The sequence below is a fragment of the Sprattus sprattus genome (assembly GCF_963457725.1).
Source record: "Sprattus sprattus genome assembly, chromosome: 4".
Classification (NCBI taxonomy): domain Eukaryota; kingdom Metazoa; phylum Chordata; class Actinopteri; order Clupeiformes; family Clupeidae; genus Sprattus; species Sprattus sprattus.
The window spans coordinates 16212289-16284377 of record NC_137923.1 but is presented as its reverse complement, the minus strand read 5'-3'; the positions used below and the strand labels follow the sequence as shown (position 1 = coordinate 16284377).

The 72089-nt window shown below is 42.0% G+C and overlaps 6 protein-coding genes across 7 annotated transcripts; 3 read left to right on the top strand and 3 right to left on the bottom strand.

Annotated features, from left to right (window-relative positions):
- Positions 1-804: 804 nt before the first annotated feature.
- On the bottom strand, positions 805-4466 carry LOC308363377 (phospholipid scramblase 1-like; the record flags this gene model as incomplete). Its single annotated transcript, XM_080836188.1, has 8 exons — positions 805-849; positions 2219-2380; positions 2493-2654; positions 3191-3411; positions 3756-3798; positions 3951-4078; positions 4196-4267; positions 4397-4466. 8 exons carry the CDS (start codon positions 4464-4466, stop codon positions 805-807), a joined length of 903 nt encoding a protein of 300 aa, XP_080692314.1.
- A 20137-nt stretch (positions 4467-24603) lies between these two features.
- LOC308364715 (E3 ubiquitin-protein ligase DTX4-like) lies at positions 24604-46743 on the top strand. Of its 2 annotated transcripts, none has more exons than XM_080837932.1 (8): positions 24604-24868; positions 25122-25336; positions 31998-33162; positions 40825-41048; positions 41180-41241; positions 43115-43435; positions 43748-43837; positions 44195-46743. In XM_080837932.1, coding segments are annotated over exons 1-8 (2304 nt in total). In that variant the 5' UTR covers positions 24604-24866; the 3' UTR covers positions 44420-46743. The 2 variants fall into 2 exon arrangements, with proteins under 2 accessions (XP_080694058.1, XP_080694059.1); XM_080837933.1 differs by having other exon boundaries at positions 43716-43837; positions 44195-44354.
- Positions 46744-49366: 2623 nt separating this feature from the next.
- LOC308364616 (ladderlectin-like) lies at positions 49367-51514 on the bottom strand (the record flags this gene model as incomplete). The annotated part of the gene is made up of 8 exons (XM_080837801.1): positions 49367-49437; positions 49534-49633; positions 49883-50008; positions 50439-50533; positions 50766-50807; positions 50959-50997; positions 51172-51225; positions 51451-51514. The coding sequence occupies 8 exons, from the start codon at positions 51512-51514 to the stop codon at positions 49367-49369; spliced, it is 591 nt and encodes a 196-aa protein (XP_080693927.1).
- A 3623-nt stretch (positions 51515-55137) lies between these two features.
- LOC308363776 (ladderlectin-like) lies at positions 55138-57514 on the top strand (the record flags this gene model as incomplete). The annotated part of the gene is made up of 8 exons (XM_080836626.1): positions 55138-55195; positions 55264-55335; positions 55926-55985; positions 56296-56340; positions 56513-56604; positions 56827-56952; positions 57141-57240; positions 57441-57514. The coding sequence occupies 8 exons, from the start codon at positions 55138-55140 to the stop codon at positions 57512-57514; spliced, it is 627 nt and encodes a 208-aa protein (XP_080692752.1).
- A 4496-nt stretch (positions 57515-62010) lies between these two features.
- Positions 62011-63935, bottom strand: LOC308363376 (uncharacterized protein; the record flags this gene model as incomplete). The annotated part of the gene is made up of 3 exons (XM_080836187.1): positions 63670-63935; positions 63444-63541; positions 62011-62733 (listed from the first exon to the last, which is right to left on the bottom strand). Exons 1-3 carry the CDS (start codon positions 63926-63928, stop codon positions 62011-62013), a joined length of 1080 nt encoding a protein of 359 aa, XP_080692313.1. The 5' UTR covers positions 63929-63935.
- A 541-nt stretch (positions 63936-64476) lies between these two features.
- LOC308364214 (uncharacterized protein) lies at positions 64477-67051 on the top strand (the record flags this gene model as incomplete). The annotated part of the gene is made up of 6 exons (XM_080837248.1): positions 64477-64759; positions 65017-65099; positions 65301-65397; positions 65491-65576; positions 65877-65964; positions 66142-67051. The coding sequence occupies 6 exons, from the start codon at positions 64477-64479 to the stop codon at positions 66981-66983; spliced, it is 1479 nt and encodes a 492-aa protein (XP_080693374.1). The 3' UTR covers positions 66984-67051.
- Positions 67052-72089: the final 5038 nt, after the last annotated feature.

The following is a 72089-nucleotide window of genomic DNA, read 5'->3' as shown; positions in this document are numbered from 1 at the left end:
TGGGTTGTTAAAAGCACTGTATGAATAGTACATAATGTTAAAAATACTCCACTCCACAATCCATTAAAATAATATATTGCTCAGTTCAAGGAGCTGCCCTGATTTCCACAGACCTCACAATAAAAGCACAAATAAGGCTGAATGTGTTAAATATATAAAATCTACTGCCTGGTAACTGATGAACAAACAAATATAGCTGACAAAAGAACACACACCATAATGCATCAACCCATGTTGTGAGAACAGTACATTTAACCTGAAAACGTCTTAGTTAACGTCTAGTTAAACTATAAATATACATATTTGTGAGTCATGAAACAGGTCCACTTGTAAATGATGATCTGAGGTTGTAGGATTTCATGCAACATTTTGAAGTTGACTACATCGCCATCTAGTGGAGTCTTGATATTACAAAAACAACCAAAGATTTGTCACTTGAATAGTGACAGCAGACATAATAAAATACTGTATGTAGGTACAAAACTGAATCAGATGTTAATATTTACTTATATTATATTTTATCAAAAGAATAATAACTTTAATAAATAATGTCCTCACAGAAAACATCAGCTGAGTTTTTTTTTACCAGTCTTCATGACTTCGGTTAGTTAAGTGGTTTAGTGGATTTTGAAAATGCATATAACACATGTGATGGTCAAATCAGCTGACTATAAGACTAAACTAAGAGAAGAGGCCCTGAGAAGAGGCAATATAAACACATGTGAAATTAAGGCGTCTCAAGGCTCTGCATGTCATGGTTCTTTTCATCTGAAAATATTCATCACGACTCACTGACACACCATTCTAATGATGATCTTGCTTCTTTGAATGTTCAAAAAACACAAAGTCCTGAAAAGACAGAACAGGAAATATTTAAGATAGAGAGCAACTTATGGTAACTCAAAAGTAACAAATACATGTACATTACGTTAATAGGAATTCTAATAACTGATGGGACATGTGCAGGGTTGGGAGGATTACTTTAAAAATGTATCCCGATACAATTACTGATTGCAGGTTAAATAATGTATTCAGTACTTTCTGCATTTGTGCAGTAGTAGTGCTATATAAATAACATCTGGTGTAGGCGTCCTACTTATTACTGAGGAACTGAACTTAGTATGCTACAAATATCAAAATGTACTATATTGTCATAGATGTGTTAGACAACAAACTGAACTCAATACTAAATATGTAATGCTTTTTTGATGTGCCACTGTATTCATTGGAATGTCAGGATATCCTTTTTGGGCCCAAATGCAGCATTTCACCGAGATATTTTACTAGTGAATAACACATAATTTAAGACAACACAGAAGAAAGTATGAACCATTGAAAATAAAAAAATAGACCGGTCAGCCTCCACTTTTCTTACCTGTAGTTTAACACTATCTCACTGTCAACAGTTTTAACAAAGAAATACCTTGCATAATTTTACACTTTTTGCCCAATCCCCTTTACAGCGTGGGCCTGCTGGTCGGAAATGTGAACTTCAGTTGGTTGCCCTGAAGGAAAATGGGCATGAGGGCCGTGTGGTTGTGGTTTGGTGTGTGCATATAGAGTTTGTCACGCCAGCGCTGAACTCTGCTCCTGCCACGCCCCCCTCACGCAACTCCATCTCATACTCAACCACTGGAGTACTAATCACGCACACCTGTCACCTCTCTACTTAAACCCTTCATTCCACTCACTTTGTGTTTGACCTGGCATCATCGTAAGATGGCTTTCACTTAAGCATATTCTGTAAGTCAACAGCACAACTGCACTGTTATGTTCTTCCCACTTTCAGCTTTGAGGACAAAATAGTGTCAATATTTCCAGCCAGAGAAAGCATTTTTTTAACTCCAGGTCATCATGGACTTGTAGTTTTCTCTGTTGTGTTGTAAAGTGCGCATATGGATGATAGTATAATGTTCTGCATTTTAAAATCTCTTTTTGCTAAAAGTACTGTATCTGTAATCTTATTACATCATCTTTTTTTTAAAACTGTACCGGAATACAGTTACCCTTTTTTTGTATCCTAATTACATAATGCATGTATTCCGTTACTCGACAAGCCTGGAGATAAGTTTATGTCCATGTGTTCTTTCTTGCCATGTGTTTGTGAAAGACTATATAGATATCAGTCACCTTAAGTTACTTCCCTTGGAAATGGAAACATATTTTCTTCTTGATCAGTGATAAACTCTGCAGTAATGATAAACTGATAAAGACTTACAATGAGAAAACAAGCTCCCAGTATGGTGGCCTTCATCTTCACATCCATATCCATTGGAAACTGCACCCCAAAGTTGTCTGCATCTGTAAACATCTCGTTCCCATAGCCAGACCATTGTTTAGAAATACGACCAACGACTGAGGTCTCGTCCAGTGATTTGATCTGGTTTTCACAAGATGGGAAATTAGTTTTAGTATGACTAGCATTGCATATACTGTATTTTCAAGTGCTTCCTTTCCTCAGTCACCTTGCCTAATTACAAGCAGTGCTTTACCTCAAAGTTCACGTCAGAGAAGCACTTGCAGTCACAGAAAGGGCCAATGATTTTCAGCACAGAATTTCTTTTTTCATCCTGAATGGTGAACTTGGGAATATATGGGTGCCAATTCTGTTTGACGTATCCAATAGGATTTCCTGGAGGGGACTGAACTTCTAGCTAAATAACAAAAGGGTGGGAGCATTAAAAATGAGAAAAACATTAATTTCAACAAGTTTGGTCACTGCTCGACATACTCTCTAAATATCCAAGCCCAAAACAGCATCCTATGGTGGCTGAACTCATGGGTACAGTTATATAGCACTTTTCTTAGTTTGTCATCCTTGGTATACAAACTTTCTATACCCACAGCAACTCTGCACATCTGTACTGTGTCTTAGCAAGAGCAGTCATTGACCAACAGGTGTGGTGATGCTGAACTAGTAGCGTGTTTGGCTCCTGATCAGAAGGTTTTGTGTTCCAATCATGGCAAGGTTAGTTCTTAGATATGTAATGTTTAACTCACGTAATGTATTGTTAGGCCATGCTTTACCATGAAACAACTTAGATTTTTGTTCAAAATAATCTCACAATAGTCCAATGCAACACACATGACTGTGCCCTCAAATATCATAACAAATCCTACACACTAAGAGCTAGCACTGTTCGATGTCACGCCAGTCCAATTGTAAACGTATGGGAGCACGTCAGACTACCTCTTGGAGGCAACAGGGACAGCAGCAGGCACTGCATTTGAGTGGTCTCATCAAAGACATCACGGTCTGGCCCATGTTGTCCTGGATGTTGATGACGAATGATCGCATGGGTCCACAACACTGCAAACTGAAGCAGTCGTTTTCCTCCACAGCAAAAAACACCTGCTGTCCCAGACTGTTCTTCACCAAATACTTGTTATTGCTTTCCCATCCCATCATCACTATAAATACAATATACAATTTATATTAGAGCTTGGGAACCTCTGAGTCCAGCCTGGTTTATCCAGTGTGTAATAATCATCATGCAATACATTTCTCCTTTTAATACAAAAGCACTGTGCTTCTTCTTACACACCTTCTTATTCTTACACTGCATACACAATTTCCGACCTATACTATTAAAAAATAATATTAATATTACATTTTTTATTTTAGAGACCTGTGCAAGTAGTTTTTCTTTATTAAATTTTGTTTTTGATTTGACAAAGTCACATGCCATTACTTTGACTCCAGGCTCAGGTTTAGTTCCATATGTTCATATGCTTCTTTTCACTACTTAAATTACCTTCCATCAGCTCCATCTGCTGATGAACAAGAAGCTGGTCAATCTGTGAGACAGAGGAACACAGTACTGCCAGTTACATCCACAGCTCTTTCATTGTTTGTCAGTGGTACAAACATTTCATGAACTATTACTTCATATTATGGACACCACAGCATGAGTGTGATCTTTAAATCATTCTCTAAGTGACCATCTTACTTGGGTGAGATACTCCAACCCTGGTGGGCAGCCTGGTGCTCTTTCCGGAATAGGCATTGACATCTGGGGAGGATACTGTGGGGGCACCTGAGGTGGCATGTGAAGTGGCATTTGAAATGGAATATACCCTGATGGAAAAGCATATTTGAGTATGGTTCATGAAAACACATCCCGTACTGTTGTACTTGACAATGCAAAAACTGCAGCCGGCAAATCACGTCACCGGAGCTAGATGTGCCAATTACCTGGTGGCATAGGGACTTGACCATATGGAGGTGAAGGGTAGACAGCACCAGGTGGAAGGTTGATTGAGTAAGCTAGAAAAACATTAAAAAAACAATCCTGGACAATACGACCAATAAAGCAAAAGGATTTGTATAAAAGTGGATTAGCAGAAGTATGACATGTAATGGTTAATCTGTGAAAGCGGCCTAGGGGATGCTCACCTGTGGGCTGAGATGGGAAGGGTCCACTAACAGGCACACCCTGCTGCTCTGAGTTTGCAGTAGAGTTCATTTTAGCACATTGTGAATGTAAACTCACAGCCTAAGTAAATATATCAAAACAGCACTAATCAGAAACAACTGAGAGCAACAACAGTTCAATGATAACTGCAGAGTAAAGTAGCAGATACAGTTAAGGTTTTATATTCATGCAAACAAGCTCCCTAAGGTTAGCCACACACAATTGTTATTTAGCATTAATATCCATATAGCTGAACAGAGGCATAACTTAAAAAATGCTGAGAGGAGAATATATTTTTCATCAACTTGTTTTTGAGTGAGTACTAATATAATATTTCCTATGATGTGACTTATAATATCCAAGTATGAACCAACAAAATTAACATCCAGGATACAAGCACTTACTTTTAACGATGCTTATGCTGTCTTCGTCTCAGACTACAGCACTTCGTTATTCTGCAATGTTACACAATTAATTCATTTGTAATGAAATGTATAACGCAACATTGCCATCCACTTTTTAAACATTCATAAGGCTTTAAGCCATTGCCCAAATATCCCTTCATATTGACTTGAAGTGCCATTACCAGTATCCATTTGTTTCTCACACACTCTCTACTCTAGGGCAAGGTTGCCAGGTTGCAAAGTGTAAACATAAGATCGTGCACTGAGAAACTGATACCTTCAGTCACCTGCTGCTTCAGTAACCAGCTGACGTCTACCTTGAAACCAAGCTATAAGGCCTTACACTAGGGGTGTCAAACTCAAATACACAGAGGGCAAAAATAAAAAAAACTGGAAAAGGAAAAAGGGAGAAAGAAAGAAGAAAATTGGGCTGTTTCTGCATCCATATATATTTGATACATTAATTTCTACCTGCTTAAACACACACTTCTAAATGTTTAAAATTATTTGGACACACGCCAGACGGGATATGAATCCACGACTGTGGAAATTATAAGTTTTGTTTTATTCGCATCCGCTCCGCAGATATTTACATACAATGAAAAGTCAAATTAAGAATTCCATAAGTGCATTTCCCTTAACTTACATAACACATACAATAAGTATAATTGACACAATAGGATACAAATCAGCAACATACAGTAAATGAATACAAATAACAATGGATGAGGACGCATAACTCTACACCCCCACTACTGTGTGTGTATATATACGGTATATATATATATATATATATATATACAGTATATATATATATATTAATAGGTCTCATACACATATATTCGTGTAGCCTGACGATGTCATACTCATGATTCTAGTCAGAATATGAGTCTGATACCGGACCTTTGGGCTGTGATTATGGGGCGTGTTTCAACGAACCAGGAAAGAAAATGCCTATTCGCTGAATTGGATACCTAGAACCAATCAGAGCAACGTAGTAGCCTATTACCATCTGATAGATTAAACTTTTACCTGATCCCTAGGAAGGACGGCAAAAACATATTTCCAATGACAAATGCCTTAATCGCGTTTCTCTGTTCCTCTTTCAAAATGAATGCGCTGTCAATGTCTGTTGAGATATGCCTGCTCACGTTAATTAATTAGCATTAAGGCTACAAGCTACAGTTTATTTCGATGGGTTTTTTGTGTACACGTTAGCAATGATATAACAATAATGGTCTAGAGAACTTTAGTTAAGACAAACAATACTCTGTAACATTCGTGTTGCACATGCACAACTAACCGAGTCAATGTAGACATTAAAAAGTCGTGTAGATAGCTTAATTCACATAAAATATTCCCCACTAAGCACCCGAGACGCGGCCATCTTGGTCGGAGTTCGAATCTACCGGTTAATTCAACTCAAGCGTTGGTATCTGTCCATCAACGTATAAAGCCCGCCCTGCCAATTTGATTGGTCCGGTTTGATCCTACCGATGAAACTCTCTCCCAATTAACCCAGAGCCAGACCAAATCTCCCTGACAAAAATTTTTGTGGGCGGGGTTTGGGCTGGTATCCAGGCTAATATTCGTGTTCTTTATGTGTAATAATTATTCAATTCTTCTCCCACATACCTGTACCTGAAGGACCAGACCACTGTCCACTGCCAAGGGATCATTGCATGCAGATCTTTACATTTCTTTTCATCATTTTCAGTGTTTTTATAATTTGTATTTGTAAATAACATGCCATGTTACTTTTATTTATGTTGTCATTGGCATCATCCCCGGATATTATTTTCAACATCATTATTATCACTCCTGTTATTATTGTTATCAGTGTGCTGTTTTAACACAGATTGTCATTAAAAACACCCCCTTATACAGCAGCACTCAGGTCACGGTCATAGAACCTCACTAATGGCCAACTGTGTCTAACATGAAAGCCCCCACACAATGTCCACACAAAACCAAGATACACGCCTTCCCCCCATCAGTTTGCAATACTAAAACCATGCTCCACATATAGACTCCATCGGAAAAAAGACACAGCATTAGAGTCACCCACATCAAAGAGGAGTCATCCCAAACCACTATACAATCCAGACAGCAAGTCGCTACCAGCCAGTGTGGCATGGACCCACTTTGTCACTTTCAAGCGTGGAGATGGTTCTGCGCTGGCCCGTCCACCAGGAACCCTCCCTAATAGCACTCCGATGATGCACTCTGATGACACAAGGAATTTCCAGAGGGACACAACACAAACAAACAAACAAACACTTAATGACAGTGTGGTGGAAGAAAGAACCTCCCTTTTGCCTGGCAGCTGGAGAGTGTTGAGTAGTGTGTAAGTGTGTGTGTTCAGTGGCGGCTGGTGAAATTTTTTTGAGGGGGGGCGCAGTTCGGCGGCGCGGTTTAAATAGCACTCCACAAAGAGAAGAAAACAGGTTTTGAGTGAAACATTTGTTACTGAGGTTAAAGGACTGCACTGGCCCTGCGCTGGCCCGTCCACCAGGAACCCTCCCTAATAGCACTCCGATGATGCACTCTGATGACACAAGGAATTTCCAGAGGGACACAACACAAACAAACAAACAAACACTTAATGACAGTGTGGTGGAAGAAAGAACCTCCCTTTTGCCTGGCAGCTGGAGAGTGTTGAGTAGTGTGTAAGTGTGTGTGTTCAGTGGCGGCTGGTGAAATTTTTTTGAGGGGGGGCGCAGTTCGGCGGCGCGGTTTAAATAGCACTCCACAAAGAGAAGAAAACAGGTTTTGAGTGAAACATTTGTTACTGAGGTTAAAGGACTGCATATTTCTGCTTTCACTACATGGCACTGCATGACATGGTACATATGGGTGTGGTCTGCAATGGGAATAGGGACCAATCCGCACTGCACTGGATTACATCAATATGAATGATTGTTACACTATAACAATTACACATAACCAATATTATTAAGACACATATCATAGTGGACATTACACTAAGCAACATAGGTCTCATTCGTATTGTAACAAATCACGGAAGTGAAGTAAGTTGTTATGGTTTATTCAGAAAACACTAGACACAACACATTACAGAATGGCACAGGCTTTATGCTCTGGCACACATAATCAGGAACAGGTTGCATCCCCGTTAAACCCCTGTACGAACCTAGTACCCATAGAATGATGACGTGCCATTCAGAACAGTTCAAGGACCATTAAATGAAACACAGTTGAGCGCTAGCGCACCACAAATAGAACAGTATGCGCCCGCCGCACGGCATTATGGGAGCGACTATGCCGGCACGCTACACAGCCCCCCACTAAGACTGGTTGGTGTCCCCATCAACCCAAGTTCTTAATACAAAGTCTCTCAAGTGTGTCGGCAATCTGTGTGGTCGCCTTGCTGACGCGACCGTCGGCACAGCAGTCAGCGCAGCCTCAGGAGCTGCCGCTGGGGGTGGCACCGATGTTGATGTGGTGCCCGCTGTCTCACAGTCTCTTTCTGCCCCAGTCGGTGCCAACGGCCGGTATGGGGCCAGCCGATCTCAGTGGAGGGTCACAACCTTCCGACGCCCTAACACCCGAACCCGGTACACTACATCAGACAGTCTTTCCAGTACATCACACGGCCCTACCCACTGGTTAGAGAGTTTAGTTGAAATACCTTTTTTCCTTTCCGGGCAGAAAACCCACACCTTGTCACCGGCGTGGAACTCTTGTCCACAGCAGCGTGTGTCGTAAGCCCGCTTCTGTCGAACTCCAGCAGCGCACATCGCCTGTCTGGCCATTTCGTGCACTTCTCGCATCCTCTCCCGCAACTGCTTGTAGTACTCCATGCCAGGTTTTCCATCGATCTCTGGCTCCGGGGGTGAGCCAAACACCAGGTCAACGGGTGTGCGAAGCTCTCGTCCGAACATCAGGGCTGCGGTTGTGCACTTCGTTGAGTCCTGCACTGCTGTCTGGTATGCCCAGAGGACCATGGGGAGATGGCAGTCCCAGTCCTGCTGTCGACGATGAGTGAGAATGGCCAGCTGAACCGCTCCACCAGCCCATCGCTTTGCGGGTGGAGCGGAGTTGTCCGGGTCTTCCTGATACCCAGCCGCTTACAGACTTCACCGAATACCGCTTCGAAATTCCGCCCCTGGTCACTGTGGAGCTCCTCAGGCGCGTAGAAACGGCAGAACATCTCAGTCACTAATTTCCCTGCCGTTGTAGAGGCAGTCTGATCAGGTACCGTGTATGCCACTTTGTGAAGTAATCCATGGCCTCGATCACATAGCGGTTTCCACGGTCGGTGAGGGGAAATGGACCGAGCACGTCCACTGCTACACGCTCCATGGGTGCCCCCACTGCGTACTGCTGTAGTGGGGCGTGGGAACGTAACGTAGGACCCTTTTTAGCTGTACAGGCGTCGCAGCAGTGAACAAAGAGCTGCACATCGCGTCGGCATCCTGGCCAGTAAAAACGTCCTCGTAAGCAGTGAAGTGTTTTTGATATACCAAAATGGGCAGCCCCCACTGCACCGTGCACAAGTTCCAACACACGGGCTAGTAAGCAAGCTGGGACCACCAGCTGGAGGACATCATGACGCCTGTCAGGAGCCCGCCAGCGTCGGTGCAGTAGCCCGTTGTGTGAGACAAAGCAAGGCCACTGTGAGTACAAAGCCTTGATCTCAGGGTCAAGTGCAGAGACATCAGTCCATGGTGGGCGTTGCCCTGCACTTACCCATGACAAAACCCTGGCGAGGACCGGGTCTTGAGACTGTGCCTCCTGCAGCTCCTCTGCTGCAAAAGTGTCCCTCAAGCTGTCCTCCGGTGACGCAGTCTGCGACGCTGAGCCTTTAGCCGTGACTCTGCAGATCTGCCTCGCCGTCTCCGCCTCCCCTCCGACGACCGGGATGGGCTGAGGTGCTCTGCTGGGCTGATGTGTGCTGCTGGGCTGGGGTGCTCTGCTGGGCTGAGGTGCTCTGCTGGGCTGATGTGTGCTGCTGGGCTGATGGGTGCTGCTGGGCTGATGAGTGCTGCTGGGCTGATGAGGGCTGCTCGCTGTCGTGCTGTCGTCCGGTGGACCAACTTGGAGCCGACAGGCAATGTGAGGCTCCGGCATTGCGGCAGCTGGACTCAGTGCGCTGACAGTAGCGACACTGCTCTGCCACACAGGGGAGCCTGGACAAGGCGTCTGCGTTGCCGTGTAACCGGCCAGCTCGGTGGCGAATCTCAAAATCGTAATCTTGAAGCGTCTCCATCCACCGAGCCCGCTGGCCCTCGGGCTCTTTGAAACTCAGCAGCCAAGTGAGTGAGGCGTGATCTGTTCTCAGTAGAAAACGCTTGCCGTACAGATAAGTACGGAAGTGGCGGATGCCAAGCACCACTGCTAACAGTTTGCGTCGGGTGACGCAATAATTCCGTTCTGCCCAACTGAGTGAACGACTGAAGTAAGCCTGTTCCCCCTTCTCTCCTTCCTGGGAGAGGACCGCGCCGATCCCCACGTCACTGGCATCCGTATCCAGCACGAACGGTAGCTGGGGGTTGGGAAACGCCAGTACTGGAATGCATCATTGCAGCTCTGTGTCCACTGAAACGGCTGACCCTTGTGCGTCAACTGGTGCATTGGGCTGGCAACCGTAGCGAAGTCCTGAATGAAACGTCGATAATAGGATGTTAGACCCAGAAAACTCCTCAGTTCTGCCACATCACGAGGAGCGGGCCAGCTTTTGACAGTGTCCACTTTAGCTGGGTCAGTGGCTACTCCCACTGCCCCCACGACATGACCCAGAAGCCCAGTCTGTCTCCTCAAAAGGTTGCATTTCTTTGGGTGCAGTTTTAACCCAGCCCCGCGGATCGCATCGGATACTTTCCCCAAGCTCTCTAGAGCCCCGGAAAAGCTGGTTGCATGACATAATATATCGTCCAGATACACTATGCAGCAACTACGTGGCATGCCTGCCAGAACTCTTTCCAAGCGTTCAAAAGTTGCGGGTCCATTACACAGTCCAAACGGTAGCACTTTGAATTGCCATAACCCCTGTCCGATCGTAAATGCAGTCTTTGGTCGGGCTTCAGGGGCTAGCTCTATTTGCCAGTACCCGCTACGTAAATCAAGCGAACTAAACCAGCTGGAGCCAGAGATGCTGTCAAGCGCATCATCAATACGGGGGAGGGGGTATGAGTCTTTTCTTGTTACCTGATTGAGGCGCCTATAGTCCACGCAGAATCGCCATGAAAAGTCTTTTTTTGTGACGAGGACTGCAGGTGCCGCCCACGGGCTGTTGCTGGGTTCGATCACCCCCGCCTCGGCCATTTCCTTGACCTTCTGTTCTGCTACAGCTATCTTGGCGAACAGCAGTCGTTGTGGACGAAGTCGAATCGGGCGGGCATCTCTGGTGTCGATTTTGTGTTGCACCAAACTTGTGCGGGTACAATCCTCATCCCTAGCAGCGAAGATATCGGCATACCTGTCGAGTAGGTCGCGTACCTGGCTACACTGAAGTTCGTCCAGTCCTTCACAGCTGCGCACGCACATCTCCTGTAGGGCTTGTTTTGTCTTGGCCGAGACTGGCGTGCCTCGACTCGGTGACGGCTGGCAGTGGTGTTGGCTGGGGGTCGAGGGTGATGGGGGTGTGGTTTGTGTGTCCGGGAGAACACGCTGGACGTGAGGTGATGATGGTTTCGGTCTTCCTCTTCGGTGGCGCCTCCGTGCAGGAGTACTCGCTCTGTGCTCCTGAACGAGAGGCGCGGCTTGTGTTGGCGATGTTGCGAATCCTTGCCTAGCCTGACAAGAATTCTCCGTTGCACATAGAGACACAGTGTCCGCTCCCAGGTGAAGTTGTGCTTGCGAAACATCCACCATGGCCCCCCATTTCTCGAGTAAATCCAAACCCAGGATACACTCGTCCTGAATGTTCGCCAACCAGAACTGGTGGTGGGTTGTTACCTGGTTAATCTTCACACGCACCACTTTCCTCCCATTCAGATCAGCACGCTCGCCAGTAACAGTGGTGATGCGCATCTTCGTTGCTTCCCAGCCTGGGGATCTCCCGGGCAATGTGCCGGGAAGTATGCCAGGTCGCACTAGTGAAATGGTGGAGCCCGTATTGATAAGTGCGCGACACGGGGCACCATCCAACACACAGTCCACATACAGTCCTTTTGTTTGACCCAGTCGCCCCAGCCGCAGGTAGTTGTGAGTCGAGGAGGTGGTCGAAGTTGAAGGTGACATCCTTCCTGTCGTGTCACCCTCCTCTAGTTTAAAAGTGAACGGGGTGCCGGAGCCGGGCAGTTCCTTGAAACGTGTCCAGGTTCTCCGCACCTGTAACAGCCTTCGTTTCTCGTTGCCCTCTTCGGCCCTCGCCAGCTGCGTTGAGGCGGATCGGCTGATGCTTGTTGCGTCGTCTCCGACTCTTCCTCCTCCTCACTTATCTCCACTTGGCGTACGCGGTGTCTGGTTTCGGTTGCACCTAAGATGTGCTCTACCCGCTCTGCCTCATCCAGGGCCGCCACCAGCGAACGAGGAGTGCTCAGGCGAATGTGCTCCCTCAATCGCGCCGGCTGGACACCTCGCACAAACGCCTGTAGCGCCAGCTCGTCCTGTTGGCTTTGGTTGAACGTTGGGTAGCCTCGCCGTGCATACAGTCGGAGGTCTGCCGCGAACGCTCCCAGGCTTTCTGCGTCATCTCTGCGTCTGGAGGCGAGTTGATCTCGAGCGTCATCGGTGAACACTCTCCGTCCGTATCTGCGTTGTAGGGCGGCTTCGATGGCGGGCCAACTTGCGTGTTCTTCGGGGGGCAGGTCGACCAGTACCTGTAGGGCATTCCCCTCAAGTGCCAGCGCCACCTGGACTCCCGTTTTCTCCGCCGACCAGCCGTTATATTATAGCCGTTATATATACAGTATGAACTGTATGAACTCATCCTTATTACATAAGTCAATATAAGATCACCTATAAGAGAACATGCTAATCGATACTATTATGCTATTTATTATGCTAATCGCAAATCGCTGCTAATAGCAATGTAAATCCCACTATTAACTTCATGAAACACACTTACTTTTATCAGGTACGCACACAATGCCTCACATACGAATTGAAACAATGATGATCGGAAAACTAGGCACTCAGTATGTTTAACAACTTAACTATTACTGCCACTGAATTGGCTAGGAATGAAATGTATCGATATATAACTGTTAATCTTAACTGAGGGAGCTACACACGTCACGCCATTACTAACGGAGTCTTTCGTACAATATTCAAAAAAACAAAGCTTTATTTCAAGAACACACAGTGCTCAACACTATCCAATAACAACTATCAAAAGACTGTAACTTGAAAACGCATTCCTCACTGAACAGCCCGCTATCAGCTCCGGTTAGCATTCAGGCTGGAGAAGTAAAGGTCCTCCCGCGATCAGTGGTTGTCTGTTAAATTTTTAAATCCGGACGTTCCCTGTGTTTTAGTTTCTTCTTATCGACATCTGATCGTCGATTGAAAGGTGTTCCACGAATAGATACAACTGAGTTTTCAGTCGCCATACTCTCAGATTAAAAGTTTTTGCTGGCTGTGATTCTTCCGTAGATATGTGATATTTAAATCTGATGTGAGGGAATCACAAAAGGTCGCTGATTGGACAGTCCTGTCAGCATGATATATAAGAAACCCTGTCATTGGCTGGGGGCGCAAGTGGAGTGCGCCCTGGGCTCGAACTGTCATCCGCCAATGAGAAGCTGTCCTTGCTCAAATGTTCCTGCCCCTTTTTTTGGCCTCCATAGACTTCCACTTGGCCGGCACCCACAGGGAGGAGTGGCTTCTCTCTCAATGATAACGAATGGCAATATATTATATTTTGTCACATTTGAGTGTTTTTTGACAGGGGCTTACGGTCTCCGGCGTACATTTAACGCTTTAAAACGGTACATTTCTTATTAAATTATTTGATATATAATGTTTTTTGACATTTCATTTTTTTTTTTTTTTTTTCATCTCAAAATTGTAGGGTGGGCGGCGCCCCAGCGCCTTGTATTGACGCACCGCCACTCTCTGTCTTTTAGGCCTACTCTGTGTAGAGAGTTGAGGTGTGCGTGCATACCTGCGACTGTGCGCGTGTGCGTCTGTGTGTCCATGCCTGCATGTGCATGCCTGCCCGCATGCCTGCGTGTGTCTGTCTGTGCGTGCCTGCCTGTTTCTGTGCGTGCCTGCCTGTCTGTGTCTGTGTGTGCCTGGGTGAGGAGCCGCTGGTGCGAGGCTACCATCTGATGGATAATGACTGAATGCCTGTTAGTCAAAATCCCTCCCAGATGTGCGCCTAAGTACTTCAGTTGATCTGGAGTAGCATGGGCCCTCTCCTGACACTACACTGCATGTTGGTCAAGAACCTGGGGCTAAATCTCTCCTAAACTACCTGATTTTACTTATGATTAGATGACCTTGCATTCCAACCACTGAAAGACTCTTTTGGGCTTTCCAGAAGCAGTCATAAGAAGATTGGAGATGCAGCCTTTGTCATCTACGCCCCAGAATGATGGAAAACATTACCCATTAAAATGAGGGAAGCAAACACGCTAGACACTTTTAAAAGGCATCTTTTTACCAAAGCATTTTATTAATTTTATCAGGCACTATTTATGTCTCTGTAACTTGCACTATTTTTTACTATTTGTCTGTAAAACTGTTTTAAGGGTACCATAGCACTGTCGGAAACCATATTGTGGCTTCAATATTTCTCCTGTTATTCTCACAGATATTTCCCTAACAAATGTTCTAGTCCCCTGGGCGCGGCCACTTCCTTAAGCCTGTAAAGGAGAGCTAGTCTCCCTCCTGAAGCCCCGCGCTCAGTGGAAGAGGACGAGAAGGCCTCTGGAGGAAGGGTATAGAAGGAAGGGTGGCCCCGGAAACATAGCTAGGGAAAATATTTAACAGGGTAAAGCAGAATCTATGAAGCAGCACTATGGTTCCGACTGAGCTAAAGACCAGGCAGACGGGTTTTATTCCTTTATTCCAATTAAAACTCTGCTCACTGTCGGAGTCAAGTTTTTACTCCAAGCAAAGGAGGTGGCACTAGCCCATCCACACCTCATGGTGACTGTTCTGCCTTCTCTAAGAAATGCCTACCTAATTTTAGTAGCTTTAGGAGCTATAGACGAGTAAATACCGCCACCTAGTGGACAGCCCACACGAGGGAAGACGCACAGGTTTGTTTTTCATTTCATTCAGTTGATGTACCACGAGAGAACATGCTGGTTTTGCCTTAAGCTGAATTGCTCCTCGAAGAGCCTTCTTCCACGAGCGAGCTTTGGACATTATATTTTGTAAGTACATATTTTGTGTTGGTGTATAAATGCTGTTTAGACTATTTCAAAAGTACGTTGTCTTTATTGTTATATAAATGTCACGAGAATTTACAGCTAGAAAATAGCAGCTAAACTATGCTAGCTCTCAGGGTAATGCTATCCTTGTGCCACATTGTTTTACGTGGTATTTATGTATCTCTTTGTTTTGTCTGTTCCAGTTTTACAATGATCAATCCTGTATGAATAATTACACAGGGTGAAAAGAGTTAACAAAAAGCAACACTTGTAATTCATCTTTATTCGTAAGGAAAGTGTAAGATAGCTGTCTAATCCTGCCAAGAGGAAACGCAGGACAGCATAGTGACCTACTAACAGTCGGTGTCACATGTGCTTTGCTCAACCCTCCACACTGTCGTATATCAAAACATAAAAAGACTCTCCCCTTGGTACAGTGACCAGTCCTGTGCACTTTAACAAACTACTCAAAAACTAGAAATTAAATTATACCAAACTTGAGGTATTTTGCTTGGCCTGGAAGGATAGCCTTGAAAATGATTCTAAAAAAGCACTTTGTAGCCTATTACTCTTCGCTGATTGAAAAAAATGAAAACAACCCAAGGTTTCTCTTTAACACTATTTCTAGATTTACATACAACAGTGATTAAACCATCTCTCAAAAAAAATCGAACCTTGATCCTGATAACATGGCGAGTTACAGGCCTACATATATATGTTTTCCGTTAAACATAGAAACAACATCCAAGAATTCACATTTCATTGCCCCTAAGAAAATATTCCAGAATGAGGTACATTCATTTAAAGTACCTCCTGAGAATAATAGAATATATTAGCCCATCTGAAGCCAAGCAAGAATGACAGCTGTAAGTGGTAATGATTTCTTCAAAGGAAAAGTTTAAAAGTTAAAGTGCATTTGCATAGCTGGCACTTGGAAAAGGCAGCATAATTAACTGATGTATTTTGGCAATACGTTGGACACAATTTGCAATATTTGTAACATTGTGTCAGTAGTTTTGCGCATAAAAATAGGTCTTTGTTTCTGGAGCGTTTTTTCATTTCACTCTTGCTTTTATTCACTGCCCGGACAGACGCACTTGTGTTCTGTGTCTCTGTAAATGTTAGAATTCACAACTCGCCTACTCACCCTCCTCAGAACAGCCTAGTAACCACGCCCATTCTACAACATAGAACAGCAGTCTTACCTTTTGCTCATTTTACCACCTTTATTTCTACTAGTGCAGTGCCCGTAGGAATTATGCATTCTGTAGTGTTAGCAGACGTAGGTGTAGCTGTTGGGTAGTGTAATAGCAAGACATATTTGCACTCCACATAGGTAGGCTACAGGTTACACTGAAGTGTTATTGTGATGCACGTTTCCTTTTCATTAAGAAATGTTTTAATGTTAGCCTTTTTGGAGATATACCAACACATAAAGTTTGAGATTATGTAGTGGATGCAGTTGAATATAGATGTCAACGTTGCTGTCTAAACTATAAACTAAATGTCATAAAGTGTCATGAAATAGGATCACTTCTTTATTGTAAGGGTGTAAAGTGTAGGGTAAGAATGGTCATGCAGTTGGACTCAAATGTAGGTTCATTTTATTGAATGTAGGCTATGTAGCCTACTGTACTGTATGACTTCGATGATGCTAGCTTTGACAGCCCACTCTCAGACAGATCGTAAGCTAATAAATGTCCTTACAATGGGAACACAGTTTAAATACTCTGACTGGAGATGGCGTTACTATCCCCCACCCGAATTCAGTGCAGGACTGGGAGGATAACATGACAACGTGGGCCAACATAATTTACAGCGAGATTTGCGCTGACTGGAGTTGGCGTTACTATCCCCCACCCGAATTCAGTGCACAGTGCACGTTCGATGCACGTCAATAGGCTAGCTAATTTCACAGCAATTAACGTGAACAGGTTACATTTACTTACAGATGAGCAGGCCTACTCCAGACGTCGAAGTGTGTGTTCATCAAAGTGTGTGTTCCTCATGAATAGCCTACACACTATAGGACATTTTACGCCAAAATCGCTGGTCTATGTCACAATGTATTGGCTCCCGTTGAAATGCATTGGGTTTAGAAATCGCGTCGCTAAACCCAATGCATTTCAATGCACGGCAAACGGTATACTAATAAACAATATGAATATTTTTGATGGATTACTATTCCCTGTCTGTTAGATGACTGTACAACAGACATTACTTTGAAACTTAATATAAAGAAGCTTAAAAATAAACGAATAGATAAAATCAATCACTGTCTTAAGATTACCTGAGCAAAAGTCTGTATCTGTTCACCAAGAAGAATTTGAATGCGAACCTCCTGTATCATATCCATATCCTCCTGTATCATATCTGTATCATATCCAAAGCTATTCTGAACTTTGAGTGAAGGCAGGATAGTTTAATAACGCTACGCGTTTGATTGTGACGTCACTACCCATAGTGCCGACGGGAGGGGAAACGATAACCCATTGTTTCCTACGGGAAACGGTAAAATACAAATATCTCGAAAACTATAATTTGAAAAATCTTCAAAATCAAGGATGCACAGGTTCATGACATGCGTAAGCTACATGTGAAATCTCATAACTAACGTAACTACCGTCCGGGAGATACGCCCTAGACAAACAGACAGACACACAGAGATTCCTGGATTTATAGATAGATAAATGCTTGCCAAATTATTTTGCTGCCATAGACTAGGCCTTCTTTCCGAATAACCCCAAATAAACATGTAAACCATAGCACTTTCCTTTCACCTTGTTTCTAAAACAGACCAATTTGACATACATGCGCTGTGGGTATACCTGTAAACCTGTAGTATTACATTTTTTGTGAGAAAGCCATGCAACATAGTCCCTGGTAGTCTAGTGGTTAGGATTCGGCGCTCTCACCGCCGCGGCCCGGGTTCGATTCCCGGTCAGGGAAAAGGCTTTTTCAGTTTTTATTAAAACTATTTGGCATACGCTTTTGACATAGAATTTCAACGAGCAACTATAAATAATACAACATAATTCATATAACAGTATTACATAGTAGTCAATACAGTAAATCAGTCGTAGTAATAATACTGACGATAACTACCAAATACCAAAAACATTTTTTTGGACAGGTTTTGTAGTCCGTTGCAACATTTTTGCATTTCCTTTAAATGCTTTTGCATTACTAGCAATACGTTTGTGTTCTAGAGGTAAGGCAAAAGTATTGACAGGGAATGCAAAAGTATTGTGACTGTGAGTAATGCAAATGCTGTTTAGAAATTTAAGTTTTTAGATGCTTCCTGATTATTTAATAACATTAATAAAAAATCATAATATTGGTTTATTTCTTAAAGAAACTTCATCTGATAAGCCAATGGTTTGTGAGTCAATGTATAACAGTAACATTATAGAGGTGGTTGTTATTTGTGTACGATGACAGCATATGCTAGCCCGGCTAGCTCAGTCGGTAGAGCATGAGACTCTTAATCTCAGGGTCGTGGGTTCGAGCCCCACGTTGGGCGAGATATTTTCAAATCTTATGCAATAACAATATGCAAATCTGCACCATATGCACCACTCAATCATTTCATGAAGGGCTGGGCTAGATACAAACCTTTGATTCACTCCGAAAAATCGACACGTTGGGTACTGGAGGATGGTTCTGTTAACTTGGAACCCGAACCAGTTAAATTTACTCAACTCAACTCGAAATAACTCAACTATAACCCAGCATTTTTTGAGTGTATAGCCTATAATGCTATATGCTCCTCAGTTCTTTTTAAACATAAAACAATGGGACTATGTAGGGCTTGTGTTTGTATTTTGGATAGTGTGTTTATGCGGTGATACACATAACTCATTTGCATAATTTGTCATCTGCAACAGTCCAAATGCTCCTTTATGTTCCCTATTTGTTAGATTGATAGTCTGAAAATATGTAAAAGTTACAGTGAAGAGATTTGCCATTTCCAAGATGCAATCTATTATGTTCCAATAGTGTCCACAAGAGAGCATTAGTGTGCCACCTTGTTGCTGTCATCGGGGAAATCAATATAATAATTTGTCATTTTAAGAAGCAAAGGGGTTTTGCTCTAAAACAAGCAAGCCAACTATTTAAACGGCAGGCAAACACCAACAACAGCACGATTGGTATGTCTTCTGATAAAAGTTTGCTTGCATGATCACTATTGTCTTTGATAATGTACAGTAGTTGGCAATGTAGTGCTGTAAAAGCTTTTTTTATTTTTGAGGGATGGTCTGATTCAAACCACAGAACTTCCTAGTGCGTGCATTTAGCTTGGCTGACTGATGTGTTTATCTGTCCTTCACATGAATGAACAATAAATTTAAGAATAATAACTAGTTAATTATAAAAAGTGGTATATTAATATAAGCTTTTGTTATGTTGTTGATTAGTATGTTTGATTTTTCATCATATGATTTGTATATGAAAACGTTGCAAGGAGTGATTAAGTTCTTCTTGCTGACAGTTGTCTTGACAACTGAAGATATTTGCCATACTATTGAACTACAAAAATACAAAAATAAAAAAACTTCCGCCCGAACAGGGACTTGAACCCTGGACCCTCAGATTAAAAGTCTGATGCTCTACCGACTGAGCTATCCGGGCTCTGACAGAGAAGTAAAATGTAGGACTTTTATTTGGTAATTTCCTATGCATCTAATGTGAATTTAGTTTTCTTACCTTTTTTACACGCAAAGGCGTTCTAAAGATATGCATTTGCAGTGCTAATGATTAGCATATTGTTTTGGTTTTTGGCGGTTTCAGGTATATTGAACAGGGACTTGAGAATTATCGTAAGCATACACGTTCTCGTACAGTATATTTATGTAACCGAAAAGGGATGTAATTGTTAGCTTTTTCTCGTCCAGTATATTTATACCGAAAGGGATGTGATGGTTATCTTTTCCATCTGTTGCGGTAAACTTGGACATGCAAACAAGATGACCTTTGTCTACGTTTTCTAATTCAAGGGTTGTAGTTTACAGCAGTCGTAGTATTAAGGTATTAGGTAATCTTTCTTCTGTGGTTCAGTTATTGCGCGTGTACACAACGTTAGCCTACTGCAAAGCGCTTCGGTAGTCCATTATTTTTAGTTAATGAGCATTTTGACCATTTGAATTATCCTAACTGGAAACGCTTGAAATCCGCATACAAATTCCATTTGAATTAGGGGGTTGGATAAACTCGCTATTCGCATAGGGTATGCTACTATGGTTGATGGAAACGATTCGCATTTGTTGCAGTTTTATTAGGTGATGCCTTTAAAGTTGGCCTGACAAATTTACGTTTTGATGAACACAACTGTTCACAACTCCTCTTTTGATTAGGGGAATGTCCCCCTGTCCTCCTCCTTTAATTTGCATCTGATGGAAACTCCAACCGATTAACTTTTTGTATCTAATTTTCATGAATGCGCATAAAAGAATTGACTGAGAAATACAAATTAGTTGTCTCAAAACAGTGCGATCATCGTAAAAAGATTTCGAAGGCCCCAGCGAGATTTGAACTCGCGACCCCTGGTTTACAAGACCAGTGCTCTAACCCCTGAGCTATGGAGCCGTGCTTAACGCCACGCGGGTAGGATTCATTCTTCTCTGTGTGTTTTTGACGTGCCTATATCTTTAAACTTTCTTCTGCTGGAAGCACTTGCACATGTCTCTGTAACCGGAATAGGGTAAAACTGCTTATTGAAATGATTGGTGTGCAGTTATGCCTGACTTTCTGTCATCCATTTTCAAAGGTTGACTGATAATCAATCAAAAGCTTGCTTGTCTTAGGTCAGCCTAAAAAGTCCATAATGTCTCTTTAATTATTTTCTAAATGCTGTAGGTGTATGCTTAATGTATGCCAAACCTTTTAGAAACATACAGCCTACTACTGTTTCAAAGGGTATATCAGACTGCAAGTTAAAGCAGCTCCACAAGAGAGGCAAATTCCAACAGAAAGACATAGATCTTTCAGATGTTAATTCTAGATGCATATCTGAAAAGCTCCCCTCTTCCACTTAAGTCAAAAAAGTTATTTTTTTGTATGAACCTCATCCATGTTTTTAAGAAATGATTGAAGGTCCATGAAAGCCATCTTGTGTAATGGCTCCTTCCTTTAGCAGAGACAAATCATTCATTTGTAAAATGAGATGAAAGCCTTCTTGTATGTAGGCTACATATCCTCTTTAATAATATTTCAAAATCTGAGTGGTTTCATATTTCAATTACTATTTTGGAATCGATCAACAGAATTGTGAATGACACTTGATTTTTGAAGTGATAATTAGGCAAGCTGTGTGTATTTAGGTGCAGTTATACCTGCCTTTGTTGTTTTTGCTGTGTTTTATGTCAGTGTCATAGACACTGTAGTACACTGGCCTCCATATGAATTGGCTGGAATTTCAAAGATTTTCTGAAGGGTTTTTCAAATGGAAGAAGGGCACTGTGTTGTGTGTGTGTGTGTGTGTGTGTGTGTGTGTGTGTGTGTGTGTGTGTGTGTGTGTGTGTGTGTGTGTGTGTGTGTGTGTGTGTGTGTGTGTGTGTATGCACATGCTTGCACATCGTTCCAAGAAGCAAGGCTCTTTAGTAATGTCATCGTTCAATATGAATTAACAACCTTACTTTATTTAATAGCTTTCACCATATGAAAGTCATTGTGCACTCTCAATGTGATAGTGAATCTTCTGCTTGCAATTGACTGAAGCTGAATTACTTTTTTTTTAATGAAAATGTATGGGTAAGGCAAAGTCCTTATATTAAAATAGTCCTTATATTAAAATATTTTTTTAAAAATCTCTGTCATGAATTCAATATTCACAGTCTAAATTGAGGGGCAACAAGATGGGAGTACTGCTAGCGCATTAGGATCAAAAACATTTATCCCATAGCCCTTTATTGATATAGGTCTGTTAAATCATAACACATTTAGAAACTTGTGGTTTTGAGTCCAAAATACGCCCTCTATGAATGACTGACTTAGTGACTGGTAGACCACAAACTGCTGACTGGTGACATTACTCCACCCTGACACTCAGTGCAGGGACCTTACAAGGGTGTTTTCTAGGCTCTACATTCTGAACATGTGCAACCTTATTATCAAATTGTGCAGACAGCTTCCATGGTCTATATCAAGCAAAGTGCTCTTGCGATACTCTAGTTGCATCATCGCAACCTGGTGGCACCGTTCTTTTGAAAAAATGGCTGTCCATGGGATAATAATGGTAGCATAAATCCATCCATAAAATGAAGTAAGCCCACTTCCTACAATTGTGTTTCAAGATCAGCCTGCTCCTCCTGCCAGGTTGAGGATTGGAGGGTTGTTATTGGGATGGCCTGCAAGGTGGCTGTTGACTTATTTTTATTTCATCAATCATGAAGGGAATCTCCAGGCTCAGCCTATAAGACTCTCTTGAAAGCCATTCACATCCAAGGATGTGTCATCACCCCTTTATGTTTATTAGTGTTGTTTTTAATTGTTTTATATAAAATCATTTTCAGTAGGCTATCACGTATATGTTTTCATTTGTATCTATTGCTTTGTTTGAGTAATGCGTATTGATGAAATTGCAGGGGGGTACATACATCTGATTATTACGATATTTTGATATATGTCTGAGTTAATTCTGGGTACATTTCACCGTGTACCGTCCGTGTCGTTAGTGATGGTGGGGGTAGGGCGGCCTCGAGTCGGGGGCTGGGTGGATGCTTGTGATTGGTTTGCCCACATCTGCTGTGGCAAGTGGAGGCCAGGGCACAGAAAGGGTGTTGTTGAGTTATCGTTTTCCTCTCGGACGGATGGCGTTCGAGAAGACTTTGAGTATTTTGGAGCTCAAAGATTTTGATCGTGCCAACGAAAATGTGATTCACTGGAATCACTCAACATCAGTGCGTTTTTGACTAAACTTAACATGTATTGGGGGAGAGCCATGTTCAGACCGGTCGCAGTGGAGTAAGTGGATTAATAATCATTTATGGAGCGAGAAGGAAAGTGTGCAGTGACACCGGCAGAGTGAGTCGTGTGGTCGGATCGTCCTGACCCAAAGAACCACCTGAATACATCACAACTGGTAGGCTAACGCGTGTCTGTAAGTTTAGAGTCATTGCAAAAAAAAAAAAAACTTTCTTTTGTTTTCGGTTTGGCAGCATTGTTATCGTAGCCTCCATTGCACGTGTAAACTCAAAATAATATGAATCCGAATGCTGACAGACTCAAAGCCTAATCTGTATAAGGCCTGCATGCAAGAATAAAAACCTACAGGGCTAGTGAACATGGTTGTAGACTATTGTGTTGGTCATGCGGTGACCACTTAATTTATTTCGAAGAACCTTTCGCGCAGCTTCCATCCACGAATTTAAGTTGTTTAAAGAGTTGGCTTGCTATTTCAAAGGATGTTCTCAGACTACAGCAAGAGTAGCCTTAAGTGTTAATAGTATGAAATCGATTATAGCCTACAAGGGGTAACCCCATATACACGTAGGGAAGACTTGGAACAGTTAGACAAGGTTGGCTACAATTATAACTCGTTGAATTTCTCAGATCGTAAAACGTAATAGGATGGAATTAACAGACAACACGTGATGGCATAAGCATGATACGTCGAAGTTTTCAGGTTGTGGCTCTGTCAAAAATTATAGTTATAGTCGTTTGTAACTTTTGTGCCAAATTGCGTCTACGGAATTGATACCTATGTTTTGACAGGAACACAAGTAACAGGTGGTTGTTATCGCGATGTCTTATCTAGATGCTAGTATAATTATTAGGTGCATTTAAAAAAAAATAAAAAATACAGTTATCTTATAAACTATCAGGAGAAGTCGGCTGGGGACAAATGTAACACGCATTACAAATGGTTGCAAACAGCAAGCGTAGAAATAGGCATGCGAAAATGTTGCTCCCTTGGCTTATAATCTCACTGGCTTTTTGGAAACAAACGTTGCAAAGACTACTATGATGCTTTGAGAGTAATGCATGGTCGTTGCCCTAAGTTTTACTTTACCACTTCAAACTGGCATGTTTTATTGTCCTCGGCCACTGTTACAACTGTCCCTGACTTGTAGGCCTACAACTGTCTCTGAGACAGTCGCTGAATTTAGATGGAATTTTGAGGTAAAAGAAAGGTAGGCTACTTGTGCTCTATGCTGCTATATGTTAAAGCGAAAGGTGTCACTTCTATTTATTTTATTTAACAAGACAAAAAGTAGGCTACAGAAAAGCTAAAGGTGTTATACATGTCCCGTCTCCCCTAGGCTATACCCTATGGAGGCCAATTCAGTTACTATCTGGCAGAAAAACACGACTTCGACCGGTCAGACCTGTTTCTTAGCGTTGTTGTGAAATATTTTGGAGTGACTCACACAGACTAGAATCTGTGTTTTTGCAGTGTAGGGTGTCGCTTTCAAACATACGGAACGCCCCGAACGACTGACGAGTGGCCCCCTGATTTCTGCCCGGTCCGAGTGAAAGCAGGCGTTCCACATCGTAGCCGACTATGCGATTCGAGGCACAGTGCCAATGTGAATTACAGTGTCAAGCCAAGAAACCCTATTTTGACCACAGCACATGGAATACGCTGGACTGAGGACCTAATCGATTCAGTGCTGGTATAACAGCTCACGTCTACCTTTTGTTTGTCTTGATCCGGTATTGATAGTGTGCTGAAGTGAGTTGCACTACGATGGAAGTGGGACGGAGGTTTCAGCCGTTACGCTTCGTCTTCGTGGGTTAGGTATTTAAAAGCTGAACAAATGTGAGTACGTTGCCAATAGGCCTATATGTTATCTAATACACCGAAAAGACCATTGACTTGTTAGAAGTAGGCATGTAAGCTACTCGCAATTGTAAAACGCCTGACGTTAGGCGATTTAGGCTACCGTAGGGTTCTGTTCAATTTAAATGGCAATCGATGCTTATGCAAATTTCTAATCGGACAACTCCTGTCCATAAAGGTGCTGCTTTACACAAATCGAAGCGGACATAACCGGATGTGTTGGTGTTTTTAGGGACACGATGTTACTGGCCTCTGCCGTGGTCGTCTGGGAATGGCTCAACGAACACGGACGGTGGCGGCCCTACAGCCCAGCCGTGTCTCACCACATCGAGGCGGTGATACGAAGCGATCCTCGGGGCGGCAGCGTTGTGCTAGGCCAAGTCGACAACCGCCTCTCGCCGTACATTATAGATATACAATCCATGCATCAGTTTCGGCAGGACACAGGTAAGTGAACGACTATCCTCATGTTAAATGTATCCTGTGGTCAGTAGATTTAAATATGGCTTTGTAGCTACATATTACAGAGTGATTGGGTGCATGGCTGAATTTCTCGCTATTCACAATGGGAGAAAGAAAGAGATTTTGTGAAAGAGACTAGAGGAAATATCTTAAAAATCATAGGAGGTCCAATGATAGAGATACATCGGCTTGAGATCGCCCTCTCATCCAGATATATTGATAAAAGTGCGTTGCATTACAACAAGTGGTTACACACTTCAGTGAATAGAGCCACATTATTTCCCCAATTACCGAATTCTTTCCCCAATTATCAATACAGAAACAATGCAGCTGTTCCTTGTGGTTGAAATCTGTGGGGACAGTGTTAAGAGCAGCTTGTGAATGCCAGACTTCAAAACCTAATGAGCAGAGATGCATGGATGGAAGGTCAAGTCTGCGACATTGTGGAGGAATGTTATGAGAGTGTTGTCAAAAATCTTCCTTTGAAAGATGACATTTTCCATGAAAGACGACACTTTTGTCTGTTTTTACAGCAATTCGTTTTTATGGTTGAAAATATGCTGCTACTAAGTAGAAGTGGACAATGTGACTGCTATTGCAAGTTCCCCTTCTTGTGTTAAAGGCATCTTGACTGAAAGGTGATAAATTAAATCGGACAGTAGATCCAACTCAAAACTATAACAAACAAACTTGCTTATATGTTCAGAGGTAATCCTCAAATTCCATAACGTTTCAGTTACCTAATTTTAAGGAAAGCTCTTTGCATTGTTGGAACTACGCACAAAGGCAGGTTTCTCAGTCACCATCAACCTAGTCTGTGGGATTCAAAGGGCCCAATGAGGATAAAAGTCCTTTTCTGAGTCCCTGGTTGTGATCAGAGATACGTTGAGGGTATAGCTGCTCATTTAAGAGACAAATGTGAAATGCGTCTCCCATAATTTTCTGATACTAGTGTTTCTATTTACCCTGACACAAATGGGTGATTTTTTTTTCTCAGTACAACATGGATAAACCTGCTCAACTTAAAAGTTGTTTAGATTTTCAAGAGCAGAAAAAGTAAGTTGCACTGTTGTAGCTGAGACACACAGGCACTGTACTATCTTGATCTTTTGCAAAATGACATTATCTTTTTCGCCTTATTTGCATTAAAAGTAGCAGTGGACTCTGTTCAGAGGCATTTCAGGATCTTGTTACACGAAAAGCCACACATTGTTTGATTGGAGTGGCCCTCTGACCCACGGCCATACTATTAAATGCCCTACAAGTACAAAGACGCACTCATGCCATCTGACAAACACATATGGCTAAGCACAGAATGAATTTCACTTGGAGAATTTGAGACTGACTTTTTACAGCTTTTTCACAGTGCTTACTCATATTCCCAAAGTTGAGGTTATGATGATGTCCTTTCTATGGATAAATGCTGAATCAAACAGTCATGCACATTCTCTCTCACACACACACACACACACACACACACACGTACAGCCTTTGTGACTGACTGCACAGGAGTGGGGGGAGACAGCTGCTGTCTGAGTCCTTGCAGGACCCCAGCTGGTCTGGCTAAGCAAGACACGTTCCCAAACACTTACAAAGCTGGGGGTTATAGGGCAGGGGTCAGAGGGTCGTTTGGGGCTTCGAGAGAGAGGGAACGAGGCAGTAAGCTCACACTCGCACACATACAGACTTACTCAGAAACGCACACATTTTGCAGAGAGGATGAGGTCTCACCAAAGCGGCTACACCCTGTGGAGAAATCTGGAGCGTGTGTGTGTGTGAAAGTGAAAGAGAAAGAGAGAGAGATAGTTTGAGGCCACTTCCAAGTTGAAAAGTATCAGACCAAGAAAGAAAAACATCCACACACAATTAAGGGGGGAAGTGCAGTACATGGAGAAAACGGCAATGGGACAGAGGGGAGAGCAGAAGAAAGGGGGATGAGAGTAGTGGAAGAGTTGGGGAGAGAAATACAAAAAAAGTTCTCCCTGCTGGTTGTGCAACAGGCGGAGTAGAGTTTCATCAGCCCGAGGGCCCCCTGGGCACTGTCATTCATAGTGTGTTTTCCAACGCAAGCCAATGATTAGGAGCAGAGGCTTTTCTCTGGGGAGGCGAGCACACAGGGCTGGATTGTGTTGCTCTCCGCCTGATGACTCTCATGTGATCGGGTTAAGAGTGGTCATGGAGAAAGGAGGAGGAAGAGGACATTTACTGTTTTTCAACAAGACCTGCACTCAGTCTCTGCACAGGTAGCAAAACGTAGGATTTTTCAAGGAAACACTAGTTGCAAGTTGTGTGTATAAGATGGACTTTGTGTCTTTGCACTGTCGGTCAGATGCTGACGGCCCTCCTGTCTAACCCTCACTGAGCCCTGGTGTATGTATTTGTGTATGTGAGTGTTTATAAAATGTGTGCAGAGAGACATGGATGGAGCATAGAGATCCTCACAGACAAGTGAGGACAAAGCTTTGAAGGAGCTCTTTGTGGGGCAGGGAGGAGAGTGTTGAGACAACATACCCCCCCAGCATATACACCCTCATCAACCTTCCACCCAACCCCCGTCAACCTTCCATGCACTGTCAGAAAAGCCATTGTCTGTCCCTCCCCCATCCTACTCAATATGAGGATTGCAAGAGGGTGAGGGAGTCAGTGACCACTGATTTGTGAAGGATTGGGGGAAATTCTGTAAAATATATTACATTTAAGCTTGTGTGTGTGTGTGTGTGTGTGTGTGTGTGTGTGAGTGTGTGAGAGAGAGAAAGAGAAAGAGAAAGTGAAGATGTGTCACGTTTTTGTAATTGTGATCTTGTTGTCCAGCATCACTAACTTGGAAATAGCAGAGCATACGGCTGCCTTATGAAGGCTTTAGATGGTCAGAGCACAAACTGACTGCAGGCAGCCGTCCACAGCCAAGCCTTTTAGTCGGTAGGCATTGTAGTCACTTATTGTATCCATGTTGATACTATGGCAGACTGACTGAAGGCCGTCCCCCTATAGCCTGTTTGGCCATAGATTTGGGCAGTGCTGTCAGTGGGCAGCTTTTTGACTCACTAACTTTATAATTTCTCCCATGGGAGTGTGTTGATTCTCCCAGCCAGTGTGTGTAAGATAGAGTGAGACCAAGAAGGGGAGAGAGAGAGAGGAACAGAGGAGGAGTAGGTCCACAGAGGCAAGAAATGAGTAACAATAGACCAGCTGGACATCCCCCTCCCCACACACACCTGCTTGAGGGCTTTGTGCTGACTCGGGGGTCCTGGGATCCTGAACATATTGTGAATCTGAGCTGCGCAGTCCACTGTCTCATATCAAACATTTAATAACTTAATTGTCATAAATTACAGGTATGCAAAGGCTTAAACTAGTGGAAGTGTCGAAAAATGAACCACCTTGAAATGTTATCTTTTTGTTAGTGGACATGCATCATCAGACTTTAATGAACTCACAGTGTTGGTAGTGCACACACATGTCTGTTGTATTATTTAGCTTTATCCTTTGCGTGTGAAAGTGGACATGACCATCTGTTCAATTTCTGAATGTGAAACTGATAATGAGGTTTGACCTGTGACCCCTACCATTTCAGGCCCCTTCATCAGCATTTATCAGAGGCTTGTTCCAGTCACCTGAAAATGTTGTCAAGGCCATGCATAATGCACTCTGCTCTGTGATAACCAGTTATTTTCAGCTGAAGGTTTTTATGTTTTAAATAAGAGGTGTAAAGGTTATTAAGCTGAAATTTCCTTAGAGGAATCTGGGATAAAACCCAGGTTTTAGGATTGATTCCATGGTGGAGTAGAATTAAGGCCGAAATACAATCCGTTTCTCCGTGGTCACACAGTTGCCTCGACTGACTCTTTCAGTTATGGTTCTCCGACGGTTGTGGGTGTTGCAAAGCAATTAAAAAAAAAGAAAGATGGTGGTGTCGGACCAAACTCTGTAGATGGTCGTATTTGTACATAAAAGTAGTTTGTTTGACATTTTGTTTTGCTTAGATAAAAAAAAAAAGAAATAGACACTGTGCAATGTAAAAAATACGTCTGAGGGGATTTGCAAGGTGTCTGAGCCAGCTATCTAATGTTGGCATACTACTACCCACAAGGTAAACAGCAATGTATTGACGGTTAGACAGAGTTGGATAGTTACAAGTTTTGGGAGGTGCACGTCAGGCCACGGAGGGGTGCTCGGACAGGGTTTGCCACGACAGAGAGGGCGATCTGTGTCTACATCTATCTGCATACGGATGACCATAAATCTGCCTTTAGTGTCTCGGTTGTTGCAGTTCATGCCGTTAACAGAACAAAATGCACTTCTCCAGTCCTTGAACCTCAGAGATACCGGTGAAGTACTTAATGTATAGCAAACTGATTGCAGTACTGTCACCAGATGACTTGAAGGTGTAACTATGGTGACTTGTTACCAACCATGAGTGACTGTTCCAATGCTGTTTCAAACTGATTCTCCAGTGATTGAATGATTCCGAAATATGCCCACAAAAACATTTCCTTGGGACAATAGATAACAATAGACTACTCATCACATCTGAACCAAGTAGCAGATGACGTATGTATTCACTGAATGGTTGCTTCATCATGTGTTTTATATAATTTTTCACTGCATTTTGGTTGTCAGAGAAGACCAATCGTGTTATCCTAAGAGTGGGAAATGCATGACTCCATTAAGTTGACATCCTATGTTGTCTGTTATTGTAGTTGTTTTAAGTCACTTCCAAGGGCAGATTAATAAGCACAATAGAACAATACATGGTAATCATTCCCAAGACTCTACACTGGCATTATTAAGTATTATGTTGTCGAGACAACGTTTTGGCCTGATGGTGGAAAGGCAGTTACAGTCTTGGCCCAAAGTGATTGAAAGTACCAACACTGTAATCCCGCGGTGAACAGGCTTTTGTAATGAGGTGTTCAGTCGGCTTCAGGTGTCTGCGCTGTGTTTACCTTTGTGAGTACCTCTATTCAAGGTGGGTTAGACCTCACACCCTATCATTCTGACCCAGGTCCCCTCCCACTCCCTGGTGAGGCTGACTCTGAGGGTTGTTGATGCTTTTGTGCTGCTAATGAAAGGCACACAAGAAATACTCTACAGCACAAAGACCTGAGGGGCCTCAGGTACAATGGAGTCCCAGCAGGAAGTGATTATTGTCTGTAGAAGAAGTTGATAAGCAGAGACGAAATACAATGAAAGGTGATCAAAGGACATCAGGACATCCGAGACATCCGGCAATCTTTTTAGATGGGAACCTATAGGGACTGAAACATACAAGCCGCACACTTCCTCACACATTTGCAGATACATTCATCACAAACTGGGTTGCAGAATAAGAATTTGACTACATTGTAACCGGGTCATTAGGCACTAATGTTTGAGTGTCAGGCAGACATTTAATGTGTGCTATACTTCAGTTGAATCAAGTACATAATGCTTTCAATTGTGAAGAGTGGCTCAAAGGGAACCACATCAGAAAGAGCTATATAATTTCAGGTCTTCTGCCTTGAGACAGTCCAATCCTCTTTAGACCATAGATAGACTGATATTGGCTCTTGGCTTTTCTCCCTCAATGCCAATGTGCCATTGCCTGATGATGCCAGGCATCCCCTGGACATGTCCTTTTGCCTAGTTATATTGGCATTGATTGAATAAACTTGCTACCCTTCTTCCCCGGTGATGGCCTAGGTCGTGATTAGAGGGTCTCTGTATCCGCTTCCTTAGGGCGCCAATTTGATGCCAAGCGCTCCACACTCTCACAAGGAAATTAATTGGAAAATTAACAGTTTTGTGGGAGTAATTACAGTTTTTGCAGTTAAACTCATTTTCTATGCATATGGAGGAAAATCACAGTGTCAAACTGTTGGTTGTGGAACCAACTCTGTACTCTAACATGCTTTGGTTTGATGCTGTTGTGTAATTTGAACAGATACGTTTATTTTCCTGGCCCATATCACTTCCGAGTCCAGTCCACACGCACCGTTTTGTGTCATGCACACCATGTGCGGACCTCAATCAAAGTCTTTTTAGGCAAGTCTCGCCTCTTGGCAACCATCTTGGCAGTGCCTCCAGGCAGCTCTTTTGGTCAAACAAGATCAGTCTCGTTTCTAAATGAATGCACAGAGATCCATAACTCCATGTATGAGAAAAAGTATCACCTGAATCGGACATAAATGGAAAGGATACAAAAAAAATACTTCTTTGTGTTGACTTGCTCACTGCGCATGCACCAAATTTAAGGCACAGCTATTACTATGGCAGCAGTGGAAATGAACAGAACATGCAGGCAAGGCGTAACATCAATTATGCCATTTCCAACAATGGGATCGGCTCTTCAAAATACAGGGCAGGACTTCCAGTTACAAATCCAATATGTCCCATATAACGTCTCTGCCTAAATGTAGCCATGTTCACAGGAGCATACTTAAGACTATACTATGAGAGAGAACACCCATTGTCTCAGCCTTGTTTCCCTGGCACACCAGTTTAAATAGAGGTCCTCCATCACACATTCAGGGTGCATGGTGTTCCTATGCTTTCTGTAGTTCATTATGTTTTTGGCTCCTGACCATGTTTCTCATGTTTCTTGCTATACTGTTTTCAGATTTCTGTAGAAGTTTGAACTAATCTGAATTTCTCTGTCTCTGTACAGGCACATTGAGACCAGTACGACGCAGCTTCTATGATCCCACATCGGCGCCTGGCCAGGGCTGGTTATGGGAGTGGGAAAATGACACAGGCTCCTGGACAACGTATGACATGGAAGTTGGCATCACCATCCAGGCAGCTCGGGACCGCAACCAACCCTGGCTGGACCTTGCACCGCTGGGGTTTTGCTACCTCATTGATTTCCAGAGCATGACGCAGATAAACCGGCAGACGCAACGGAACAGGCGCATCCAACGGCGCTCAGACATGGCCTACCCTCTTGTGTCTGGCCCGCTCCCAAAATCTAGCCAGGGAGGCTGGGCAACCTCAGGCACAGGGGTAGGACGTGGAGGAGGCGAAGCTACAACAGATAGTGGGGATAGCGGGGGTACAGGGGCAGGGCTTGGGGTTGGGGGCTCGACCGGGATGCTCTTAGGTGTTGGGGTGTCTGGTTTAACCTCATCCAGTGGAGGAAACAGTGGCGGCAGTAGCAGTAATGGGAGTGTTGTGTACCCCAGCAGTACAGTCTCCATGTCCTCTCTAGCATCACTAGGTCAGCCGTGTGCCTGTCAGCAATGTATGCTTGTCATGAGTGTTAAAGCCAATGCTGTGGCTGCTTCTTACACTCTCGGCCGCAAGCCCTCGCAGTCCAAGCCTTCCCTGAGCCCCAAAGGTACAGCCAGAGGTACTTCTGGTTCAACTGGTACTAACTCGAACTCGTACTCTCACACTCTGCCACACCCACTGTCGTACGCCTCCTCAGCGAGGACTCTCTCCCCACGCATAAGTGCTGCCGCCTTTGCCCACTCGATTTCCCTGCTCACCTCTGGCACAGCCACGCTCTCTCTCTCCAACCGCCCGCCTCCCCCGCCTCTGCCCCCACCTCAGCCGCCACCAGCAGCCAATCAGCAGCAGCCTCCAGGCACGCCCTCCACACCTGGCCTCCCCCAATCTACCTCCTCCTCGCCATCGGTGCCAACTGCCACACTTATAACCACAGCGACCGCCGCCACCTCTTCATCCTCATCCCTGCCTTCACCTGCCGTGCCCACACAGCGCTCTGCCGCCTGTGCTGCACCACTGCCAGCCCGTGCCAGCTTGGCAGGCCTCAGCCGTCCTGCCCTGCAACGCATTGCCATGGCACAGTCGCGGGCACTTATTGCCTCAGGGTGAGTTACCACATAACCACATGGCTCTTTATCCACTTTGGTGTCAATGTGCACTGTGCTCACTGTGTTTCACATACAAAGTTGTTCCATTTAACTGTTTCTTGAGGAGTTTCAGCCTTGCTATTTGTCATGGGGGGTTATTGTGTGTTGCCTTAGCTTTAAGTTTTGGGGCAGACTGGAAAGCTTTGGAGCAATGTCATTGGCCTGGTCTACAACAGTGGTGTCTGGAGGAGCTTTGGTAATGAGGTCTGTTGAAAATAAAAGCCTTGTTTGTAGTCTGCTAAATGACTAAAATGGAAATCGAGATGTAGTCAATGATGTAGACTCCATGGTCTCCCAAATTCTTCATTTTGTTTTGTATGATAAATGCATCATTTGAAATTGTATGTCAGTCAAGGAAACAACTCTGACTTGCATTCTTGAACTACAAAAATGACCCAACCTAATTCAACCCTGTTTAAATTCTGATAAAATGGAATAAAGGGTGGCGGTTTCCATTCTGCGCTGTGGTGATTTGTACATCCTGACATAATTTTTCACTCTGCGGCCAAGCCCATCTAAAATCGTTGAGGATTGTGTGTAAAAGTGTAAATATTGAAATTCAACTGCCGAGACGCTCTCTCTTGTTGCGTGATCTTAATGCCTGTCTCACAACATCCCTATGCTGCTTTCGATGATTAGAAACGCTGCTGCCCACATCCTCAGCTAAGTGTCTGCATATGGTGCAGAGAGGGGATATAAGCTTGGCATGCACAGTGCATTGAGTCATTTAGATGATGTGTTCAGAACACTTTTATTACACTGCCAAAGCAGAATGTTGGATTTCATCAGAATAGGGGCTGATCACTTTAACACTGGTGGAACCAAAGCTGTCTAGAAATTGGGAAGGACATGTGAAAAGGAATGAATGAATGTACAGATGAATCAGAAAGAGAGCAGAAACATAATCCTGTGGCCACGCAAACGATTTTAACTTCCCTGTCGTTGATTTTATCAGTGGCAGTTGAAGTGCTGAAAGCAGCGAGTTGTGGGGAAGAGGAAAGCTGTCTATTTTTCTGTTTTTATCACTAAGGTGGCAACCACAAAGGTTGGAGGGATATTCAGAAATGCCTGTGGTGTTCGAATTCTTAGCTTGCACATATGCTTCACATCAGGTTTCTTAAAATAACACTTTCCTTATGTTAATAACACTTTGCTTTTATGTTCACAAAGTTTTTCTTTTTCTTGAGGGACTTGTGTCAGTAATTGGGAGTTTTTAGTGGAAGATCTGCATCTGAGCATTTGTCACTTGCATTAAAATTGCATTCCCAGAAGTACTTATATTTCAGTCGGGCTCTCCAAGGGTTTGAAGTGGTTCTTGTGTCTGGGCTGTTGCTCTTTGTTTCCATTTCCTGTCATGTGTTTTGAGTTAGACAGTGCGAGTCTGGGTAATCCCATTTGTTCATTCTGTCATCCAGATGACAATGTCAGTGACTGTACATGAACGATTAAGTTTGAGGCTTACCATCAGAGAGGGAAAGAGAGAGAGGGAGAGAGAAGGCTTTCGTGTGTGGTGTGTTTTGAAGAAGCTTTTTTGTGTGTGTGTGTGCGCCTATGTGTATGTCAGTATGTGTGTTGGTGTTGCAGGAAAGCATGGTTGTAAGCATGTGTGTGTGGGTGTGTAGGTATGCTTGTGTGGGAGTGTGTTTCTCACACTGCTAAATCATTCAGTGCGTGTCAGGCCCGTGGCCATCTGGGAACAGAAAGAGAAGTGCTTGCAGAGTAGAGGAATGAGAGTGCAGGCAGTATGAGCGAATGAGGGAGACGAGAGGATAGCCTTGGGGGATGATGGGGGGGGTTGATAAGGGTCAGCACCTCCCTCCGTCTCTAGGAACACCCCCACCCCCAAGCACCCTGTATCCCCTGTTGCTGTCCTGCTTCCCAGGCTTCACAGAGTTTGGATAAGGGGGTGGGGGTTTGGGCTGGGATGTGGATGGGGGTACTCCTCAGCCCCATTGTGTGCTTGTGGTGGGTTTCCATGACAACTTTTGTTTGCACTCCGACAAGCCCTAGTTTGCATTAGCAACACAATGCTGCCTTGCTGGCAAAGCGGGGTGTGTGTGTGTGTGTGTGTGTGTGTGTTTATGTGTGTGGGGGGGAGGAAAGGTTGGGGAGATTTGGGGGGGGGGGGCAATTGGAAATTGCGAAGACAAAAGAGGGCACAACCATTATTGTCCGGATCTGTCTCAGTCTATCTTGAGGCATTTGAAGAAGGGGAGATGTGTGTGTGTGTACGTGCGTGTGTGCGTTCGTTCGTGTACATGTGTGTGTGTGTGTGTGTGTGTGCCTGTGTGTGTATGCATGGCTAAGAGGGGGTGGTGTCTGAAGTCTGCCAGGCAGACACAGACGCTGTCACACATCCTGAGAGCGAGAGAAGGGAAGGCAGAGACAAAAGAGCGACTGGGAGATTGATCGCACATTGGTGCGAGAGCACTGGATTCAGCCAAATCTGTGCCTGTGGAGAGTGTGGGAGAGAAGGGGCATAGGTGAGGGAGGAAAAAAAAGAAAAGAAAACAAGAAATGGGGAGCGCTGGGAGTGGACAAGGAAAACAGTGTGAAACGGCCAGACTCTGGAAATAGTTTGTTAGCAGGTGTCAATCAGTGGCCTGCTTACACGCAGAGAGTTGCACACAGCCTCAGAACCTCACGCAGAATGACCTCGTAAGCAGAAAGGCGCACATGCTGAGCAAGTAAATATTGACCTTCCAGTGCGGCTGTGGGATGGAATGTGCTCTCTGTTTTCCCAGCGAGTGTGAGAAATGGACAAAAGAAAAGTGGAGTGGGGGTGGAGGTTGTGAAAGAAAAAAAAATGATAGGACATTGAGATAGCTGGGAGAAAAGAAGACGGGATACCTTACAGTAGATGAGAGTGGAAAGGGAAGCAGAAAGCAAGGGAATGATTAATTGGAGGGTCTGGAGTTTCCATTCCAGACTTTGTTTTGGAGTTCAACAAATCCATGGAGATGACCTTGTCTTCCCGTTAGAGGGAGCTGTGGGTTCACGACCCAGACCCAGACCCAGACACAGACACAGACACAGACACAGACACAGACACAGACACAGACACAGACACAGACACAGACACAGACACAGACACAGACACAGACACAGACACAGACACAGACACAGACACAGACACAGACACAGACACAGACACAGACACAGACACAGACACAGACACAGACACAGACACAGACACAGACACAGACACACGTTCCCTCTCTCTGTCCAACCAGTCAGACGTCTTCATTGTTCTTCGTCTTTGTACTGAAGGATATAGCATCGGTTTGATCATAGGACCATGACACATTCCTGAACAGTAATTACGTTTTCAGAGATTCAGTGTTTTTCTGGATATGAGTGTGTGTCCATGTGTGAATATGAATGCTCTTGTGAGGTTGAGTGTGGTTATTTGTGTCCCTTGAGTTTGAGAGAGTAGCTGTGGTTGTATAGCTAACCCTATGTGAGGTGCAGCACTCTCTTGTAAATCATGACCCTGGATTTCACCTCGCTCAGATGACCATCTGGACACAGAAAAGAGCAAGAGCAGATAAAAGGAGTGAAGGAATGAGTGGGAGTTGAGAGACAAGGGACCTGTCAAGGAGCGGGGAGGCCCAGGGTGGGGCGGGTGGGGCGGGCGGGGCAGGGTCTCAAAGGGGGTCAGGTGCACCCCTGACTGGCAAATCTAAATGTGTGCAAGCACCCATGTAACAAATGCAGTAAGGTGTTACAGTATGTGTGTCCCCATGAAATCAAAATGTCTTCCCTTTGCTGTAAGGAAGGGAAATAATGACTTCAATTATCAGTGGAGGTGCCTAGACAGGTTATTCACAGCTGTTTTTAGAGAAGAATAGAGGTGAATAGAAAAGAGAGAAGGAAAGCGTGAGATTTTAGATTTCAAAATTATTTTAGCATACAATAAACCTGTACCAGTTTTTGATGAGGCAAGAGGTGTACCTCAATAAGGTGTACTGTTAAGGTATCACAGCAAGTACAAGCCAAAAGATACACTTGAGGGGGTCTGGGGTTATGCAGTAATGTTAATTTTCAGCTGAGAAGTCGTGTTGTAAGAAGATGTTGCAGTATAAAACCAAGGAACCTAAGATGTTTTTGCCAAGCTTTCATCAATGAGTGAGTAATCGGTGAGGATGGGTGTCGGATGGGTAGTAATCGGATGGGTTTTGCGTGTGTTTGTGTGTGTGGAGATCGATGGTGTGTAGATGTAGGATTAAGGGTTTCACCACAGTTCTGTTCACCCATATGCTTGAGCTCTGAGTCCATTAAAGGATAACAAACCCACAGGTCAAGTCACTGCTGTTTGGGCACGTGAGCACTCATCAGATGTGGGTCAGTCATCTCTCACACCTGTTTGTCTCTCATTCACACTTCCAAGTAGTTAAGAAAGCAGTTTGCTATCATGTAACTCCCTCCAATGGGTTACTCCGATGGCAATTAGATGTTAGTTATTTTGTCAAAGTTATCATTATCTTTATTCCCACGATGTGGTGAGTGGTGGAATGCGATTTAGTACAACTCTAAATATACCTTCAGAGTGTGCTGGGTGTGTGTGTGTGTGTATCTGTGTGTATCTGTGTGTATCTGTGTGTGTGTCTGTCAGTGGGGCGTTTGAGAAGTATGTTAATGCTCTTTGGATTAGCTGTGTATCAAACATGACTTAACATTCTCCACAGTCTGCCACTAGTGGCTGGCCTCATCCCAGTGCCTTGATGCAAACAAAGCAGCGCATTAGCTGGGTATTAATACAGGCGATGACGCCCTCACTCCGTCAGTCCCCTGCTGGTTTCCTCCCACCAGAAGCTGTCTTCTCACTACCTTACATGGCAGATGTACAAGTAAACCGAAGTTGTGCTGATTCATGCAACTGACCCATTCAAGTGTTGCTAGGCTCTGCTTTATAACATCTCTCTGGTAAGGTATTCAACAAAAGAACAGACATACACTCTCAAACTCACTCTGTCACACACACATACACACGCACACAAACAAACAGGTAAACATGGCCAGTTAAGCCAAAATATTAGCTAGCCAGTTTGTCTCTCTTATTTCCTTTAGCGTAAATAAAGAATTATCAGTGTGTAGCATCAGAGTATTAATCAACTGTTTTCCATTACATCCCGAGCATCCTGTAATAATGATAATCCCCAGACGATAATCTCTGTGTTGGTGGTTCAATATCTAATCCATTTGCCCCCACCCTTTCTCCAATTAGGCCAAGTGTTAATACTTTGCATATACAGACTGAATTCTGCCCAGTGGTTTGGCATTTAAGGGGCTTCACAAAACCCTTTCGGGGATGTAACTGTGACCCCACTATAGAGGGTCAGACACTGGCCACTGTGTTTTGTGGATTGAGCCAATTTGTCTAATTGTGTCTTAAAAGTCACTGCTTCAGTATTTAGTTGGTTCTTTCTCCTTTGTTCAGAGTTTTTTCTGTTAAAAAGTCTATTCAGGAGGTTCACTCAAACGTGTAATTCCCTCTAGAAAAGCAGGGAGATAAAAGATGTGGAGTCCTTGAGGTATCTGACCACTGATGTTTGCAGACCCAGTTGGTCTCCTTTGTTGCACAGATGCCGTCAGTGTAGTGATTTTTACTGCATCTTTCGCCTTATCTAGTACTAGTAAAATAGTACTGTGGTCCAAATAGTCAAACCAAATTCATATAAAACATAATATGATCAGTTAGTTTTCATTGATCTATGGTGAGCTTCGATTATTAAAAAGTTGTTGAATAGTGTTAATCATTCATCATGTAATCAATGTACATGTATGTAAAGTTTTTAGTGCTCTAAGAGTTGGCAAGGTTTGTCAAATGAACAGACCATGTGGAGGTAATCCCAGGCAGGTGAGGCGCGTCACTGCTGTAAGGTAGGTCAGCAGGTGGATTAGTACTATAAGAGACTGGCCAGACTCAGGCAGCGGTGTATATACAGAGAGGAGCACACAGAGACATAGCCACACAGGATTTCTGCAGAAAGGGAAGGAAAGAGACAAACTTCTAGTTTGAGTGCCAGAATACAGGAGATATTCAAATGTACTTGGCGGAGTGGAATTGGAATTAAAAGAGACTGCAGATTCAAATCTTGACCTTTTTCCTTGGAGGTTTTCTTGGAAGCATATTTTTTCTCAGTCCCTTGATTGATTTTGTCACTCTGATTTGCATCCCCGGGGAAAGATGACCGTCATCAGGCCTTTCCAGTGAGTATTGACCCACAGCTTCTGTGGACCATTCACATCACTCATCACAACTCTAATAGAATAAATATTAACACTGTCTGTGATTGGCCACATGTATGGAGAGTATTGACGAGATTGAGATGAAATTGTTTGTGACTTGGGCAGAGTTGATGGCAATGGCCGAATTCAAGATTACCTTGGAATAGTACTAAGGTAGTCTTACTGTGATAACAGTAATTTTTTTTGAATGTCTGTTGGTTTGCTATCAGAAGCAGTTAGAATTAGGAGGCACTATAGAAATGAACCGCAGTTGTTTTAAATGTACTTATGAAGGAGAGTGATGTGTGTGAATGGGTGCTGAAAACAAACACTGGAACTGATCAGAGGTCTATTTTACTAAGGTTTGTTTAAAAAAAAAAAAAAAAAAAAACATTCTGAAATTCTTGTTCAAAGGCTTTGTACCTGTTCCATGAACTACATAAAATAGCCATAGTCTTTTTGCAAAGAAACACATCGCCCCTTCAGCGGCTGGCATCTGATACACAAAGTACCTAGAGGGAATGTGCCTAGCTCCTGGTTGAATGTGTCAGAGGGCAGCCAAGGTCCGCCTGCTCTCCTGTCTGTGCCCACTGTGGGAATCACAGGGTCAGCAGAGCAAGGGAGGGTTGGCCTCCTGGATGTTTATAAAATGTGGCCACAGTCGGCAGTGGCACTACCAGGGCAGACGGAAAGGGAGGCGGGGCATGGAAGAAAGATAAGAGATCACAGGTCATGACTGCGACATGTGAAAATGTGTCACCTCAGCACCTTGGAGGCGAAGCTCCAGGGTATTAGTGTGTGCACGTGTCAAACTGACTTAAACAGGGATGGGGTGGGTGATGCTGGGTGCGATCTGATCGGATTGCTCTGATGCTTGTTGGCTGCATGGGGGCTCCAGTCAGTGGCATAATGTAGGAGTGTATGTGAGGTAAATCCTCAGCTCTTGAGTCTAGAAAGGCTTTGTGGACCTGGAGGAAAGTCTGGTGACACGAGAGGAGTTGGTCCCGTTAAAGGGCTTAGGTCAAGACTTTATTTGAATGACAAGAATTTATACGTGTCATGTGCACATCACAGTCCTACAACATTACCAACAAGATTCTACTCTACTTCAACACTTAATACAATACAAGACAATACCTGTTGTCTTCATAGTCACCTTCCCCTTGACATTGTAAATAGGGCTGTTATTAGTTCTGGATGCACTGAATCTTAATTTGTGAAAGGTTGTTAGGTTTACAGGGAAGACTCTGTGCGTCTTTGTCGTGAAATGCCAGGATTCAATTACCATCCGGGTTATTCTGGTTTGCTGGGGTGCAATCCAAACTCTGATGAAGCTAAACTGTCAATCCCATTCATGTTGGTAACTTAACTGTCTGTCTGCTGTTGCAGGGTGCCAACGGTGCCAGTGAAGAACCTGAATGGCTCCAGCCCAGTGCATCCTGCGCTGGCGGGCATCACAGGGATCCTGATGAGTGCTGCAGCACTGCCTGTCTGCCTCACGCGCCCGCCTAAGCTGGTGCTGCACCCGCCGCCCGTCAGCAAGAGTGACATCAAGCCTATCCCCGGCCTCGGACACTGCTGCCGGAAGACCAGCAAGAAGCAAGCTCGCAAGGGTGGGTGCTGAGCAAGCAGAAATGCGCATATACAATACATACAAACCTTCATAAATATGTATGCTCTAAAAAAAAAATCAAACACACCTGTACACCATAGGTCAGTGTTCTGTTCTGTGTCTCTTCCATAGGCAAGACTCCAGAGGAGGTGGTGAAGCGCTATCTGCAGAAGGTCCGAAGTCCCCCAGAGGAGGTGAGAAACTTTTGTTCTGCTAGTGTCTGTACACAGAGGAACTACTTGACTGGTCATTGAGTTCAACCACTTAGGTGAAGCTTAAAGTTGATGTGCAGTTAGTTTCAGGGAGGTTAACACAGATAGCTGGACCATTTTGTCCTTTCTTTTGGTACACTCTCCTGCAAAATGTTAAGTGTCTTGTTCTGTCACTTAGTTTGTGTCAAAGAGAAGTTGTATATCTTAGATTCAATACTTTTATTTATTTATTTATTTTTGGTGACGCATAAATACAGTGGGGAAAATAAGTATTTGAACCCCTGCCGACTTCGCAAGTTTGGCCACTTGCAAAGAAATGTGTGATCTAGAATTTTAATGGTAGGTGTATTTTAACAGTGAGAAACAGAATATCAACAAAAAAAATCCAGAAAACTGCATTTTATAAGATTTATGACTTTATTTGCATTTGATGCAAAAAATAAGTATTTGAACCACCAAGCAAACAGCAAGAATTTTGGCTCCCAATGGCCAGTTATGTGCCCAAAAAGCACACAGATTAGTCCTCATTAGGTCTAACAAGGTATACCTGATCTCAACTGGTGACCTGTTTAAAAGAAGCCTGTCCAAAGAATCATACTTCATACCTTCAACCTCACCACCATGGGCAAGACCAAAGAGCTGTCCAAGGACGTCAGATATAAGATTGTAGACCTGCACAAGGCTGGAATGGGCTACAAAACCACCGGCAAGCAGCTTGGTGAGAAGCAGATAACTATTGGTGCGATTATTCATAAATGGAAGCAACACCAAACAACTGTCACCCGCTCTAAGTCTGGGGCTCCATGCAAGATATCCCCTCGTGCGGAATCAGTGATCATTCGAAAGGTGCAGAATAACCCCAGAACTACACAGGGGGAGCTTGTGAATGATCTCAAGGCAGCTGGGACCAGAGTCACCAAGAAAACCATTGGCAACACACCATGCCGTCATTTTTTGAAGTACTGCAGCACTCGCAAGGTCCCCCTGCTCAAGGAAGCGCATGTACAGGGCCATCTGAAGTTTACCATTGCACACTTGAATGATTCTACAGAGGATTGGGAGACAGAATGTGGTCAGATGATACCAAAATCAAGCTCTTTGGCATCAACTCGACTTGCCGTGTTTGACAGGGGGGGGGATGCTGAATATGACCCCAAGAGTACATCATACCCACCATCAAGCATGGAGGTGGAAAAATTATGCTTTGGGGCTGTTTCTCTGCCAAGGGTACAGGACGACTCCACCGCATCAAGGGTACTATGGATGGGGCCATGTAACGTGGAATATTGGGCTTGAACCTCATTCCCTCATTCCCTTCCATTGAAAACACAACCTTAAAGATTTGGAGAGGATCTGGAAAGAGGAGTGGACCAAAATCCCTCCTGAGATGTTTGTAAACCTGGTGACCAAGTACAAGAAACGTCTGACGTCTGTGCTTGCCAATAAGGGTTATTCCACCAAGTACTAAGTCATTTTTGTCAGTCAGTTTTGGGGGTTCAAATACTTTTTTTTTGCATCAAATGCAAATAAAGTCATAAATGTTATAAAATGCATTTTTCTGGATTTTTTTGTTGATATTCTGTTTCTCACTGTTAATATACACCTACCATTACAATTATAGATCACACATTTCTTTGCAAGTGGCCAAACTTGTGAAATCGCAAGGGGTTCAAATACTTATTTTCCCCACTGTATAAGTAAACACCACAATACCACACAGAAACCTTCATCATGCCACCAGCTAAACACACAACTTTAACACATTTTGTATACATTAATGATATACATTTATTCTCTGTAACGCCAATATGGGGTTCATGTGAAATAAATCCTTAACTCTCCTGTTCTTCAACAGGACTGCACCATCTGCATGGAGGTTCTCGTGGGCCCCTCCGGCTACAAAGGCCCTGGGGTGGGTGGCATCTCGCGGGGTGAGTCTGTGGGGCGTCTGGCCCAGTGTGGGCACCAGTACCATGTCCAGTGCTTGGTGGCCATGTACAACAATGGCAATAAAGATGGCAGCCTCCAGTGCCCCACGTGTAAGACCATCTACGGGGTGAAGACGGGAAACCAGCCACCCGGCAAGATGGAATACCACGTCATCCCCCACTCCCTGCCTGGGCACCCCGACTGCAAGACCATCCGCATCATCTACAACATCCCTCCAGGCCTCCAGGTCAGGCACATTAAGATGACACACGTCTAAGATATTATATTCATTGTTTGGAAATTGCATGGATATAATAAATAAAACTGTGTACAAACGTGCAATGTGCAGGTGGTCTCAAATGGAAGAGCAAATATTACTATTACTGTTGTAATTTTTGTTTATTGTTTTTGTTTGTACCACCCCATTATTTTCAGTCTTAGGTTGCAGGTTCTATCCATAGATATTGTGTGCCTGTGAAATTGATTGTCCCAAGTCATCTTTCCTTCACTTTTTTGGATGTTCTCAGAGTTTACGTGTCTGTCCCCTGTCGTCTTTCAGGGACCGGAGCACCCAAACCCAGGCAAAGCCTTCACTGCCAGAGGCTTCCCTCGTCACTGCTATCTCCCTGACAGCGAGAAAGGGCGCAAGGTATATTCTCTCCCGTGTGTGAATGCGTCCTCTTGTGTTTCTGTTATTGGCAGACCAGTCCACTTAGACGCCTGAAACCATGATGAAATCAGTTTGTCACATGTTTTTCAAATGTATTACCTATATGCATTACAGTGTCTAGTCATTCAAATAAAATATATGTCTGTTGTACATCTCATAACCCCTAAAAAGCAGATGTTTACTTCACAAAACCTTCACATTCAGCAGTCTCTCTCTTACGCCCTAGGGTGAAAGCCAATGTATTGTATTACACACCCCACTTTGTGTAAGTAGCATGATTTTGATGCATTGTGTTTTTCGTGAATTGTGTGTCTGACGTGTGCATCTCCCACTCAGGTGCTGCGGCTACTGCTGGTGGCGTGGGACAGGCGCCTGATCTTCTCTGTGGGAACATCCAGCACCACCGGCGAGTCAGACACAGTCATCTGGAACGAGGTCCACCACAAGACCGAGTTCGGCTCCAACCTCACAGGCCACGGGTACCCTGACCCCGGCTACCTGGACAATGTTCTGGAGGAGCTGAAGGCCCAGGGCATCACGGACGACCAGATACAGCAGTGAGGGAGAAGGGAGCGGGGCAGAGAGGAGCTGAAGAAGAGGAAAGCATTAAGGACCCTAAAAACCCTGCCAGAGCTTTACATGCTGGAGGAGGGAGGACGAGGGGGTGTGAGACACTAAGAGGGCAGCCTGGTTATAAGAGTAAATATGGAGAGGCAGAGGGAGAGGGAGGAAGTCCTTTGCTGCAATGATATGCAGAATATGAATATGAATATGACTTCAACTGACATGAAAAACTAAGTACTGTATGTGTTGCTCCCAGGTACGGGCAGTATTGTTGACTAAATCTGAGGTATGAAGATACATAAGACATTTGCATAAAGGAGGTACTAATTCTTATAAGGTTTTAATTACATTAATTAACACGCTGATGCTAACCCAGAGATGTGAGTAGAGAGAGTTTAGAGTGAGAGGGAAAGGAAAAAGATGGTGAAAAGATTTAAAGAGCAGGGAAAAGAAGGAACATGGAAGGAAAGACCAGAGGGGGAGGTGGAATGGGATTCAGGAAATGAAGGAAGGAAAAAGAATGAGAAATGGTGTTCTATGAATGTAGTTTCTAATATAGGGGTAGGACAACATTTTGTTTTTCGCAAAACCCAAAATATGGAGTCTGTTTGGTCAAATTATTGCATGTGGGGCTTGAACTTGAATGTGTACATGTACATGTACATGTGCATACAAAGGATGGGAGGACTGGTAGCCAGTGCTTGTTTGAATTTTGACTCTCTGGCGCCCTCAAGTGTCTCAAATACATTCCATGTTTTTTTATCCATGTAGAGAGGAACATGTTACCCCAAATACCTTTTCCAGAATATTGCTGTTGTTCAATACCATCCAATGCATTAGATTCATCATGTTCTGACATTTACTTTTATGTATTTCTTTTGTACAGGTTATGTATGATGACTTTTGCTTTCTTTTTACTTTTGTACTCACAATGTTTTGAGACTGGTGGCACCCTACACGCAAGTGGTCTGCCATGAATACTAAATTGTCTTTGCCAGTGTCTCATAATGATGGTGATTTGGATTTTTTTTATCTGTGAATAGACGGGGGCTTTGCCTGCATTAATGCCTGTACATTGAGATGTGTAAATGAGCAACCTGTTTTGCTTGTCAAAAGGAGATGACCTCTTCTTGGAGAGGTGATAAGGTAGGAGTCAGTGTTTGCTGGTCCTAGGATTCGAGATGAGAGAAAAGATAGCAAGGACTTCAGATTGGACAGATTATGGTGGCTGGTGTGGAGCAACCAGTGCAACAGGTTGGAGGGATCATCCAGATAAAGATCACTGGGTGGGCAGTTGGACCAAAGTGTCTTTCTTGAAATAAGTAATTTGAGAACTCCACAGTGAAGAGGCCAGATATCCAATTATGCCCCAACCCCCCTCAGAAAGTACAGAAACGGGCATTATAGTCTATATATTACCTATGAAGGTGATGTTCTGGTGCCATATGACTTAAAAGATGCATATTTCTGCTGTTTTAACATAGTGTTTCACACTGTTGTCAGCCCCCCACCCCCCTGTTTTGGATTGCTCCCATTTCCCTTATTCCCTGTCCAGTCTATTGAGTTGGGTCTATGACCATTATCTATGTCCAGTGACCTGATGTACGGGCGAAGTGTGTGAATGAGTGAATTGGAGTGAGTGAGTTAGTGAGAGAATGTTTGTTTTTCAGTATGTGACAATGCAAGAGTGAGCCCATGCAACGGCAGTATGCATGCATTTATACTTGATAATATGTATGAATGTGTCTGTTTACAGACTTGTTATATGAGGTACAAATAAGTGAATGAGCTGCACAATTGTTTTTCTTTTGAAAATGACCAGTTTATTTCTTATGATAATATGTTGCTCTGCATAACTTCTTTATAAACAATTTTCAGTTATAACCAATTTTGGTCTCTTGTTTTTTGTTTTGTTTGTATATAACCATTGTATGTCATTTATTTTTCTTACCTAAATGCATTTGTGCTGAGAGGAGTGATGATTTGTCATCATTCTTTTTGGTCTTTATAATTCATTGTGTACAGAATTTCTGTATGTACGTAAATCTCTTTTCTTTGTGAAAAGGAATATATACTAAGGTGGACTTCTCTAAGTGTTATGTAAAGTGCTGTTTTCTCTGCAGACCCACTCCTTCATTGGACACCTCATTGTCACCCACAGAGAAGCTAAAACTGAGGTCAAGTCAACAACAATGTGGCTGCTATGTGTTCAACCAATGTGTACACCAGGTAGACTGCACTGTCTTGCCTCTTCTGTTGGTATTTTTTAAATATTGCCTTTCCCAAGAGAGGTAAGATGGTCAGACTTTAGAGGAGTGGTGTTTTGGTCAGCAACAGAGCATTAAACATGTACATAGTGCTGAAAGAGAGGGGTTTGTAAATTTCAAAAAGTTACGGAAATATGTAAGGCAAGCAAAAAATAAAGAAAATAAACATGTCAAGTCTTTTATTGTCAGATTAGTCGGTCTGGGCACTGAAATTCTTAGGACAGGACACCGTACCACACTACCATAACATAACAAGACATAACACAACATAAGTACTCCACATGATATAACATAACATAACTTAACAATAAGTACTAAACATAAGATATACCTATGAAAGACAAAATAGTAGACCTACTAGATAAACAATAAATATACATTATAGATACTAAACATAAATACACATACTAAACAGAGACACATATCTACATGTCTTGCACTAACTGCTAGAGGTATACTGAACATATTATACACACAATAGCCTGAACTAACCTAGGGCCTATACTAACCATGAGGCATAGAAGCTTCATGTATGTGGGTAGTGCAATATTGCATGTGAACATGCAATATTGAAAAAGTAATAGTGCAACATGCAACATGTGAAAAAGTAGTAGTGTTTTGTGATTGTTACGTTAATTTCTTATGGAGAAACATTGGTCAACCTGTCCTATTCAACACAACAAAGTCGTTCCAATGGGAACAAGTATTTAAAAATCTGTAAATATTTGAAATAGATGCTTTGAAACAGCATTGTTCATATCTCATCGTAAGCCAGAGTCCAGATGGGAAAAGTTTTCCTCCTTCGAGCCGGATTTGAACCAGCGACCTAAGGATATCGGCATAGTACGTCTACAGTCCTCCGCTCTACCAACTGAGCTATCGAAGGGGTTCCGGGAGGCAAAGCGTCCTTACATACTTAAAGAAAGATGAGTATGTAGGAATGTCTCGTCCTCATATTATCGCCTGGGCAACTAGTTGTTAAGTAAGGGATAACGGCCGACGAGCTGCACAGTTCTACAAAGATAATGGACGCTGCGGGGCAAAGAACTCCGCAAAGAAAGTGAACTCCGCGAAGTCCATTATCTTTGTAGAACTGTACAGCTCGGAGGCCGTTATCCCGCTTATCTCCCGTTTACAACATCCAAAAATGTTTTTATTATTATTATTTAGAATGTCTTTTATCTTTAGGAAACTTAATATGCATAATAACCTGATTTGAGAGACATTCTGACCATGTACAGTGATTGGACGACGCAAACCTAGGGCTAGATATTTCATTGGGGGCAAAGTCTGAACTCGCAATGTGGCTGGGTTTTGACATTTTGGACCTAGGAACGTGATTGGATCAGCCGTACAGACTTTCCCTTGCCGCCAGGTACCGCCAACATCGAAGGGGTTCCGGGTGACAAAGCGTCCTTACATACTTAAAGAAAGATGAGTATGTAGGAATGTCTCGCCCTCATATTATCGCCTGGGCAACTAGTTGTTAAGTAAGGGATAACGGCCGACGAGCTGCACAGTTCTACAAAGATAATGGACGCTGCGGGGCAAAGAACTCCGCAAAGAAAGTGAACTCCGCGAAGTCCATTGTCTTTGTAGAACTGTACAGCTCGGAGGCCGTTATCCCGCTTATCTCCCGTTTACAACATCCAAAAATGTTTTTATTATTATTATTTAGAATGTCTTTTATCTTTAGAAAACTTAATATGCATAATAACCTGATTTGAGAGACATTCTGACCATGTACAGTGATTGGACGACGAAAACCTAGGCCTAGATATTTGATTGGGGGGCAAATTCTGAACTTGCAATGTGGCTGGGTTTTGACATTCTGGACCTAGGAACGTGATTGGATCAGCCGTACAGACTTTGCTATCGAAGGGGTTGAGGGTAACAAGTCGTCCTTACATAGGCTACTTAAAGAAAGATGAGTGTCTCGCCTTCATATTATCGCCTGGGCAACTAGTTGTTAATACTAGTCGTTCCAACTAGCCATGCAGACTCTGCACTACGTTGTGATCCAGCACAACACAACCCGCAACATACTGTTTGTCCTAATAATGACAAGCTGCTTAGCACAACCCTACAAACTACATACAATGTCAATACACTCGCCTGTGATCACACTGCATGCACATTGCACTGTTTTGTGATTATAACAGACTGGAATTTAGTTGTATTTTCTTGTTTTAAAGAGATTTTCACAATGTACATTACCATTGTAAATGTTGATTTCCTGACCTTGTAGCCTACATTCGCATCGGATGGCTACATGCAACTTGAAAACTAATATTTGAGTTTAATGATTACTAATGAACAAATGGTGACCTTTTAAACACTGCTGACACTTAGGCTTCATTTTTTTTATTTAAGGAAAATGTTACATTAATCTTAATCTGAATTAGGAGAATCGACACTTTAAAACTTGAATCAGGAAACATCTGACAATTTCACCCAGCTAAGTCAGTCAGAACATCTCATGACATCAAGATTTATTTTCTATGCCAACAGAATCGTATCATTTTGAACTTGTTAAACAGATGCTATCAAATAACTGAAGGAAAAAAATGGCACAAATGTGTGCACTCTAACAAAAGTGCTACTTTATTGCTTTCTCACTATAAAATGGCAAATGCCCTACCAATGCTACATACAAACTGATATTTCAAAGCAGGGATCAACAAGAGTTAGGGTCCATTGCACAGAAAAATGACAATGAGGATGCACAATTCACGTTTGACCAGCCACCTGAAAAGACACAAAACAATCAGATCACAACACATAGGCCTAAATACATAAGAGGACTATCAAAGGTGGCTAAAACAATCTGAAAGGTAAACTTACTTGATGAGCTCATGTGAATGCACTGGAAGCTTGATACACTGTTCTGTGTTAACCAATTTGTGTAATAGAAGCCTGCTCTGTCAATCCACATCCATGAACCCTGGAGCACAGAGAAGGCATCAGACATGGTAAATGAAACATTTAAAAGATCAACTATCAATTTTTGTATTTGACAGTGTGAGTGGCCTATATGCATGTTTTCCTGTTTGTTTTTGCTGTTGCCTACAACATAATGCATGGCCACAAATGATTAATATAGAATGATGGCCTGCAATTAAAAAACACTCTATTCAATGTTTGGGTTTATTTGCCTGGTATGTGGGGTAGAAAATAGCAGAGAAGGCCTTACCTGGAAGTAGAAGCCACCAATCCAAGCTGTTGATTTACCAGCTACTTGAGCTAGACTCTGCAGGAAGTGGTATTCCTGTGGGCTCTGGACTGAGGCTAAGGCCGCCTGCTGGTTCACACAGTATTTCTGCCAAAAGGATGGGAGAAAAAGAAAGCCATTATAGGTAGAGGTAACCCTAGAACTATTATGTGACCCTGAATGGAGGGGAGTTATTGAAATACATAAATGCAATGCAGACAGATGCAGGTCAGTTGTAGCCTACATCTTAGCTACAACTTTAAATACCTTAATGCAATATATGTGTGTTTTACCATGCATTGAAATACGCTGAATATGTTAAATATGTCCTAAATCCATGATTGCTTTTTTATTTCCTTTTTATGCCTCATTGCCCCATTATACAGGTTTAGGTTGCTTGTAGCCTATTGGCAAAGCCAATGACTCAATCATATATGCTACTACCCAATATTAACTGAAAGCAGTCAAAATGACTGAAACGGTTTTAACAAACACTGAACAGGTGGGATTCGTTATTACTGTCGCACTAAAAAAGTACCTCAGCATTGATCCAGTTCATTGGAGAGCTCACATACAGGAAACAACGTGACCCGGACCTGAACCAGCCAGGGGGACAGTACAGAAAACGGCTCTCTGCAGGGGGTGAAATATGTACATATAAAAATGAAAAGAAGGATGAAATAATTATAATGTTTTTTCCTTTATAAATGCAGTAAACAGACAGTGACGAATGTGAATAGCCAAACATGGGTTCATTTGTGGTACTGCAAATAAAATACATGTTTTCAGTTGAAAAGTGGTACAATGCCATTGACTGTCATCTTAGAAGACTCCTTGTTCCAGAATGATCATAGAGGACACTTACGCTGAAGTTGCTCATCCTCCGTTCCATCTTCAGCAGTCAATACTGTATTAACAAACATCAAATAATGACTATTATTTCTTTTGGGTGGGATAGGACTATAAGACTTGAGATTTCAAGACTGAGGACGTTTCTATGAAATCGTTTACATGTTGTGCTATTTGATGGGCTTTCAGTTATTTCATTTGACACTTACCTGGGGTAAATTCTTCTTCATTTCCAACTACAGCAGCAGCTAAAAGGAAAGTGAAGAAACAATTATCAGCAATCGAATGTCTACACACATAGGCTAATGTATGTGAACGTACAGCATACAAAATAATTAAGATCTACAGGTTCACAGTTTTATATAAAAACTTCACCTTCAAAGAAAAATACTTCAAATAAAATGAGTTTTCAAGGCACATACTGTTGTTATATGTGGCTTCCTCAGCAGCAGCCTCAGTGTTTTCTTCCACAGGGACTTCAGATGAGAATGAAAGGAATAATAATGTGTAAACATAGTATAGTAAATACATAATAAAATCAAGTGTAGTTTTTTTGTTGAAGTGTATGTGGATAATAGTACTGGAATAATATATCTAATCTGTTAATTCATTTTTTTGCTCTGTGTCTAAAATGGAGATGACTTTTTAATCAAGGTGTTATTGTATAGAAAAGCAGTCTGAAACAATCTTAAAACTCCTACCTGTTGCTGCCCATGATAGAGAAATTGATAGGCAGAGAAGAGCAGAAAACATCAGCGTCCTCATGGTGAATTATGGTTTCACTGCAAGAATGATTTGGAATGGTGAATTATACATCATGTTGATTTAAAGAGATGAAACATAACACATCCTGTCATTATTAACATTTAATGTAATAATTTATATCTCATCAAATAAATAAGGTATTACCAGATATAAATAATGACAAGATATTTGAAAAGGTAAAACCCTTACCAGTTTATCAAGCGAGATCTTTTAGGTGTGTTAGTACTGAAGGATGCTGCTGTATATATGCTGTATGTATAGCGGTAAGATATATCACACCCTCACATGATACCTTCTTCAGCCAACCAGGAAACAAACTTAACCAGGAAACCAAATATGTTATGGGATGACAGGAAATTGTTTGCTGTTGAGTAATTATCAACTAGGCTGTCGATTTCAATATATTGTATCTAGAAAGGTGACTAATTGCTGTACCAGAGAAATGTGAGGTCAACTCCCTCATAAAAGCAGCACAAGAAAGTAACACACGCATTAACATTTGATTGTTCCTTGTTCCCTGTTCCTTCTCGCAAGTTAGACTGTGAAACATATAACCATTAGATAACAAACTATTCAGAAATCTCTAAGACTTTTTTTAAAGTTTGCACAAAGATTATGAGGACACGACAGATAGTATAATGCTCTTTATTATATTTCTATCATCTGTGTTGGTGCTATACATTGATTCCAGTTTTTAACCATGCATGCTGTGCAAGTAAATAGATATTGCTCACATTTCATTTAATCAAAACAAATCAAAGTAATTTCCATGATCATGTTTGTTGTTTTACACTTTTCAATCACAACTATTCAAGCATGGTGGTTCTCAGTTGAAAGGGCTTTACGAATACATGGCTCAAAAGACTTTTCATCACACAGATTTCACTGTGGTTAGAGCAATCAGAAACAGATTTATTGTCAAGTAAGTGTACTACCTAAAATTTGCTCTGGTGTATGGGTGCATACAGTAAACATAAAAACATAAAAAAACATACATACACACACAGTAAGTACTACACATAACATAAAACATAGAACATAGAAACACACTAAGTACTACACATAACATAAGTATTACAGATATAACACAGTATGGAGCATTTCTCTGGTGAAAGAGCTCCCGTTTTTTAGACAAAATACTGAATTAACTAACAAAACAAGACAAAACATTGCGCACCAGCAGCCGTCCGTGGCGCCATCGGAAGTAGCAAGGATATATATATAGGATATAAAAACGGAGCAAGGATGTATATATGATATATAAACTTAGAGCAAGGATGTTTAGATGATAAATAAGCTTAGAGCAAGGATATACTGTATAGATGATATATAAACTTAGAGCAAGGATATATAGATGATAAGCTTACACAGCACACAACTCACAGCAACACACATGCATTTTAGGTGGCGGCACAGGTCACACACACGCAGGCCGAGGTCGCACTGTAATTTTCCTCTGCATTTTTCCCATCCCGGACTGTCCTTCTTCCAGGACCCCAGGAGCAGTGGGAAGCCTTTAGGCACCCGGGGACCAAGTCAAGTAATCCACCCGTCTTGGTCAGGGACGGACAGGAGAGCGTTCTGTTCTTCTGCATGTTTTTCTGTAGGGGTTATTAGTGGAGGAAACCTTGTGAACACCTGGAGAACATGCAAATCCACACAGAAAGGCCCGGGAGATAGCCCATCTATCTCCTGCCCCCCAGTACCAACAGTGCCGCTTAGAGCAAGGATAGATGATACTGTATATAGGCTTAGAGCAAGGATATATAGATGATGTATAAGCTTAGAGCAAGGATATCTAGATGATACTGTATAAAGGCTTAGAGCAAGGATATATAGATTATGTATAAGCTTAGAGCAAGGATATATAGATGATACTGTATATAGGCTTAGAGCAAGGATAAATACTGTAGATGAAGTATAAGCTTAAAGCAAGGATACATAGATGATTAATAAGACAGGGGGCTTCAGGAGCAGAGTCCCCCTGGTTTGGATTTAATATGGGCGATGCTTTTTGAAAAGGGTATGGGCCTGAACAACTTCAGCACCTAACCATTATTCACCAACAAACATAACAACCCAATGATTTAAAACACCGTAAAACAAACTGACTTACTGACTCTTGTTTGCCTATCACTGTGTGAGAAGAGTGACGGTCAACACCAACATTGGTGGAGATTCTAGAATTGGCATTATGGAAAAGTAGGTAACAAACACATGACTGACTGACAGAGTTACAGACAAGTGAAAAGCAGACACTGTGTTATACACTGATTATCCTTTAATTCAACCAAATTACATTTGATCTACCAGTCAGACGTCTTATGTACTCTTCCCTTTACTGGCAAGGTTTTTGAGCTATTGTGCAAGCTTTATTATTTCAGAGGGATAGACTTTTACGCAAAACTCAATTAGCATTTATCTTAAAAGCGTATATGTGTCAGATCTTTATTATACTTCATATAACCATATCAGCTGTTTCACCCTATACCACACCCTTAGACAAACAGTGGTGTCAGATACATTTAAGATTCCTCTTAAGGAAGTAGTTCATTGGGTTCAGTAAGGAAGTGTGATTGATTGGATAGAAGGTTTCCCAAGCCACACTTAAGAGCAAGGCAGACATGGAACTTTTACTTTGAAGTCTTCATTATAACTGGGGTATCATATTTCTGTAATTATTATTGTGATAGCTCAATATTACGTAATGGGGTTCATTTAACCTGTACACCCCACATGAGTAGCTGGGCATTTATAGTTCCCCTGAAGAATGGGAACTCTTCATCAACACCAGTGGGGGAAGGGGTGCTGGCACAGCTCACAGCACTGCTGTGTATTCATGGCTAAGTTTGTAGTGCACCCTTTGAAGCTGGAGTTGTATGTTTAAATCCACAAATGTAGTGCAAACAAACCATTGTCCACCCTGTAACACAATAACTCGAATCTGGCATGTCTTTCATCATTATGGCCTCTCCAAACTAATAGGCCAGCTATTTGGAGAGTCAACAACAGAAGTGGTGAACTTGCCCTAAATATTGAACTTGTCATACCGGAGGAGAGCTAAAAAAAAAATCAGTTGAAGTATAAGCCTTATTCAAAACTCGGATACTACCTTATACGTTTATATGTTTATGTTTATGTTTATGTTATATGTTTATGTTAGTATTTATTTCAAAGGGACCTGTGTATATTCACTAATATGACCCCTGATAATCCTCTGTCAAGTCCAACATTGACATCTGACATAAATCAATTTCATTTAATTTCAGTATGAAGTTTTTGTCAGACCGAATATCTGTACAATAAAAAGGTTTTTGGAAGTTAATCATTACATTTGTTTATGACATTTATGGCCATGCAACATGGAAGGGAAGTGCCATACGAGGTTCAGGAGGCTATAAAAGAATCAACTGTGTAGTGCACTTATCACTTTGCCACCTACCTTTATACTTTCCTGACACATTATCTGAAGGTAAGATGAGTTTTCTTTACATTTTAAGCTCAAATCTCATTCAAAATACTCTCCAAAAACGTAATTTGCAAAGAAAAAATACAGATGACTGGTACTTGCATGTTTAACACTTTTATGTCTTCCTCTAGAAGAGACAGTCATCAAATTCCTCATGATGAAGGCTTCAGTTTTGCTCTGTCTTGCCTTTGCGTACATGACAGCAGCTGCAGGTAGGACATTTAGCTCTTTTGAAGCAGCATGCATAATTAACTTATCACTGGGAGTATCAGTTAATTAGTATATCTGCTCCATGTGTTTACAGTGGCGGCTGTTGAAGAAACACCAGGAGAGGTACAGAACTCTGTACCAGGTGAGTGGCAAACCTATAATTTGGAATGATCTTAGGTGACTAGGAATCTATGTAAATACAACTCGTATTTTGATGACTTTTTCCTGGTGTCCATTAGGGACGCACCCAAATATTAATCCATTATTCAGGAAAGCAGGTTTCAAATAACCTTAGCTTGATTATTATGCTTCCTACTGTAGACCTATATACTGTGATGATTTTAAATTCACAATAGTTATTCAGTTCAATCCAGTTCAGATGGACTACAAGGAAGGAGGGTTCAGGCAGTTCAAGTTTAGTGAAAAAAAAAAAATAATAATTTAAAAATTAAAAAAGAGAGATGAAAAGTACAGTATGAGGATGTGGAAGTGTATTTCATAGTTCATTATATGCCAATATTAAATCCATTTGATGATTTGAAGGCACAACAAATTGCATTGCCAATGAATATTAGGTTAGAAAACACATTTGGCCGATTTCACATGACTTTTGGCATAAGCCACAGCCACTTCCAGTATTCTACCTGAATACAGGTACAGAGACAATTAATGACGTCTCTGTGCATGTGTAGTATCCATTTTAGATATTGAAATGATCATTTTCTTTCCTAGAACTTACTTCATCAGTGTCAACCGAGGATGCTCAAGACTTTGGAGCTGATGCACCAGCAGGTACTGTAATATTGCTCATATCACAGCGATCTAGAAGATTACAGTCACACCCACAGCAACATCTTGAGATCACCAATTACAAACTGAACTCCAATAAGGTTTGTAGGTACAAAGTTAAAAGTTTACAGGAGCAAAATGCAGTTTTTGTTGTAAAAGATTAGGTCAAGCTAGAATGATGGTTCCAGGTGTGTTCCAGATATGTTTTTGTCTAGCAAAATACTCCATATTTGGTATATAATTAAAAGTATTCAGTTGACTGATCTACCACAAGTGTAAACTAACTGCCATTTTTTTTACAACAAACCATCAGTGATGGACAAGGTTCAAGAAAATGGTGAAGAGGAGATTGCTGCAGGTTAGTGCAAGTCTGCAAGTAAACCACGACAAATAATGCCAATTTAAAACTAACAAAACATTGGTTCTGTATGCATACAACTCAAAACAGACAAGGTAACACCATGCTGTTATCAGCTGGTGGGTATTTTAAAGTTTTTGTTTCTAACAAAATGTCCTTTTGTGTTACCCAGCTGTACGGATGTTCTGTCCTCCTGGTTGGTTCAGACATGGATCACGCTGTTACCTCTATGTTAGCTCTCAGATGACCTGGATCAACGCTGAGGTACCAGCATTTTTTTAAATAAATAACAGCACTTGTAAGCTTTGTTCTTCTTTAATTATGTAAACAAAAACAGTTATTATTTGCATTAAATAAAGAAACTCAATTGTTCCTATAATTATCATTAGTGAATAAAGTGACAAGTACATGTTTATGACAAACAATGTGTTTAAGATGAATGACTGAATGATCGTTGTTTCCACTCGGCTGCCTGCATGTGTGAAGAAATACTGTGTAAACCAGCAAGCGGCACTCACATCTGTGCAAAGCCCAGATGAATACCACTTCCTGCAAAGTCTGACTCAAGTGGCTGGCAGATCAACAGCTTGGCTGGGTGGATTTTATTTCCAGGTCAGTCTTTCAATTCAGATTATTCCAGATGATTCTTTCTATTTATCTAAAATAGTTTTGATGTCTAATCTAATTTAAACAAACTTAGTTAACCGTGTGTAAACAGAGGATTATTTTGATGGTCATCGTCAAAGTCTGTGTTCATTCCTCTAGACAAAACCTAACTTCTCAAACTAACTTGCTAACAGGGCTCATGGATGTGGATCGACAGGACAGGTTTTTTCTACACCAACTGGCTCTCCCCGGCCAGCACCACTCACTACCAATGCATATTCATGCGCTCAACTGGTGAGTAAGACTAGCCATGGCTTCAGTAACTGTTTAGTTGTTGGTTTGTCTTTTTGTAAATTTGATATAAGGCACCCTTCTGAAATTCGCTTTAGTCTTTCTTTCATTCATTCATTCATTCATTCATTCATTCATTCATTCATTCATTCATTCATTCATTCATTCATTCATTCATTCATTCATTCATTCATTTATTGCAGGTGGCTGGTCAAATACAAACTGTGCAAGTTCCTTACCATTTTTCTGTGTTCGGAACCTAAATTCTTGTAACTGAAGACCTATGAATGGGTCGTGGATCTCCTGTTCAGTACAAGTACATCAGAACCAATAGCTTCAGCTTTGTGGTGGAAAATATCTGAATGAAAACTAAATAATCTGTGTGTATAGACTATTAACAATCAGTATAAAAACCAGTGTTGGTTGATATTAACAAACAGTATTATCACTAGGATATTCATGATAAAAACCTATTTAAAGTACTATACTTCTACAGAATGATTAACACTACTGATATGAAATAAATTAGGTGCACTCCATGTTTAAACATGTATAAAGTCTGGGCACAGTGATGTGTGGGGAGGAACTATCCACAGGATGGCTGCAGAAACCCTCTGCCTGCCAGGTGAAGGCCAAGGAGGCCCTTCCTGTACTACTGCACATTCACTGTAATCCTAAACTCGGCACATTTTAGGCTCCTCTGTTTTACTGCACCCATTCTAGTCCTGAAATGGCACATTCCTAACCATGGGTGTCTTCAGAGTATGCCTGGTGCAAGAGGTAAAGCCTTAGCTATAAGGCGGAGGCACTGATAACTGACCAAAGATGACATTTCCAGCCATACTCCAATTAAAAAGCCACATATATCCTATGGGGAAGGACATAGATGATTGAGTGACAAGTGTCTCTTCAGATGTATAAAAAATAATGCAAAACTCTGTAACGCCAGTATAGTCTTGTGACATGTTCAGGTTCATGCCAGTATTGCACTGGAAAAATAAACCTTTTTTGATCCACACCCTGCCAGACTTCTGAAGTTTTTCCTGAACAACCAAGAATAAAGACTTTTATTCAGATCAGAAAAGATGAGTGTTTACACTATCACAAACCTACAAATCAGCCTTGACAGCTTCAACAATAACTCCCACTTAAAAGCAGCATCATTGATTACTAAACCTGAACCTGCATGGGAAACTTCATCACCAAACCAGATAGCAATGCATACAACAGATGTACCTACAACTGACAATTCAACTGCAACAGTCACACCCATAGCAACATCTTGACATCACCAATTACAAACTCAACTCCAATAAGGTTTGTAGGTACAAAGTTAAACATTTAGAACAACCCCATCGACAACTACTGGACTACATTATACAAATGATACATCTACAGTTACACTTGTACCTCAAAATATAAATAAAATCACAGCCCTAACTGTACGTACCACAACTAAAATACCATCTTCTTTGGCTGCCAATCCTACATCCTCTTCATCCTCACTGCAAAATACAAATCACTATATGGATCCACAACCTCAACAGAAGATGCAACTTCAAAATCATATCTACATCATCAACGGAAAGCTCAGCAACTCTCACCTTATGTAAATACCATAATAATGGCACCTTCAGCAACATCCAAATCCCCCCCAAGTGTTCCATTCTTGCCAGTACAAGTTTGCCTGCAATACTAAAACACAATCTCCAACTCTTCCTGTCACCACCATAAAAGCACCTACAACTCCATCTAGTGCCATGACTTCTGCTGCAGATCCAACAACCAATCCCATTAAAACCAATTAATCAAAAAACACAATAAAAGCTACAACCATAAAAAGAAACTCTTCAAATACAACAGCGTTTTCATCAACCACAACCTCATCTCAAACATCTACATCTTCAATCAAACTTCAAAAAGCAACAGCAAATCCAACTACATCACATACAACTTTGTCTCCGATTCCTGTTAATCAGTCCTCAACTATAACTTTGATTATGACTAACCATGGTTACAACAGATATACCTCAGATTGGAAGTTTCACTTTAAAAGCTTTGTCTTCAACAACCATAGCGGCTACTATTACAGCAAGACCTTCAGCATCTCAGGGTTCTGCTACAATTATAAATGCTGCCCCTGATGCTTAGAACTATGATTCAATCAATTCCAGAACTGGCCTCTCTAACCACCAGTCCAAAGCATCTACTGTATACAGTCCAAAGCTGAGTTTATGTTAGTGTAAAGCAGTACTGTATCTATTTCAGTCCCCGTTTTTAATTAAATTGTTTAATTAATTAGTTATAGAAATTAATGGAAATTATACAATTATAGATTCTATAGAAATTATAGAATTAATTCATTAAACTTAGAAGCGTTATAAACTACATCAGACTAGTGTTTTGCACCTAAACAAACAGTTATTTTTCCAGGCAATGCTTAAGGCCAGACACGGACTACTTTAATGTCTGATGCTTCATATATTTATGACACCAAGAAACAAGATGGCCAAGCCACAGAATAGAAGGCAGGACAGTCCATTTCATACCACTCTGTGCACCAAAGGGTTAGAGAACATTGCAGACATAAAACAGCCATTTGGTGGCACAGAGAAAAGGCAGCTAGCTGGCAGACTGAATACATACACTACTGTTCAAAAGTTTGGAATCTGAGAGATGTCCTCGTTTGTGAAAACAGTTTTTTACTTTTCACATAAATAACATTCAATTCATCAGAAAATAGTCTAGACATAAAGGTTTTCAGTGACTATTACTTTTGGGAATTGCTCATTTTAATGGAATATTTACATAGGCATACAAAGGACATTTTCTGCAATAGTCACCCCTCTGTTCCAATGGCACATTATCTAACCCTTGAACATTCTTTCCAAGGGTAATTCATCATTAGAAAACACTTTCACTTGTTAAGTCCCGTCCTGTCTCCTAAGTTATGTTTTCTTTATTCTATCATATATTCTTCAGTTCTGTTTTGTTTGTTTTCTCATCTCTCCTCTTGTTTCAGACACCTCACTCCCTGCCCTTGTGTGTTCCCCGCCTTTGGTGATTGTTTGCACCTGTTCCTCATCACCTAGTAGTGTATTTAGTCCGAGTGTTCCTGTGTCTCGATGCCAGTTCTTGCATGTTTCTAGCGTACCAGCGATTTCTCCTTGTGTATGGATTTTAACGAACCCTGCTTTTGCCTTTTCCCTATTCGATTCATCTGCATGATCTTCAAACTGCCTTCCGGTGTACCGAACCCCGACCTGACCTACACCAAACCCTGAAGCCGCCTTCTCCTTGTTGAATTTGTTTGCCTGCCTTTGGACTGTCAATCTGTATATCAAACTCTGCCAGTAAAAGTTACTGCTTACTCCTTACCCTTGTGTCCAGGGATGGATTATCAAATGGGCCTACCGGGCCCAGGCCCAGGGGCCCATGAGCTCAGTGGGCCCCTAAGCCAGAGCCTCTGCGTGAAGTCGCTGTAATGTATTTCTTATTTGTTGTTGAGTGTACCTGCGCTGTGTTCGAAAATGTGTGTGTGCGCTGTAAATCCTGTTGAGGTACAGGTGAATTTAATTATTGTGCTGTTGTGGGGTGGCTTTTACATGTCCAGGCCCAGGGGCCCATGGTTTCATAATCCGTCTATGCCTGTGTCCTAGTCGTGCGATTGAGTTCTGTTGTCTGTTACTACACCGTGAGTTATATTGTTGGGTTACTTGAGTACCTGCATTAGTGGGTTTGATTATGAATGATGTTTTTAAATAGTCAGAAAGAAAGAGCTTACTTCATAAACTAGCTTTACTGTTTACAAAGTTAAGGCTATTCTAAGACTTTTCCAAGAAACTAAAGATGTCATAATTTGAAGACGTAAGAGGCCCTGGTGCACAGAAACAGTTAGCAGTTCTATTAAACAATACCTGCAATACCCACACACGAAAAAGATTGAAGGAAATGTGATGGTCTGGGGAAAAGGTGGGCAATGTGTACGGAGTAAGAGATCTTAAATAAGGAATGCTTTCTATTTTCCAATGGAATGCCAAACCCTGTGCATTGCATGACTGGAGTCAGTTTCATCCTACAAGAGACAACCCATAACGACTGGTATTCTGTCTGTAATAGATTCAACGGTGCAGTGACACGCTCTAAAGCCCATTGAACTGTTGTGGGTGCATCATGACTGTATGAAATGAAATATTTTCCAATCAAGCCAATCCGACTTCTGGGAGTGGGAGGTGCTTAAGAAATTATGGTGTGAAATTCTTTAGACAACCTCAACGAATTGACAACTACAACAATCTGCAAGGCTGTAATTGATTGTAATTGGAAGCTTCTGTAATTCCAAAGTTTTCAATGTAGAATATGTTACTCCAACTGGCTTTGACTTTGAAAAACCTTTATTGAAAATCCATCAAAAAAAACATCAAATCAAATCAACCTACATCACCAGTTAAACACATGCCTACCAGAGTCGCTAATGGTAACTATTTATTTAACTATTACTTTTTCCCCCAAAAATGAAATTATTCACCTGCAGCTTACAGACATGAATAATCATTAACATGGGCACTTTTTACTCATACTGTCAATTTGACATTGAAAACATTTAATCGTGCTACAACATAGTCCAACTGTCTTTTTCCATTGTTTGCACAGTAAGTGGACATTTTGTCCACTCCCTGTATTTTAGAGGTCTGACTTAAACACGGGTAGCATAACTACTCATATGAATAGTGAACAATGAGCCCTTGGTTGAATGCCTCCTTCACATTAGAATTAACATTTTAAAAAGGGACAGGCATGTTTCTGCAGTACGTGGTTCTGAGTGAAGCTCTTTCCACAGCGCGTGCAGAGAAAAGGCCTCACATCATTGTGGATCCTCTCATGCATCCTCAAATTGCAGATGAGGCCAAACCTTTTCCCACAGGTGCTGCACCTATGTGGCTTCTCCCCAGTATGGGTGATATGATGTACAGTCAGATTGCTCTTAGAAGCAAATGACTTCCCACATAGTGTGCACCTGAAGGGTCGCCCAGGCAAGGACACAGAGGTCTTTTGGTGAGTCTGTTGATGCCGCTTAAACTCTTCTGTGGTGCTGAAAACTTTGTTGCATTGTGTGCAAGTGAATGAATCAACATGGGGTTCATCAGAGGCTGAACGCAGGTGTTCTTCTGTGGGCTGAACTGGAATAGCAGACAGCATGTTCAGTGATGGTGACAAAGACGCTGGAACTCTGGGAGCCATGGGTCGGAGGCTCCTCCACACCCTTACCTGACTGAACACATCAGTGTGTCGGGTGCTGTTTTTCCACGGGAGCCCCCGTTTGCAATGCAAAGTGTCATCCCCAGGCTCTTCCAGCGGCTCAGTCTCCACAATCACGCTGTGTGGCGAGTAGTAAGCGTCAGGGTGGGATGAGAGCCCATCTTGACAGCCGTCCCACTCTGATGACAACGTCCCCGAGATGTCTTCTGTAATGGGGAAGGATTCTGGACAGTCATCCTGTAAAAACAAACAACACATTAATCCTCCATATTGTGAAATCACTTGTTTTTAAAATCTGCCTTAATGATGAAACCACAAGTTAGATCACTCTAACTGATAACATACTATTTATTTTTGCCCTCTGTGTGATTGGGACTCTGTCCTTCTTTTGTAAATAATAGCTTTAGCTGAGTATAATCAAATGAAAAGCGAGAAATTAAAAGATTTGGCATGTTACCAGATTATCCTGTCTGTGTTTTAATGTTGGAGTTGTTGGGGAGCAACACATTATTGGGCTCAAACCTGCATACATTTCTTTATTTATATTTTGATGTATATTTTATTGGTCAGGTGTGTTAGTTGAGGTATACATTAATTGTAATTTATATCAACTATGGTGCTTGTGTATTATTTATATTTCTGTTAAAATTATATTATACAAAGGTTATACCTAACGTTAAACAATAGGCTATAGCCTACCTGTTTTTTTTTTTTAAATGTTATTTTCTGTATTTATTCTGTAAATCACCTTGGATTTTAGTAAGGTTATGTATGAATTAATTATTCTAATTATTATTATTATGGAGATGGTGTCAGGACACGTCCATCCAAGGATAGAATAGATGAGGATTGTTGTTTAACTACGTATATATTATGACATATTAGGCTACAATACTACCAGGATCCTGACCTTTTAGAAAGTACTGATCTGAAACAAAGTGACCAACCTCTCTCTTCACAGCACTTAGTGAGATAGCTCGCCCATCCAAAGCAGGTAGACAACTGGCTGATTCTGAGGGGTCTCTTTCTTGGTCCAAAAAACTCACTGAGAAGACATGTGGAAATAAGACAGGTGTATTAGGTGTTCTCGAATAGAATGAAACCCACCATGTGCATTTGTATCTCATTCAGTAACACCACTCATGAATTTAGAAGCTGTTCAGAGGAACTCACCTTTCCCCATTGGATCTGACTCTCCACGAACCTGAAGTTCAACGGACACATCTAGAGTGCTGTTTGTATGGCATGCGTTAGGCCTACGTGCTGCTCGCAGTTCGCGCCCCATCAACACCAATGAGGTCCTGAGCGCCTCATTCTCTTCGCGTAAAGCTGAGGAGCGTCTGTCAAATACTTTCAGAATATCTATCATAGCCGCTTTCGCAAACCCCTCAATGATCCCGACGATCTCTGCTTCAAATTCGCCTGAAAACATTACTGCATTTAGACGTTTATAACTTTGTTTAAGAAGTTACAGCTCTTTTCAGATATTTTGTGAACTTAAACACAGAGGCAGTATGTTCTGCGTCTCTTATTGAGAACTCAAAGCCCTTCTCTACCAATACCTTAATGGAACTCCTTTCTTCTTCTGATGTTTATGGACCAAACCAGTGTTCTTCTTCGTCTCGTTCTATTGCTTTAATACAAGTGGGCAAACTAGCTGTATTACCGCCATCTACTGGGCTGAGGTTGGACCGTCTTTGGGGATTTCTGAACAGCAATATTTAAATAACTGTGATACAATTGAGAAACACATTACTTTCTTATTTTGTAGTCTTATTTTATCAACCAGCGGATTTCTAAAGCTGCATCCAGGGGCACTAGTGTCATTCACAGTGAACGTGTTGGTAAGGCTTTTACTTTGATGACTCCCTGACACGGAAGTACTGATACAGCAGTTTGCCATCATTCATCGATGGGCTCTACGAGTGGGACAAAAAATATATTGTTTGTTTGTACGAAATCCATCATTAGTCAAACAAAATGACGCATGTTGGATTTCAAACCCAGATAGCCGGTATTATAGAGGATCTTGCCAATGCCGCTGTTGCAGAAATTTGTAAAGTTGTGGAGAATGGCTACGCTATTTTACACTTAGAAATATCCCAAAGTCGCAAACAAAATGACGCTTTAAAGAGAAAGATACAGTTGCTTGAGGTTGAGAGGGATTTTGCATCGAAATACAATCGGGATAGTCCTTCATCAGTTAATCAGACTTGTAAAGTAACTGTAAAGAAATCGTCGAGAAAGAGAGCAAGGGCAGTGGGTAAGTTTGAGGCTACTCGATGATGAGATGATACTTACAAGAGCCTGTTGTCTGTTTTGATGGATGCATAAAATCATGTTCCAAGTAAAAAGGTAGTCTTGTGAAATGGATCTTTATTACTTAAAAAAAAAAACGTTTGGATTCATTGCTGCTATGTGGAATAATAGCTTTGACGTACTGTGCCTTTTGCTTTAGAAAAATGAAGTAAGCATTACTTTTACGAGCCGTTTTAAATGTTTTTATTTTATGTTGAATAGACAATCCTGAACTTGAAGCTGTCGAAGTTCATCAAATTGATGGAATACCAGGGTTCAACAGTGAAGACGCCAGAAAAATACATGTATGTAAAAGTTAAGGACTAATGCTTAAATGAATGTGAAAAGTGGTTGGAGAGTGATTTAAAAAAAAAATAAAAAAAACCTAGATCTGAAGGTTTGTTGCCTGAAACTATTTAGAGGTTAATGTTTTAATTTAGTGTCTTCTGTTATAGTCTAGTAGATGATTTTAATTTGTATGAATCTCATGTTGTGTTTTGTGTTAGTCTGGTCACACAGGAGATGTGTCTCCAGATGTCATCACAGTAAAAGAAGAAAGATTAGCAGATATGGCAAACTGCACACATGTGGATGACCTGGAAGGTAAACAAATGCAGAAAGAGATAAAAATGCATTGCAGATATTTTCCCCCCTATATATTCTCAGAATTTAACTGATTTCCTTGCTGTGCTACAGTGCTAAAAACTGGAGATCGGTCGGTGGATGCTCAGCACAGCACAGCAGACAATTTGCAGCAAATGTTGGAATGCAGAATCTTGGAGGTCTGTCAGACAAGGATATCTCGTCCGCAGTTACATTGTTTCTGTGAATACCTGTGCTTGTATGGGCTTACACACACTCGCAACCTTCGATACGCGTCTTATGCTTGACACTGGCGACTAGAAAAACAACTGCCATTATCAGCAGTAATGTTTGGAATATGCTAAGGAATACATTGTTTTGTTTGTGTTAGTCTAGCTAGAAAGTAAATGGAAGTATCATGTTTGAATGGACAGAAGTTCTTGCATGTGCACATTGTATCTCTGTGTTAAGTTGTTTGTGTTGCCTGTCTTGTATTGCAGTGTACTGACATTGACAGAGGTGAACATATCAAGGACGAGAACCTGGATGCTTATATCAAAGATGATGATGACCCCCAAATATTTAAAGGTATTGCGACAAATAACCCCACAGACCCCAGGCAGTCACACGTTTTGGATGTACTTTGATTGCTTAGCCTTGATGACAGGATGATGGTTATCTATTAAATAGGTAGCATATAGTATATAAACAACCTCTGGATTGTAAAAGTCATATCTTTGGGTTGTTCTTTCCTCCACAAACCAGGAACGCAAGATGACAAAAGGTCCACTCTTTCAGGAACACATGACAGAGCATCAACACCTTATGCAGGCAGCCTTGACACCATCAACCAGAGTTCTTCATCAAACCCTGATCATGAGACGGACCCTTTCAACAATTTCCATCCAGTCAACTCGGTGTTCCATGATGCAAATAGCTCAAACTGTTCCTACACTTCAGCATCAGACCTACACCAAGAGAAAATGTATCATGCTGACAGTTTCAGACACACAAAGCCTGGAAGTGGACCCGGTGAAACATCCATGGTTGGTGAAATGCCCTCACACAGTGCTGCTTCCACCACTCTGGAGTACAACAGCACTCAGCAGAGACGTCATAAACAGTGGTTTGTGTGTAAGACATGTGGCAAGGTCTGCTCAAGTGGCAGCAGCCTGTTGGAGCACCAACAAGTGCACTCAGGAGAGCGATGCTTCATTTGTCCTCTTTGTGGTAAAAGCTTCACCCAGGCTTCCAGCCTCAAAAAGCACCAGAGCATTCACACAGGGGAGAAACCTTTCCGGTGTTCACACTGCGGAAAACACTTCTCAGATTCCAGCAACCTCCGAAAGCATGTCAGCATTCATACTGGAGAAAGACCCTTCCGATGTAGTCAGTGCGGAAAAACATTTAACCAGTCATCCAACCTTAAAACACACATGAAGATTCACACAGGTGAAAAACCCTTCAGCTGTGAGAGCTGTGGTCAGGTATTTGCCTATAAGATAAGCTTAGTCAATCACCAGCTAAAGAGCTGCCTGGGTGAGCAGAACTTGATGGGACATATGCACTTGGCTCCTATGGAGAAAAGACTGGACTGCAGTGTATAATTCACTTTCAAAATGAAAGAGAGATAAATGTCTTATAAATTTGTAATATGTGAGTCTGTGAAAAGGTATTTTAGTACGTTTAGTAGATGATTTTAGGCACAGAGTTAATTTGGTGTGTTTGTAATATGCTTGTTTCTGGGTTTCATGAACAGTTACTCTCTTTCCACTCCCTTGAAAAAAGTTTGCTGGTTGAGAGGTATAGAAACAGATCCTGATGAATCCTAATGCATCCTAATGCATCACATAAAGTTTAACACTAAAAATTATTATTATTATTACAGTTGCTAAATGTACTTATTAAGTCTCCTAAAATGTCACACTGTATCAAGTATTGAGTTATGTATTATTGAATGTGTATGAGTATGTCGAATTTTACTGCCACGTAATTGTGTTTTAATGGAAACATTGCCTCAAGATGACTAGGTATAACATTAAAAAATTATCAAGGATATGGTTGGTGATTTTCAGAACAGCTGTGATGGTGATGATGGGGAATAACTGATAAGGTGTTAGCTATGGGTTTCAAAATGCTAAAAGTATCAGTAAAAATGTTCTCCCAGTATTAATATTAATATCATACATTGCTTTAAGTGATAATAGTGCCTCACATTTAGCATACAAGCTGCATAGCGGGTCATTGGAATGTTTAACATTTTTACATTTGTGATGATGCCAAATGAGCAATGGAACAAAGAGGATGGAAAATCCATCTTCCTGAAGAGAATTACACAGCGTTCAATCAGTCTATCCTTTTGGGAATATTCTGGGTCCCGGTGAACCCGTAGGGAGATACAGCTCAGTGGCCCAACAGGATAATTATTGTTTATCAAATGCACAACACATATAGTGCCCCTATAGTTACAATGAGATAGGTCAATGTTTTGTTTTTGCACTATGTTTACTAAATATGTCAAGTCAAGTCAAATGTATTTATAAAGCACATTTAAAAACAGCTCACGCTGACCAGTGATGTACTATTAAATCACAATAAGAAAAATAGAAAACAGAAACAAAACAATTAGATCCCCCCAAAAAAATCTAATAAAAAACCGAAGCAACACACTCAACTAAGCATCTATATACACATTAAAAGAACAGAAACACCTAACAGAAAGCAAATATACAAATTATCAACTAAAATCAGGGGGCTCCAAATGCTAAGGAATAAAATTAGGTTTTGAGCCTGGACTTGAAGGAGTCAATAGAGGGGGCTGATCTTATAGAGGGGAATGCAATTCCGGAGTCTAGGGGCTGCAACAGCAAAAGCGTGGTCACCCCTAGATTTAGTTTTAGATTGGGGGACTGCCAGGAGCCATGTGTACAGATTAACACAGATTGTTCCCCCTAAATTCCATTTTTGCCCAGTTTGTTAAAGTAGAGTAGGGGAGAACAGGGTTGGTTGTCTCACGGGTTGGTTGTCACACTCATTATATCTCGCCACCAAAAGGCAATGTCTCCAGAATTTTGGTATGGAAATTTCCAGAATTGGGATCAGAGCTCACCTACATACTCTTCTCTGGAGTAAAACAGCTGAACTTGACATGAGAGGACTTTTAGTTTTTCATGTCAAATTGAAAAAAATCAGCTCCTCAGTATTTTTCTTCTAGGCTTTTACACTAATGGTTAATAACAAAACAATTGTTACCCTAAAAAAAAGTGTGATGAGAAAGCTATAGTTTAGATTGTTGTTAGCTAGCTTACTAGATGGTGGTTAGCCTTGATCCTAGCAAGAAATTTCAGTTGGGGTTGGTTGTCACGTTCTCTTTGGGGTTGGTTGTCATATAGGCCTATTTGTTTTGTTCTTCATGTTGTTATATAGGCTGGCCTAAAGATGTGTTTCCTGTTCATGTTCCTTGCTCATTTTGCGTTAAGATGCGTTAAGTTAAGTATGTAATTTGTCAACTTGTCAATGCAATTCAACTTTCAAATTTAGTTCTGCCTTCTTGCCTTCTTTTTAAATTTTTTTCCCATAAAATAACATTGTGACAAACAACCCCATATTGTGTGACAACCTTGGGTTGGTTGTTACAATGTGTCAGAGTGTCTTTGTTATTTAATTACCCCTTTGTTACAATACGTTGGAAAATAAGAGGGCTACACATTTCAAGCCAACACCTTAAGCTTCAATGTAATGTAGGAATTACTATTAAAATATGTTTTGATGATGAGCAATTCACACTAGAATAAAAAGTGTGACAACCAATTCCGTTCTCCCCTACGCGGTTGGTTTTAATTTGTGCTTTTATTTTGATGTTTTAAAGTGCTCAACCGGAAATGCTTCAGTGGTTCCTACAAATGTGTGTTTACATTCTACAGCTGACATCGGTGGACAGTAGTCTCAGTTGAAAGGAAATGTCCTCCACAATGTCTAACCTTGTTGACGTCCACGCCCAAATAGCCTCAATAATGGAGGTCTTGGCCAACGCGGCAGTTTCCGAAATCTGCAAAGTAGTAGATGATGGATACGCAGTTTTGCGCCTTGAAATTTCAAAGAGTCAAGACGAGATCGACACCCTGAAGAAAAAACTGCACATGACGAGACTTCGTTGTCGGCGCGTATGTTCGGAGAGGCATGGCGCACAGGGATATGGTTTAGGAAGGCTTTCATCACCTGGTATCCATGTTCGTGGCAGAACATTGAACCCCATTCGAAGCCTTCGTAAGTTGCCCATATTTTGTTGTGGTATGATTTTAGTAAACTGACTCATAGATGCGTGGTTATGGTGTGTTTTAGCCCAATGACTTATTTGTGGGCCTATGCACATTTGAATTTGATGTGATTTTAGTTTGTAGGGTATCTGGAGACCAAATGGGAGAGATTAAAACTCCCTGGAAAGTGGGTTTGGTGCATCTAAAAGACTGCCTGTTTTCCTAAATAGTGCTAGGTAAAAGTAATGCTTTAAGACTGCTTATTAGTACTCATGAACTTGATAACAGTGGTATTACTTTTGATTTACAGAGAATAGTAACAATTCAAAACCAGAAGTGGAATATGGTTGTTCCGTCTCACAAAATCAGGGTGATCGTCAGAAACAGTCCTCTCATAGTAATATGAGTACACATGGCCAGCAGCAGGTGGGAGATTTAAAGGTAAGCAACTCTTATTTAAGTAAAAGGGACAAAAATTAAGTTGTTATTGTATGTCTAATGTCAACCTACTTCATTTTAGTTACCAGGTGTAAGTAAACAGGCAACAGTCAAGGCTGAAGATAACATTGCAGATTTGACCACATCCAGTCTATCAAGAGGTAGGCTGTGTACAAAAATGGAAAAATGCATCTTGTCACTCATAAATGCATTACACGTATACAAAAACTGTTGTGTCTTTGTCCATTGTCACTCCCTCTTTCCGTCATGTAATTTTTTTTCTGGTGTATTTTTTTTGTGTAATGCTGTGATAGATGATGACAATGGTGGCAGTGTCAATTCATCAGAAGGAGTCATAACGGAGAAGATGGGACCCCTTCTGAAATCAGACTCAGACAGGACCAGTCACACTCATTCTCAACCTCACACCTGGAAGCACAACAGAGAGGCAGAGGAGGAGACAGAAGATGATTCCCAGCTCAGGACTTGGCAAGAAGCTGGTCAGCCAGTAGAAAATCCTTTAATGTGGGCCCAGGAACAGAAGAAGCCAGGCACTAATATTAACACACCAAATGCAAATTTGGACCTTTTGACCTTTTCCAGAAATAGGGGCACTTCTGATAGTGCCACAAACTGTCTGTTCTCAGCTGGTTCTATAGACTGGGAGCCAGATTTGGTACTTGTTGATTCAGTGCCTATTAAACTAGAGACAGACATGAGTTCAGACTGGAACATAACAGACCATGGGAATATAATCAATAACAGCACAAGTGCCTCCAATATAACATGCCCTCCGTTAAATCACAGGAGTGAAATGCCCACCACATCACCTCACCACTTGACTCACCAGGTAAACCAGGCTGAAAGACTTAATCAGCTTGGCAGGGCTTCATCAGGGAGCACTGCCAACCCACCTTTCCGGTGCGGGTCATGTGGGAAAGTCTTTCTCCAGATGGCACACCTCAAGCGGCATGAACGTGTGCACACAGGCGAAAAGCCATTTAGCTGCCTTCGCTGCGGGAAACGCTTCTCACACCGCCACCAGCTCACAAACCATGTGCGTGTGCACACAGGTGAGAAGCCTTTCCGCTGTATCCACTGTGGCCGCCACTTCACACAATCCAGTCACATGAAGAGGCACCTGAGCATCCACACAGGCCAGACACGATCCCACAGTTGTGCCTCCTGTGGGAGATGGTATACCACACAGGGCAGCCTCATCAGGCACCAGAGGGCAGGCTGTAGTTTCACGAGCTAGCAGTGTTGCCTCTAGCCCAGCCCCAAGATCTTTTACATCCCTTTTGGTCTGTCGCGTTTTATCCTTGTTGAGGATTGCGTTAAAGAACAGTCTGTGATGCAACTGAAAGATTGTTGATTTTTCCGCTCAACAAGCTGTTAATGCTGCCGAGGCATGGTCTGAGCAACTTTCTTTGTTTCCCAATGACCAGGACTGTACAGGACGTTTTTGTAGCACACAACCAGACCATACAGCTAGCAGACTGTTTGGAGCGATTTGATGAATTTGACAATGCATTTATTGGATGAGAATCACTGATACCTTGAGGTATCAAATTGGAGAGCCTGGGTTTTTTCTCACTGCAAATCACTGCAATAATGTCTAACCCATGTAGGGATTTTTTACTTAGTTTTTCCTTTTTTTAGTTGAGAAAGAAATTAATTTTATGTAAAAAAAATAATAATAAGTGTCTATTTCTAGGAGATGGTAGATTATGTCACAATTGAAAAGAGATTAATAAAATGTTGCCTTTGAATTGAGTTTGTATTTTCACTTTGGACTTCCTGGGTTTCTGGAACTCTGTAGGTAGAAAAACTACACTACATTAGCAGCATTAGGTCATGTTTAGATACCAGGGAGTTTGAGTAATATGGATTCTATCCATATTATCTAAGTATGTAAAATGCCCACGTGTGCAGATTTTGTGCAGAATTATTGGCACCCTTCCACACGGAGCCTGGATTGCCTGGATTGCCTGGATCTGGAAACATTTTTGGATCCGG

Excerpts from the sequence above, each read along its gene's own strand:
- LOC308364715 (XM_080837932.1), top strand. Across the intron at positions 25,337-31,997 it reads TCAGTTTCGGCAGGACACAG|GCACATTGAGACCAGTACGA; the intron begins GTAAGTGAACGA and ends GTCTCTGTACAG. Across the intron at positions 33,163-40,824 it reads CGGGCACTTATTGCCTCAGG|GGTGCCAACGGTGCCAGTGA; the intron begins GTGAGTTACCAC and ends CTGCTGTTGCAG.